Raw genomic sequence first — 72,089 nt, 5'->3', positions numbered from 1 at the left:
AGATTCAATATCTCCATTATCCTCTCGTCACTTTGGTCACAGGCAGCTGTGCCATCGAGCGTGTCACATAGCGCTCAGATATCAGTGGGCCGCACACAATCCACAAGTGTCCACTGTCCACAAGTGTACGCAGAGATTCAAAATCTCCATTATCCTCTCGTCACTTTGGTCACAGGCAGCTGTGCCATCGAGCGTGTCACATAGCGCTCAGATATCAGTGGGCCGCACACAATACACAAGTGTCCACTGTCCACAAGTGTACGCAGAAATTCAAAATCTCCATTATCCTCTCATCACTTTGGTCACAGGCAGCTGTGCCATCGAGCGTGTCACATAGCGCTCAGATATCAGTGGTCCGTACACAATCCACAAGTGTCCAGTGTCCAAAAGTGTACGCAGAGATTCAAAATCTCCATTATCCTCTCGTCACTTTGGTCACAGGCAGCTGTGCCATCGAGCGTGTCACATAGCGCTCAGATATCAGTGGGCCGCACACAACCCACAAGTGTCCAGTGTCCAAAAGTGTACGCAGAGATTCAAAATCTCCATTATCCTCTCGTCACTTTGGTCACAGGCAGCTGTGCCATCGAGCGTGTCACATAGCGCTCAGATATCAGTGGGCCGCACACAATCCACAAGTGTCCACTGTCCACAAGTGTACGCAGAGATTCAAAATCTCCATTATCCTCTCGTCACTTTGGTCACAGGCAGCTGTGCCATCGAGCGTGTCACATAGCGCTCAGATATCAGTGGGCCGCACACAATCCACAAGTGTCCAGTGTCCAAAAGTGTACGCAGAGATTCAAAATCTCCATTATCCTCTCGTCACTTTGGTCACAGGCAGCTGTGCCATCGAGAGTGTCACATAGCGCTCAGATATCAGTGGGCCGCACACAATCCACAAGTGTCCAGTGTCCAAAAGTGTACGCAGAGATTCAAAATCTCCATTATCCTCTCGTCACTTTGGTCACAGGCAGCTGTGCCATCGAGAGTGTCACATAGCGCTCAGATATCAGTGGGCCGCACACAATCCACAAGTGTCCACTGTCCACAAGTGTACGCAGAGATTCAAAATCTCCATTATCCTCTCGTCACTTTGGTCATAGGCAGCTGTGCCATCGAGCGTGTCACATAGCGCTCAGATATCAGTGGGCCGCACACAATCCACAAGTGTCCACTGTCCACAAGTGTATGCAGAGATTCAAAATCTCCATTATCCTCTCGTCACTTTGGTCACAGGCAGCTGTGCCATCGAGCGTGTCACATAGCGCTCAGATATCAGTGGGCCGCACACAATCCACAAGTGTCCAGTGTCCAAAAGTGTACGCAGAGATTCAAAATCTCCATTATCCTCTCGTCACTTTGGTCACAGGCAGCTGTGCCATCGAGCGTGTCACATAGCGCTCAGATATCAGTGGGCCGCACACAATCCACAAGTGTCCAGTGTCCAAAAGTGTACGCAGAGATTCAAAATCTCCATTATCCTCTCGTCACTTTGGTCACAGGCAGCTGTGCCATCGAGCGTGTCACATAGCGCTCAGATATCAGTGGGCCGCACACAATACACAAGTGTGCACTGTCCACAAGTGTACGCAGAAATTCAAAATCTCCATTATCCTCTCATCACTTTGGTCACAGGCAGCTGTGCCATCGAGCGTGTCACATAGCGCTCAGATATCAGTGGTCCGTACACAATCCACAAGTGTCCAGTGTCCAAAAGTGTACGCAGAGATTCAAAATCTCCATTATCCTCTCGTCACTTTGGTCACAGGCAGCTGTGCCATCGAGCGTGTCACATAGCGCTCAGATATCAGTGGGCCGCACACAACCCACAAGTGTCCAGTGTCCAAAAGTGTACGCAGAGATTCAAAATCTCCATTATCCTCTCGTCACTTTGGTCACAGGCAGCTGTGCCATCGAGCGTGTCACATAGCGCTCAGATATCAGTGGGCCGCACACAATCCACAAGTGTCCACTGTCCACAAGTGTACGCAGAGATTCAAAATCTCCATTATCCTCTCGTCACTTTGGTCACAGGCAGCTGTGCCATCGAGCGTGTCACATAGCGCTCAGATATCAGTGGGCCGCACACAATCCACAAGTGTCCAGTGTCCAAAAGTGTACGCAGAGATTCAAAATCTCCATTATCCTCTCGTCACTTTGGTCACAGGCAGCTGTGCCATCGAGCGTGTCACATAGCGCTCAGATATCAGTGGGCCGCACACAATCCACAAGTGTCCACTGTCCACAAGTGTACGCAGAGATTCAAAATCTCCATTATCCTCTCGTCACTTTGGTCACAGGCAGCTGTGCCATCGAGCGTGTCACATAGCGCTCAGATATCAGTGGACCGCACACAATCCACAAGTGTCCAGTGTCCAAAAGTGTACGCAGAGATTCAAAATCTCCATTATCCTCTCGTCACTTTGGTCACAGGCAGCTGTGCCATCGAGCGTGTCACATAGCGCTCAGATATCAGTGGGCCGCACACAATCCACAAGTGTCCAGTGTCCAAAAGTGTACGCAGAGATTCAAAATCTCCATTATCCTCTCGTCACTTTGGTCACAGGCAGCTGTGCCATCGAGCGTGTCACATAGCGCTCAGATATCAGTGGGCCGCACACAATCCACAAGTGTCCAGTGTCCAAAAGTGTACGCAGAGATTCAAAATCTCCATTATCCTCTCGTCACTTTGGTCACAGGCAGCTGTGCCATCGAGCGTGTCACATAGCGCTCAGATATCAGTGGGCCGCACACAATCCACAAGTGTCCAGTGTCCAAAAGTGTACGCAGAGATTCAAAATCTCCATTATCCTTTCGACACTTTTGTCACAGGCAGCTGTGCCATCGAGCGTGTCACATAGCGCTCAGATATCAGTGGGCCGCACACAATCCACAAGTGTCCAGTGTCCAAAAGTGTACGCAGAGATTCAAAATCTCCATTATCCTCTCGTCACTTTGGTCACAGGCAGCTGTGCCATCGAGCGTGTCACATAGCGCTCAGATATCAGTGGGCCGCACACAATCCACAAGTGTCCACTGTCCACAAGTGTACGCAGAGATTCAAAATCTCCATTATCCTCTCGTCACTTTGGTCACAGGCAGCTGTGCCATCGAGCGTGTCACATAGCGCTCAGATATCAGTGGGCCGCACACAATCCACAAGTGTCCACTGTCCACAAGTGTGTGCAGAAATTCTAAAACTCCCCTGTCCTATAGACACCTTGTACCTTGTTTTACATTACTATATAGTTTGTTGGATTTTGTCTACATTTCTACCAAAAATGAGGAAGGCTGGTGGAAGAGGCCGTGGAATTGGGCGGGGGTTGGCAGCTGGTAATGATGGTGTTGGTGGTGGATCTGATGGTAGTGGCAAGAGCAAAATAGGACCAAATGCAGGAGGTGCTGACTCTGCGTCATCGTCTGTCTACATAAGGCCTCGAACGCTTAGTTTTCTAGGAGTTGGCAAACCGCTTTTAAAGGCAGAGCATCAGGAAAAAGTTTTGTCTTACATTGCTGACTCAGCCTCCAGCTCTATCGCCTCCTCTTCTTCAGTTGTAAAAAGTAAAAGCACTGAGTCGTCATTGGAGGCTCATGTTCATGAACCACACCTTTCCTTGTGTCCTTCACCCCAACCAAGATTGAAGGATGACGCAGGCCATACTACTGATTACTCCATGGAGCTGTTTTCACATACCATGCCTGGATTATCAAGTCAAATGGTGAATTACCCAGGCCAAGATGAATCTGACATGGAGTGCACTGATGCACAGCCGCTGATGGATGATTCTGCTGGTACATTCACTCAGAGCACTACATTGTCCTCGCAGTGTACAGAGCCAGATTTTGACCCTGATGAGACTCAGGTGCCCCTTCCCGCACAATATACCACCATACACGGTGACACAGAGAAAGGTGCACATGACATAGAAGAGGAGGTGATGGATGACCCAGTTGTTGACCCAGATTGGCATCCATTGGGGGAAGAGGGTGCTGCTTCCAATAGCTCAGATGAGGAGCATCCACAGCAGACATCGACATCGCAACAGCTGTTATCTGGCAGGCCCGGAGCACTCCAAAGACAGGTTCCAAACATCAAAAGAGTTGCTGGACAGCTTGTCCAGAGGGTCAAAAGATCACAGCGTGCTAGGCCGCAAAATGTCTGCCAAAGTAGGAAGAGTGCAGTGTGGCAGTTTTTTGAACAAAATCCTCATGATCAGGCCAAGGTTATCTGTAAGAAGTGCGCAAAGACCTTTAGCCGAGGGAAAAATCTGAAAAATTTGAATACCAGTTGCATGCTTAGACATTTAACCAGCATGCACTTGCAAGCGTGGACACAACACCAAACCTCAAGTGCCACATGTGCAACTGATCACAACGAAGGTAGTCAGCAACGCTACATTGTTTCCCCCACTGTAAGCCCACCGGTTAGCACAGCAGCAAATGTTGAGGTGTCGTTGCAAGGCCACAGCAGTCAGGGAATCCCACTGTTATATCAACGAAAGACTGATTCTAGGCCATCAGAAAGAACACCAACTCCATCACCATCATCAACCCTCTCTCAGTCCGCCCTGTCCACCGCTACTTCCACCATTTGCAGCTCTCAAGTCCAGCTCACCCTCCCAGACACTATGAGTAGGTCAAGAAAGTACTCAGTCTCTCATCCGCGTACACTGGGTTTGAACGCCCACATTGCCAAACTAATCTCGTTTGAGATGATGCCCTTTCGGTTGGTGGAAAGCACAGCTTTCCGCGAACTCATGGCCTATGCAGTACCACGCTATGACCTACCCAGTCGCCACTTCTTCTCTCGCAAAGCCATCCCAGCCCTCCACCATCATGTGAAAGACCGCATTGTCCATGCACTCAAGCAGTCAGTGAGCGGAAAGGTGCACCTCACAACTGATGCATGGTCCAGTCGGCATGGCCAGGGCCGTTACGTGTCCATCACTGCGCACTGGGTTAATGTGGTGGATGCAGGGTCCACAGGGGACAGTGGTGGTGGGACAGTGCTGCCTAGCCCACGGTCTAGGAAACAGTTGGCTGTAGGCGTTCGACCCTCCTCCTCCTCCTCCTCCTCCAGAAGCGACAGCTCGTCCACAGAGCGCAGTCGTACGAGCACTCCATCTGCAGCTGCCACTGTTGCACACGATGTGTCCCCCTATCGAGCAGCTAGTGGAAAGCGTCAGCAGGCTGTGTTGCAGATGATGTGTTTGGGCGACAGACACACCGCCGAGGTGCTGGCCGAGTACTTGAAGCGACAAACTGAGTCATGGCTGGGCAGTGTACATCTTGAGGTAGGCAAGGTAGTTAGTGATAACGGCCGTAATTTTGTGGCAGCCATAGCCCTTTCAAAACTCAGCCACATACCTTGCTTGGCTCACACCTTGAACCTGGTGGTGCAGTGCTTCCTCAAAAATTATCCGGAGTTAACAGCCCTGCTCCAGAAGGTGCGAAGACTGTGCGCGCACATCCGCCGGTCGCCTGTACACTCCGTTCGTATGCAGAAGCTGCAGCGATTGCTCCACCTTCCCAACCACCGCTTCATTATCGACATTGCAACAAGGTGGAACTCCACCCTGCACATGGTGGAGCGGCTGTGCGAGCAGAGGCAGGCCATAATGCATTTGTGGGAGGATACACGGCCAGGCACTTTGAGAGCAGACATGGAGTTGACAGGCGTGCAGTGGTCGAAGCTGAAAGACCTTTGTAAAGTCCTTGTGTTTTGAGGAATGCACACGGCTGGTAAGCGCAGACGACGCCATCCTAAGCATGAGCATCCCACTTATGCGTCTGCTCATGCAAACTTTGACGCACCTTAAGGAGCAGGCGTCTGCAGCCAATGTTGATGAGGAGGAAGAGGAGGAGGGAATCCTTGATGACATTCAGCCATTGTCTGCTCAGGGACCTCTCCTGGACGAGGTGGAGGAAGAAGAGGAGGAGGAGGAGGAGGATGATGGGGATGATTACTTAGGGGAGGAGGATGCATCTCGTGGGGCAAGTGAAAATGTTGGCGTGGCAAGGTCTGGTACAGGGTTTGTGCGTGACTGGAGGGATGTGGATTTGCCAGAAAGTGCTCCTCCACCCAGCACTCGCAGTGCATCATTGACACCGGGAACATTGGCCCACATGTCAGATTATGCCTTGCGGATCCTAAAAAGGGACCCCCGCATTGCTAAAATGATGAACGATGACGACTACTGGTTGGCCAGCATCCTGGATCCACGCTATAAAGGCAAATTACAAAACATCATGCCACAGGAGAACCTTGACCTAATATTGGCTAATAAACAAGCAACTCTGGTAAATCGGTTGCTTGAGGCATTCCCAGCACACAGCAGCGGTGATGGTTCTCACACGAGCCGTACGGGCCGGGGGCAGCTTGGCAGAGGTGTTCGTGGTGCACACAGCAGAAGTGGCGTTGGAGACAGGGGTTTCATGACAATGTTGTGGACTGATTTTTCAAATACCGCTCACACAACTGGTAATACTGCATCGATGGAAAGTGACAGGAGACAGCAGTTGTCAACTATGGTTACAAACTGCTTTTCCTCCCATATCGATGTTCTCCCACACAGGTCATTCCCCTTGGACTATTGGGCCGCTAAACTGGACACCTGGCCTGAATTGGCCCAATATGCCTTACAGGAGCTTGCTTGCCCAGCTGCAAGTGTGCTATCGGAAAGAGTCTTCAGTGCAGCTGGATCAATCCTGACAGAAAAAAGGACCCGTCTGTCAACCCAAAATGTGGATGATCTAACCTTTATTAAAATGAACCACGCATGGGTTTCCAAGGATTTTGTCCCACCTTCCCCTGATGACACATAGGGTGACAGAAAAATGGCTTGCTTTGGTCCACCTCTTCCTGGTACTTCACCTATTTCGCCTTTTGCATCAGTTGAATGTCCAACATCAACATATGCCACTTTCTAAAACTCCCTAACTGTGCTGCCTCCCCCCCCATGGCCGGGGTCACCACCTAGCGCACGACACCGTGCGAGTGCCGTTGCCCTGAACAGGTGGGTAGGCCGACTCTTGGGCGCGGGCACTGGCACAGGGTCCTTCATAGTGCAATCAAGTGTCTCTGACGGTGGTGGTGCACACCCGCCGTCAGACACACCGCTGTACTATGAGGGGCCCAGTGCCAGTACCGACGCCCACGAGTGTGCCCCCCTTGCTTGGCCAGGGCCCCAGCATTTGCAATCTTTACCTCTCCCTGCTCCTCCGCTGTGTAATCTGGGCCATCAAATCCATACTGTGCCTGACACCGTCTGAGCCTGCCTCCTGATGTATAGACATATATTTTGAATGTGTACGTTATCCATACATGTTATCCGGGGATACGGTACCCCTTCTAACCTTTGTGCAATGACGTGCAATCCATACTGGGCCTAACACCGTCTGAGCCTGCCTCATGCTGTATAGACATATATTTTGAATGTGTACGCTATCCATACATGTTATCCAGGGATACGGTACCCTTTCTAACCTTTGTGCAATGACGTGCAATCCATACTGGGCCTAACACCGTCTGAGCCTGCCTCATGCTGTATAGACATATATTTTGAATGTGTACGCTATCCATACATGTTATCCAGGGATACGGTACCCTTTCTAACCTTTGTGCAATGACGTGCAATCCATACTGGGCCTAACACCGTCTGAGCCTACCTCATGCTGTATAGACATATATTTTGAATGTGTACGCTATCCATACATGTTATCCGGGGATACGGTACCCTTTCTAACCTTTGTGCAATGACGTGCAATCCATACTGGGCCTAACACCGTCTGAGCCTGCCTCATGCTGTATAGACATATATTTTGAATGTGTACGCTATCCATACATGTTATCCGGGGATACGGTACCCCTTCTAACCTTTGTGCAATGACGTGCAATCCATACTGGGCCTAACACCGTCTGAGCCTGCATCATGCTGTATAGACATATATTTTGAATGTGTACGCTATCCATACATGTTATCCGGGGATACGGTACCCTTTCTAACCTTTGTGCAATGACGTGCAATCCATACTGGGCCTAACACCGTCTGAGCCTACCTCATGCTGTATAGACATATATTTTGAATGTGTACGCTATCCATACATGTTATCCGGGGATACGGTACCCTTTCTAACCTTTGTGCAATGACGTGCAATCCATACTGGGCCTAACACCGTCTGAGCCTGCCTCATGCTGTATAGACATATATTTTGAATGTGTACGCTATCCATACATGTTATCCGGGGATACGGTACCCCTTCTAACCTTTGTGCAATGACGTGCAATCCATACTGGGCCTAACACCGTCTGAGCCTGCATCATGCTGTATAGACATATATTTTGAATGTGTACGCTATCCATACATGTTATCCGGGGATACGGTACCCTTTCTAACCTTTGTGCAATGACGTGCAATCCATACTGGGCCTAACACCGTCTGAGCCTGCCTCATGCTGTATAGACATATATTTTGAATGTGTACGCTATCCATACATGTTATCCGGGGATACGGTACCCCTTCTAACCTTTGTGCAATGACGTGCAATCCATACTGGGCCTAACACCGTCTGAGCCTGCCTCATGCTGTGTAGACATATATTCTGAATGTGTACGCTATCCATACATGTTATCCGGGGATACGGTACCCCTTCTAACCTTTGTGCAATGACGTGCAATCCATACTGGGCCTAACACCGTCTGAGCCTGCCTCATGCTGTATAGACATATATTTTGAATGTGTACGCTATCCATACATGTTATCCGGGGATACGGTACCCCTTCTAACCTTTCTGCAATGACGTGCAATCCATACTGGGCCTAACACCGTCTGAGCCTGCCTCATGCTGTATAGACATATATTTTGAATGTGTACGCTATCCATACATGTTATCCGGGGATACGGTACCCCTTCTAACCTTTGTGCAATGACGTGCAATCCATACTGGGCCTAACACCGTCTGAGCCTGCCTCATGCTGTATAGACATATATTTTGAATGTGTACGCTATCCATACATGTTATCCAGGGATACGGTACCCTTTCTAACCTTTGTGCAATGATGTGCAATCCATACTGGGCCTAACACCGTCTGAGCCTGCCTCATGCTGTATAGACATATATTTTGAATGTGTATGCTATCCATACATGTTATCCGGTGATACGGTACCCCTTCTAACCTTTGTGCAATGACGTGCAATTCATACTGGGCATAACACCGTCTGAGCCTGCCTCATGCTGTATAGACATATATTTTGAATGTGTACACTATCCATACATGTTATCCGGGGATACGGTACCCTTTCTAACCTTTGTGCAATGACGTGCAATCCATACTGGTCCTAACACCGTCTGAGCCTGCCTCATGCTGTATAGACATATATTTTGAATGTGTACGCTATCCATACATGTTATCCAGGGATACGGTACCCTTTCTAACCTTTGTGCAATGACGTGCAATCCATACTGGGCCTAACACCGTCTGAGCCTGCCTCATGCTGTATAGACATATATTTTGAATGTGTACGCTATCCATACATGTTATCCGGGGATACGGTACCCCTTCTAACCTTTGTGCAATGACGTGCAATCCATACTGGGCCTAACACCGTCTGAGCCTGCCTCATGCTGTATAGACATATATTTTGAATGTGTACGCTATCCATACATGTTATCCGGGGATACGGTACCCCTTCTAACCTTTGTGCAATGACGTGCAATCCATACTGGGCCTAACACCGTCTGAGCCTGCCTCATGCTGTATAGACATATATTTTGAATGTGTATGCTATCCATACATGTTATCCGGGGATACGGTACCCCTTCTAACCTTTGTGCAATGACGTGCAATCCATACTGGGCCTAACACCGTCTGAGCCTGCCTCATGCTGTATAGACATATATTTTGAATGTGTACGATATCCATACATGTTATCCAGGGATACGGTACCCTTTCTAACCTTTGTGCAATGACGTGCAATCCATACTGGGCCTAACACCGTCTGAGCCTGCCTCATGCTGTATAGAAATATATTTTGAATGTGTACGCTTTCCATACATGTTATCCGGGGATACGGTACCCCTTCTAACCTTTGTGCAATGACGTGCAATCCATACTGGGCCTAACACCGTCTGAGCCTGCCTCATGCTGTATAAACATATATTTTGAATGTGTACGCTATCCATACATGTTATCTGGGGATACGGTACCCTTTCTAACCTTTGTGCAATGACGTGCAATCCATACTGGTCCTAACACCGTCTGAGCCTGCCTCATGCTGTATAGACATATATTTTGAATGTGTACGCTATCCATACATGTTATCCAGGGATACGGTACCCTTTCTAACCTTTGTGCAATGACGTGCAATCCATACTGGTCCTAACACCATCTGAGCCTGCCTCATGCTGTATAGACATATATTTTGAATGTGTACGCTATCCATACATGTTATCCGGGGATACGGTACCCCTTCTAACCTTTGTGCAATGACGTGCAATCCATACTGGGCCTAACACCGTCTGAGCCTGCCTCATGCTGTATAGACATATATTTTGAATGTGTACGCTATCCATACATGTTATCCGGGGATACGGTACCCCTTCTAACCTTTGTGCAATGACGTGCAATCCATACTGGGCCTAACACCGTCTGAGCCTGCCTCATGCTGTATAGACATATATTTTGAATGTGTACGCTATCCATACATGTTATCCGGGGATACGGTACCCCTTCTAACCTTTGTGCAATGACGTGCAATCCATACTGGGCCTAACACCGTCTGAGCCTGCCTCATGCTGTATAGACATATATTTTGAATGTGTACGCTATCCATACATGTTATCCGGGGATACGGTACCCCTTCTAACCTTTGTGCAATGACGTGCAATCCATACTGGGCCTAACACCGTCTGAGCCTGCCTCATGCTGTATAGACATATATTTTGAATGTGTACGCTATCCATACATGTTATCCAGGGATACGGTACCCTTTCTAACCTTTGTGCAATCACGTGCAATCCATACTGGGCGTGAGAACGGCTGGCGAGCTGTTAAGCAAGCTACAGCTCCTGTCCAGACAAGTACAGGGATTCCCTAGCGAGGAGAGTTATTTGATTGTTTTCTATGTTGGGACAGCAATTTTTGGGGAGCACTATACTCTGGAGAATGATAGATGGGGCCCACCATACACTGGAACATTCCAAAGGTGGACATCAGACACTGGAGCAGCATTTACAGGGCCCATTATACACTAGAGCATTAGAAATGGGGCCCATTATGTTTGGAGCATTATTTGGGCCCATAAGACAGTGGAGCTTCATCCATGGGGACCAACATATACTGTAGCATTATGTGGAGCTCATCATATACTGTTTCAAACATTATATGGGACCAATGATTTTGTATGGAGAAATAGATGGGCCTCGTCATGAGATGTAAAAAGTGAGGTATTTTTCATTGTACTATACCGCTATTTCTCTGCCGTATCGGAGCATGATGAGTTGTGGTATGTGTTAAAGGGGCGCTCTTTCGCCCAGGGCACATGAAAACCTGCAGCCAGCCCTCCCCCCCCATAACTTTAGCCAAATAACCCCCATCCCCATTTTTCAGTCGTAACTTGTATTATGAAGTTAATTAAGGTTGACAAGCTTAAGTAAGAAGAATTGATGCTTTTGGCATTCAAATGGGCACTGTAGGTGTGTTTCCTGTCCTCCTCTCACTGCCGACTTTTATTCCCCATTGACTTACATTGGGTTTCGTGTTTCGGGACGACCCCGACTTTTCCCTATAATCGGACGATCTTGCTCGACCCGACTTTTGGAAAAGTCGGGTTTCACGAAACGAAACGCGACCCTAAAAAAGCAAAAGTCGCTCAACTCTAATAATAAAGGTATTTAGTGGGAAAAACCCTTTAAAAGGATTGCAAGGGTTTAGGAAAACATTTGCACTCACTTTAATTGAATACAGACTGCAGAATTATGCCATCATGCAATGCACATACTGTTATGATTTCCCAAGTATTCCTTGTTCTACTTGGTTGTTACATTACTGCAGGTACCCAATTTACATACTTCCAGGCACATACCGGACTAAACTCATCCTGCATCTTTAAATTTACTTCTATTGGGAGAAGCTGAATTAGACTTCTATCACATGCCCCCAACCCTCGCTGCTTGCACTGAGAATTAGATGAAATTGTAACAATATGTGAACTGAGCGATGTGTGACTTTGCAGTCTGGAGGCACAGTGACTAGAGATGGGTCGACACCTGGATATTCGGGTCCTGCAGGTTCGGCCGAACAGTTACAAAAAGTTTGGGTTTCGGGTACCAGAACAGTACCCGGACCCGAACCCGGACCCCATTCACTTGAATTGGGGGCCAAAACATCCAGTGTTTGCCACGCGGTCATGTGCATAACACCGTGACAAACACTGCTTCTGATCGGCAGTAAAATCATCACCGCCAGTCAGAGAGCCGCAGTTCCCAAAGGACAGCACTTGATAAGTGTGTGGGGTCCAGGGCACATGCACCTATTGCTGTTGCAAGTTTCTTGACCTTTTCTTCATGCTTTCCTATGTCCTATTGGACCCTCATGCTCTCTTTGCCTGTTTCCATGTCTCCTCTGCATATTTTTGATGTTTTGCATGGTTTGTATTCAAGTATGTAATGTATATGTTTGAAATTCTTAATAAACGTGGTCTTTTATATTACTGCTTGGTGGTTTATGGTTTTCTCCATTTCTTCTTGGTGACTTAATGCTTATGGGAGTACTCCACCACTCCAAATCCTCTGTACACATGGGTAGACCATTATACTAGTATCTTCGGACATATTCTCAGTCTGGTCACGAAATTTGTGCTACGTAAATACTGTTCTACTCACACTGCTATTCGATAAACATACTACCCATGCCCATTTTCCTCATGCCATCAATAAGCAATATTTCACAAGATAAATAAACATGTTGAATCTGCACTGAATGCACTGCATATGGATCAACAAGTGTTGTATAGATTGAAATATATTAAAAATAAATTATTTTATTTCAGTAAATCTGAAACATACATAGATTGATTAAAAACAGAGTGCCTCAAACCTTAACACACAATTGGTTAGCTAGAGCAGCAAATGTTAATACATGAAAACATGTGTATGCATGACCAGACATATCATGTAAATCAATGCCAAAAGTTCAAAATTGTTTCACAGCCATGGAACATTAACTATTCTGAAGCAACAAAGATATAATACATATAATATGCCTGCACAGATAATATCACTGATGTAATAAATTTCCTCTTTGCAAACCACCATATAAAAAGATTAATTTATAAGCATATAATATGCCCGCAAACAAATAAGCAAAAGAGTGAACTGCAGTATAAGGCCGGGATCACACATGCAAGAAACACTGTGAGTCCTGTATGTTAATACCTGGCACTGCCGCCGGCACTCAGATCAGAGCGTGCGACCTTATAGCAATACATGCAGCCGCAGACTCCGCTCCCGAGTGACGGCGGCAGTGCCGGGTATTAACATGCGAGACTTGGCCGTGTTTCTCGCATTTTTGATCCCGGCCTTAGAGTGTCTGTGCAGGAGGACATAAACCTCAAAGGTGAAGCTGTGCTTAAATCACAGCCAACATCCTAGTGATTGCTATTGGTGCACCCATAACCGCAAATGTTTACATCCAGCAATTAATACCCTGTGCCCTACATGTTACCTTGTTACCTGGGTTTATAGTGCTGTCGTAAATCAAGTGCCAAGGGACACACCAGCGCTTCTGACCCCGATGCGCGTTTCCCTAATGCTTCCTCATGGGAACGTGTCTAGTTAGTTGAAATTATATTATCTTGGGACCAGTGGAAGTAAGGGGAAAGGTAAAACCGGAGATGATATATAAAGAATACTCCAAAGAAACATCCTTATTCCATTATTTGTAAAATACATAGATAATGCCTCATGAAGTCTCATTATATGGAGACGATTCTCGTATAGATTAGGAAAAAAGAGGAGAACATAGAATCCAAATCCATTTCAAGCGTATACATATTTATTTATCAATAAGAAGACACAGTGAAAAGGCAATAAAATGGGTAATCACATAAATGGCCCGGTACTAGCCATTTATGTCTAAGAACAAGCAGACAGCCTGTGATAAGCATGAATACCCGAACAAATCCTCCAGGAAAATTTGTAGAATGGATATGTATATATTTTAGTAGTGGTGCTCAAAAAAGCTTCTATTACACGTATTATGTATTGCACTGAACCCGGATAAAGGATGTATAGCAATGCCAATAAACAAGAAAATAAATGTAAATGACCAGTGTTGTTAATCATATGGCCCCCATGTGTCAAAGAGAGGTCCGGTAAAAAATGTAATACTCCATTATGTACAGTATAATTGAACAAGGGAAAACAATTTCACACACAGCACTGGTTATAGAGTAGCGATAAAGTGAACACTACACAGTCCAATTGGCATATAATGGATTACATCGCTCAGGAGTCGCTCAAAAAGGGGCTTTCCCTGAGCAATGCCAACATATTGCACTGGGCCAGAGTGAAAAAGTAACAATGCCAATTAATAGTGGTCTGGATGTAAGTCAGCCAGTGTTGGGATAGATGGCGCACTCCCCGTGTGTAAAAAACCTTATAATTGACTAAGCTGTCCATAAATACTATATTAGAACGGGGAAAGCAACCCTTATTCACAACACTGGCTGTACTAAAACATGAAACTGAGTCTATTCAGAGCTCAGCAATACACCATCCTGACAATACATAATGAGGCATATGAACATAAAATCCTGGGGGATGAAAAAAGGTAAGCTTAAATAAGCTGGGTGAACATACCCATCAAATCCTGGTGTGTAACAGGCACCGGCTTGTATACCCCTACGCGCGTTTTGCGGTATGCAAGACCGCTTCCTCGGGGGGCGTGGCTGAAGCTGTGAATGTCCTAGTTAAATGTCTGGCTGAGAGCGGTCACCTAATTACTGTGTATCTATCAGTGGGGAAAGCCTCACACATGCGCAGTACTACTAATGCCGTCTCCTGGTCAGCTGACGTCATCTGGGGGCGGCCAGCACCAGACCGCTACCCTGGCAACGGCAGAGCCAGTGGCATGTGGGCCGCAATAAACAAATGTCACGTGGGGGTGGCCGGCGCTAGACCGTCACCCAGGCAACGCCTGCCCCATGTATTACATTCTAATGACAGCGCACCACTATTGCATGTAGTGGGCATTAATCCCACCAAGATGGAATCAATGTCACAGGAGGTGACCTAATCTCTATTGAAGTGAAGGAGAAGGGAGAACAGGGAAGGAAGAAAGGGGGAGGGGGGGTGAAGGGAGGGAGGAGAGGAAAAGAGGGAGGGAGAGAGGAGGCATGGGAATGCATGTTATATTTATTTTAACCCTGCATGTGCTAGACAGAAATGGCCTATGTACTAAACAAAAACAACATATCCATCAATGCAGACAATAGATACATATACGTCCATCTGGCAGAGGAAGTAATAGGAAGCAGACTTAGTATAGTCACAAATAAATATCCTTCTATTCGCATTAAGTCCTCTTTCCAACTGCTTCAAATATTTCTTCAGTTGACTCGCCTTACACATGGTCATATGTCATTCCAGGCAGGATAATACTTTTGTCCCGTAGATCCCATGCCACATGTTGTCAACATCACAAATAACATCTCCACTCCAAAGCATCAAATAGAATGAATCGCATTATCTGTAGCCAGACAAATAGACAAATAAAATGAGTGCAAGATCAAAAGAACACACACAAAAAATAAAAACATAACTATTGGTTAAAAAAAGAGTAAAGAAGAAACACCTATCTAGGGGTGGCAGGCAGAAATAAATTTCTATGCAGATCATAAGAATGGCGCAAAACTTAGTGATTCATTTAGCCCATGTGGTGCCATGGTCCCTAGGACCATGATCCACCTACATTCCTTCTGTGTGAGAAGGCGTTTGTTATCGCCGCCTCTGATTCCACTATTTACAGTGGGGCAAAAAAGTATTTAGTCAGTCAGCAATAGTGCAAGTTCCACCACTTAAAAAGATGAGAGGCGTCTGTAATTTACATCATAGGTAGACCTCAACTATGGGAGACAAACTGAGAAAAAAAAATCCAGAAAATCACATTGTCTGTTTTTTTTTCATTTTATTTGCATATTATGGTGGAAAATAAGTATTTGGTCAGAAACAAGCAATCAAGATTTCTGGCTCTCACAGACCTGTAACTTCTTCTTTAAGAGTCTCCTCTTTCCTCCACTCATTACCTGTAGTAATGGCACCTGTTTAAACTTGTTATCAGTATAAAAAGACACCTGTGCACACCCTCAAACAGTCTGACTCCAAACTCCACTATGGTGAAGACCAAAGAGCTGTCAAAGGACACCAGAAACAAAATTGTAGCCCTGCACCAGGCTGGGAAGACTGAATCTGCAATAGCCAACCAGCTTGGAGTGAAGAAATCAACTGTGGGAGCAATAATTAGAAAATGGAAGACATACAAGACCACTGATAATCTCCCTCGATCTGGTGCTCCACGCAAAATCCCACCCCGTGGGGTCAGAATGATCACAAGAACGGTGAGCAAAAATCCCAGAACCACGTGGGGGGGGACCTAGTGAATGAACTGCAGAGAGCTGGGACCAATGTAACAAGGCCTACCATAAGTAACACACTACGCCACCATGGACTCAGATCCTGCAGTGCCAGACGTGTCCCACTGCATAAGCCTGTACATGCCCGGGCCCGTCTGAAGTTTGCTAGAGAGCATTTGGATGATCCAGAGGAGTTTTGGGAGAATGTCCTATGGTCTGATGAAACCAAACTGGAACTGTTTGGTAGAAACACAACTTGTCGTGTTTGGAGGAAAAAGAATACTGAGTTGCATCCATCAAACACCATACCTACTGTAAAGCATGGTGGTGGAAACATCATGCTTTGGGGCTGTTTCTCTGCAAAGGGGCCAGGACGACTGATCCGGGTACATGAAAGAATGAATGGGGCCATGTATCGTGAGATTTTGAGTGCAAACCTCCTTCCATCAGCAAGGGCATTGAAGATGAAACGTGGCTGGGTCTTTCAACATGACAATGATCCAAAGCACACCGCCAGGGCAACGAAGGAGTGGCTTCGTAAGAAGCATTTCAAGGTCCTGGAGTGGCCTAGCCAGTCTCCAGATCTCAACCCTATAGAAAACCTTTGGAGGGAGTTGAAAGTCCGTGTTGCCAAGCGAAAAGCCAAAAACATCACTGCTCTAGAGGAGATCTGCATGGAGGAATGGGCCAACATACCAACAACAGTGTGTGGCAACCTTGTGAAGACTTACAGAAAACGTTTGACCTCTGTCATTGCCAACAAAGGATATATCACAAAGTATTGAGATGAAATTTTGTTTCTGTCCAAATACTTATTTTCCACCATAATATGCAAATAAAATGAAAAAAAAACAGACAATGTGATTTTCTGGATTTTTTTTTCTCAGTTTGTCTCCCATAGTTGAGGTCTACCTATGATGTAAATTACAGACGCCTCTCATCTTTTTAAGTGGTGGAACTTGCACTATTGCTGACTGACTAAATACTTTTTTGCCCCACTGTATATGTTGGATGCCTCTTACCAGGAAAGATTTAGGATCACTATTATGCACTAATTTGTAGTGCTTGGGTATGGTTTTAAGTTGCGTCAGGTCCGTTACTGTCTTAGATGCAAGAATGTCATGGACATGTTCACGTCCACGTAATTTTAATTGGCGACTTGATAGGCCTACATAAATTTTCGGGCACCCACATGTCGCATAATAAATAACTTGAGCGGTGTTACAAGTTATATGTTGTCTAATAGAATAAGTTTTTGTTCCATCAGCTAATTGAAATGATGATGTCCGTATGACATTCTTGCATGCGACGCAATTACCGCAGGGAAAACATCCCAAGGGGGGATCACGAGAACCAAAAGGATTTTTAATATATGGGACATAATGTGAACGTACCAACATGTCCCCTAAATTGGGGCTTCTGCGGTATGTCATAAGTGGATGTTCAGGAATTATACTAGCCAATGAAGGCTCTGTCTTTAGTATGTTCCAGTGTTTGGTAAGTATATCCCTCATTTGGTTCCATCCCCCATTGAAGGTTGAAATGAACCTGACATTACCCTGCTGTTGTTGCGCTTTCTTCCTGATGTTTGATTGTAAGAGGGCCAACCGATTTGTTCTTCTTGCTCTGTCAAAGCCCTTCTTGACACAGCGTCGACTATAGACCCATTTAAGGAAACAATCTCTAAGTTCCCCAGCTTGATTCAAGAAAGTATCTTCTGAGGAGCAGATTCGTCTAATTCGTAAGAACTGACCAACTGGGATGGCCTTGATGGTTGCCCATGGGTGGCAGGATCCAGCATGGAGGAGAGAGTTAACCGAGGTGGGCTTCCTGTACACATCAGTCTGTAGGTTGGAGAAACGATCCACCTGGATCTTTATGTCAAGGAAATCCACCTCGGAGTTGCTGTAGGTATAAGTGAGTCTGATGTTATAGCCATTGTTATTTAAACGCTCCATAAACTCCTTGAGATGTTGTTGTGAACCCTGCCACACCATGAGCAAATCATCAATGTACCACAGCCAGCACTGCACATGGTCAGCAGCCTGCCCCCCCTCCCCTGCAAAAACCTCCCGCTCCCAGTATCCCAGGAAGAGGCCAGCGAAAGAAGGGGCGCAAGCCGCGCCCATGGCAGTGCCGCACTGCTGTAAATAAACGTCCCTGAAAACAAAAAAATTATGTGTGAGCACGTATTCAAGCAGTTCCAAAACAAGATCACATATAAGACCATCCCAGCTGCTGCTCCTCAGAAAAAACATGCAGGCATCAATACCGTCTTGATGACGAATACATGTGTATGATGTCTCGATGTCTGCAGTAACAAAGAGCATGTCTGATTCCAAGGACATCCCATCGATCCGTGCCAGGACGTCCGTTGTGTCCCTTACATAGGAGGGAAGTGTCTCCACAAGTGGTTTTAAATAGTGGTCTATGAATTGACATACCGGTTCACATAACCCTCCTATGCCCGACACGATGGGGCGTCCCGGCGGGTCAAGGGGGTCCTTGTGAATCTTGGGCACAAAATATATGGTAGGAATCCTTGGAGATTTGGTTAGAAGACCCTCACAAATTTGTTTGGGAATAATACCCTGTTCAAAGGCCCTAAAGAGGATCTCCTCCAAAACATCCGAGAAGGCTTTCAAAGGGCTACGATCCAGTCTACAGTATGTCACTCTATCTCAAAGTTGTCTATTGGCCTCTTTTTCATACATTTCCTGAGGCCATACCACTATATTCCCTCCCTTGTCCTCAGGTTTTATCACTATGTCCGAAAGGATTTAAATTCCTCAACAGCCACATGTTGCTGTGCCGTGAGGTTATCAGGATTGCGTCTCGTAGAGATCCTACCAAAATCCTCAATGACCAGCTTAGTGAAAATTTCTACTGCTGGGCATAGGGACAGGGGAGGGAACCTAGTGGATTTTGGACGTATAGACTGTGGAAACGTACCTGTGGAGTTTGGTTCTTTCTCCCCCAATAACTCTTCCAATATAGAAAGGGCCTCCTCCTCCAGATGAGTATTAGTAGGTGGATCCTGTTTCTTATTGTTATGGAACTTTTTGAGAATTAATTTACGTGAAAATAAATACAGGTCTTTTACGGCTGTAAATAAATCAAAAGAATTGGTGGGAGAAAACGTTAGACCTTTAGATAATACTTCAATCTGGGTAGAAGTCAACACATGATTAGACAGGTTAATTACCTGAAGTGTTTGGCTTTTGGGTTTGTCGGTTTTCTTTGGCGGGAGAGATTTCATTTTCTTAATTTGTACTTCTCGATTAGTACCTAAGCGTGTTTCCAAGGATTTCGGGTTAGATTTAACCGATCCTTCACTGGAAGCATATGAAGTGATAGAAACTGATCTCCCCCGTTTAGGATTCCTCGATGGTTTAAATCTGCGATTCCATCTATATACTGTTTCGGATTGGTAATCACTAAGGTCTCTCGAGAATTTTTTCGTTTTTGTCTCACAAATTTCTTTCTCCCATTTGGAAAAGTCAAGATCCAACTCACGGTTAAATGAAACCAATTAATCGCTGGACATGTCATTTTTAATTGAATTTTGTAATGAGATGAGACAAGCACGTCACTTGATAATTGAGGTCCCGCCCCGCTGCATGGTAACAGTAACCATGCAACCAGTATAGGGCAGAGACGCTAGGAAGGAAACAAGACCGAAGATGACACATACACGTACATGTAACCTGATTATCAAGGTCCCGCTCTGCTGCATAGTAACAGTAACCATGCAACCAATATAGGGCTGAGACGCTAGATAGGATCGTAAAGCGGAAATCACCAGAAGTCACACAGGTCCGTCATCTTATGATCAAGGTTCCACCCCGCTGCATGGTAACAGTAACCATGCATCCAGTATAGGGTACAGATGCTAAGAAAAATCCTAAACCGGAAGTAGTCTCCCATAAATTCCCTTACACTTGGTGTACAGAAACTTGGATATTATCATATAATACAGCAGCACTAATCAGAAATTGGACATATAGTAATAAATTGTGACAAAAAAATAAAAATAAACACAATAGATGGAGTAGGGGGTAAAAGTAATTTAAGGACTGGGTCCTTGTGTAAAATTGGCCAATGTTTGTTCACAATTTCCCTAAATTGATGCCATTTATTATGGTATTCTGTGAGAAAACGTATCTGATTATCTGTATTTCTGGCATCTTTAGTCTTATGGCCATATAGGAGTTCATTCCTGGATGCATTTCTTGCCCATAAATACCCTTTGTGGATCATTTTTCGGCTATACCTTGGTTCCAAAATCCTCACTGTTAGTTTCTTTGATTGGTTTTCAAAATCATCATCGTTTGAGCATATGCGCCTGACCCTTAAAAATTGGCTAATGGGAATTCCCTTTATTGTAGATTGAGGGTGAGCAGATTGAGCGTGGAGGACAGAGTTGGTGGCCGTTGCTGTATGGAAAACACCAGTAATTATGCTTCCATCAGGTAGAGCACATATCTGCAAGTCCAATAAATCGATGGCTCTGCCAGAGTTAAAGGTCAATTTGATATTAAGGCAATTTTGATTTAAATTACACATCAGTCTTTCCAAATCTTCAATACTACCCTCCCATACAAACCAAATATCATCAATGTATCTCATCCATTGGATGGAGTTGGAAAGAAAAATATCTCTTTCCCATGCTCCCAGAAAGAGGTTTGCATAGGAGGGATCTTTTTGTATCTTCGGAATTAGATATAGTGTGGGCATCTGAGGATGTAAGTTCTTAATTGACTCCAGCAATATTTTTGGAACAATCCCCTCTGAATAGGCTGTCTCTAAGATATTACATACTTCATCTTGAAAGGATTTCATAGGGTTTGTAAGCATCTTTCTATAGCAATCCTGGTTGTTAAGAAGTTTATATGCTTGTCTTTCATGTAACGTGTGTGGCCATATAACAACGTTACCCCCCTTGTCAGGTTTAAACACAACGTCATCCGATCCCTTTACATCCTCCAGTGCTTGCCTGTCAGATTGGCAAACATTGAAGCTACCAAAACCCTTTTTGGAAAGTTCCTCAATATCCCTAGACACTAATCTAGTGAAAATGTCAACAGCAGGACATAAATTTAAAGCTGGAAATTTTTTTGGCTTACCCACAATATGGTTGGGAAAATTGTTCACCTTAGTAGGATTGCTTTCCAATGCCAGAGCCTCCAAATTAGTTCGGGCTTCTTTCTCGTCCTCAGTAGTAAAAACGTCACCTTCTTGCCCCTTGTAGTGAAGCTTTTTCAAAATCAATTTTTTTCTTGAAAACATATGCAGATCTTTTACTGATGTGAAGGCATCTGGAGAATATGAGGGACAAAAATTACACTGCTATTTGTGGTTTCAAACAGATCATCTATTGTAACGCTTTTCTTCTCAACATACTGATGGAACCCTGACAAACAAGATTGCTGGGTGCAGCCGTTCTGACACAGCTTTTAGATTTAGCATGAAGCAGAGGTGAGAAAGTGAACATCATCCAACCCTAGTCTCTCTGTGTACAAAATCTATAAACAGTGAGGTGCTTATTACAGGAGAGGGCGAGTTGGACCGGTGCTAGACCAGCTAGTCCAGCAATGAAAAGCTACTGGTACTAAAACTATTGTTGCAAGCACACAAAATCTGGAGCTTCATAAGAAAGGCATTGCTGAATTCTGTGTTTTAACCCCTAGACCATGCTGTCTTCAGCTTACAGGAAAAACCTGATGAGAGATTCCCTTTAATGGGGTCTGTTGGGTACAATTTGGATCTGCCATACATTAGTATATTCTACAGAGCCTTTTACAATATTTTCAACAAATGAACCGTATTTCAGAATAAATCTATTTGTATGCAAAGAAAAGAAATATGCAAATGTCAGAGAACTGAAAATGTTTATTTGCAAATGTTCATGGAACAATGTGGTTCTTTATCATTTTTTTGGAATTATCTGGATGTCAGAATCACTGAAATGTGTAAAATTTTGACAGTTTATTTTACCAACAAATGTTCTTCACTGTGTATTTCACGAAATCTACAAAATACTTTTTACATAGGCAAACAAATGCAACAAACTTGTAATGATAGTTAAATAAGTGAAGTTGTATGAAACATTATTTATGTAACAATGCACCTTTTCCCTTGCTGTAGGCCCGCAGTGAAGCGGGACACAATGAATTTGAATGTTGAGACCATTTTTCTTCATTTTCATCAAACACCACTACAAAGCTCAGTACCTAAATAGTGCACTTTATTTCTCCTTGTTACTGGAGTCCCATATCAGTGTTTGTTTTTAATAATACACTTCCTGCGCCACTCCGCTAATTGCAAACATTACTTACCTATTCAAAAATTAACAGTGTGTAATAGAGTTGAGCGACTTTTGGTTTTTTAGGGTCGCGTTTCGTGAAACCCGACTTTTCCAAAAGTCGGGTCGAGCAAGATCGTCCGATTATAGGGAAAAGTCGGGGTCGTCCCGAAACACAAAACCCAATGTAAGTCAATGGGGAATAAAAGTCGGCAGTGAGAGGAGGACAGGAAACACACCTACAGTGCCCATTTGAATGTCAAAAGCATCAATTCTTCTTACTTAAGCTTGCCAACCTTAATTAACTTCATAATACAAGTTACGCACTGAAAAATGGGGGTTATTTGGCTAAAGTTGTGGGGGGGGAGGGCTGGCTGCAGGTTTTCATGTGCCCTGGGCGAAAGAGCGCCCCTTTAACACATACCACAACTCATCATGCTCCAATACGGCAGAGAAATAGCGGTATAGTACAATGAAAAATACCTCACTTTTTACATCTCATGACGAGGCCCATCTATTTCTCCATACAGAATCATTGGTCCCATATAATGTTTGAAACAGTATATGATGAGCTCCACATAATGCTACAGTATATGTTGGTCCCCATGGATGAAGCTCCACTGTCTTATGGGCCCAAATAATGCTCCAAACATAATGGGCCCCATTTCTAATGCTCTAGTGTATAATGGGCCCAGTAAATGCTGCTCCAGTGTCTGATGTCCACCTTTGGAATGTTCCAGTGTATGGTGGGCCCCATCTATCATTCTCCAGAGTATAGTGCTCCCCAAAAATTGCTGTCCCAACATTGAAAACAATCAAATAAGTCTCCTCGCTAGGGAATCCCTGTACTTGTCTGGATTCCTCGTCGTCCCCATCTTCCATCTCACTGCACAGTATTTCAACTTTGCAAGTGTTGTGATCCTGGGCAAGCAGGGGGGGCCCACTCGTTGGCGACGGCACTGGCACAGGGCCCCTGATAGTACGTTGGTGTGTCTGATGGCGGGTGGGCCGACCCTGCACTTTCATCTGCAGCTTCCTCTTTGTCACCGTGTAAGATGGAACTGTACATGGGAAGGGTAACCTGAGTTTCATCAGGGTCAGATTCAGGTCATGTAGCGTGCGAGGGGAATGTAGTGGTCTGGGTCAATGTACCAGCAGATTCATCGAGCAGTGGCTGGGCATCAGTGCACTTGTGTCGCCCCCAGGAGTACGGTCGCCACAGTGGCATTACCTTCTTCCTAGGGAGTGTGATGTCATGCTTGGGAGCAACGAAGGATCTCTCTAGCAGGTTAACTGATTGGGCGGCGTTATTCCCACGAGTCATGACCCTCCAAACAGTGTTCATGAAGGCAAAGTGTTTGTTTTACGTGGGCAGTATGGTTGCAAAGCTGAACCTTAAAGGAATGTCCAGAAGGGCACCACCAGGAGTGGAGCCTACGGTTAAATTCGACTCCACCTGTGAAACCTCAACCATGCCAGCTACAGAACAGATGCACACATTGCAAGCTTAATTCCGTTAACGAACGAGACTCCGTCATGCCCCGCGGTCCGAGTCCGGCTTACTAGAGGGACACGTGAGGCTCTGGCACATGAGATTGGCCAATAACTGGTGTGTCATGCCCTTACATGTCCGTGGCTGCATGTGCGCTACACTGAAAAGGCCAGCATTTGTCGCTTACAGGTGCAGATAACCCACTGAACAACGTTAGTGATGGGGATCACTGATTACAATTATTACCCGCGAACAATGATTTCCCAGTAAGTGCAGGTCAACCGCAGTTCCGGAATTAGGCCTAACCGTCATTCCTGAAAAAATGAAAAACTTACGTGTGCAAACCACAGGTGCTGTAGCTTGCTTAACAGCTCGCCAGCCGTTCTCATGCCCAGTATGGATTACACGTGATTGCACAAAGGTGAGAAAGGGTACCGTATCCCCAGATAACATGTATGGATAGCGTACACATTCAAAATATATGTCTATACATCAGGAGGCAGGCTCAGATGGTGTTAGGCCCAGTATGGATTGCACGTGATTGCACAAAGGTTAGAAAGGGTACCGTTTCCCCGGATAACATGTATGGATAGCGTACACATTCAAAATATATGTCTCAGGAGGCAGGCTCAGACGGTGTTAGGCCCAGTATGGATTGCACGTGATTGCACAAAGGTTAGAAAGGGTACCGTTTCCCGGATAACATGTATGGATAGCATACACATTCAAAATATATGTCTCAGGAGGCAGGCTCAGACGGTGTTAGGCCCAGTATGGATTGCACGTGATTGCACAAAGGTTAGAAAGGGTACCGTTTCCCCGGATAACATGTATGGATAGCGTACACATTCAAAATATATGTCTCAGGAGGCAGGCTCAGACGGTGTTAGGCCCAGTATGGATTGCACGTGATTGCACAAAGGTTAGAAAGGGTACCGTATCCCCGGATAACATGTATGGATAGCGTACACATTCAAAATATATGTCTCAGGAGGCAGGCTCAGACGGTGTTAGGCCCAGTATGGATTGCACGTGATTGCACAAAGGTTAGAAAGGGTACCGTTTCCCCGGATAACATGTATGGATAGCGTACACATTCAAATTATATGTCTCAGGAGGCAGGCTCAGACGGTGTTAGGCCCAGTATGGATTGCACGTGATTGCACAAAGGTTAGAAAGGGTACCGTATCCCCGGATAACATGTATGGATAGCGTACACATTCAAAATATATGTCTCAGGAGGCAGGCTCAGACGGTGTTAGGCCCAGTATGGATTGCACGTGATTGCACAAAGGTTAGAAAGGGTACCGTATCCCCGGATAACATGTATGGATAGCGTACACATTCAAAATATATGTCTCAGGAGGCAGGCTCAGACGGTGTTAGGCCCAGTATGGATTGCACGTGATTGCACAAAGGTTAGAAAGGGTACCGTATCCCCGGATAACATGTATGGATAGCGTACACATTCAAAATATATGTCTCAGGAGGCAGGCTCAGACGGTGTTAGGCCCAGTATGGATTGCATGTGATTGCACAAAGGTTAGAAAGGGTACCGTATCCCCGCATAACATGTATGGATAGCGTACACATTCAAAATATATGTCTCAGGAGGCAGGCTCAGACGGTGTTAGGCCCAGTATGGATTGCACGTGATTGCACAAAGGTTAGAAAGGGTACCGTATCCCCGGATAACATGTATGGATAGCGTACACATTCAAAATATATGTCTCAGGAGGCAGGCTCAGACGGTGTTAGGCCCAGTATGGATTGCACGTGATTGCACAAAGGTTAGAAAGGGTACCGTATCCCCGGATAACATGTATGGATAGCGTACACATTTAAAATATATGTCTATACATCAGGAGGCAGGCTCAGACGGTGTCAGGCACAGTATGGATTTGACGGCCCAGACTACACAGCGGAGGAGCAGGGAGAGGTAAAGATTGCAAATGCTGGGGCCCTGCCCAAGCAAGGGGGGCCCACTCGTGGGCGTCGGTACTGGCACTGGGCCCCTCATAGTACGGCGTTGTGTCTGATGGCGGGTGTGCACCACCACCGTCAGAGACACTTGATTGCACTATGAAGGACCCTGTACTAGTGCCCGCGCCCAAGAGTCGGCCTACCCACCTGTCCAGGGCAACGGCACTCGCACGGTGTCGTGCGCTAGGTGGTGACCCCGGCCATGGGGGGGGGAGGCAGCACAGTTAGGGAGTTTTAGAAAGTGGCATATGTTGATGTTGGACATTCAGCTGATGCAAAAGGTGAAATAGGTCAAGTCCCAGGAAGAGGTGGACCAAAGCAAGCCATTTTTCTGTCACCCTATGTGTCATCAGAGGAAGGTGGGACAAAATCCTTGGAAACCCATGCGTGGTTCATTTTAATGAAGGTTAGATCATCCACATTTTGGGTTGACAGACGGGTCCTTTTTTCTGTCAGGATTGATCCAGCTGCACTGAAGACTCTTTCCGATAGCACACTTGCAGCTGGGCAAGCGAGCTCCTGTAAGGCATATTGTGCCAATTCAGGCCAGGTGTCCAGTTTAGTGGCCCAATAGTCAAAGGGGAATGACCTGTGTGGGAGAACAACGATATGGGAGGAAAAGTAGTTTGTAACCATAGTTGACAACTGCTGTCTCCTGTCACTTTCCATCGATGCAGTATTACCAGTTGTGTGAGCGGTACTTGAAAAATCAGTCCACAACATTGTCATGAAACCCCTGTCTCCAACGCCACTTCTGCTGTGTGCACCACGAACACCTCTGCCAAGCTGCCCCCGGCCCGTACGGCTCGTGTGAGAACCATCACCACTGCTGTGTGCTGGTAATGCCTCAAGCAACCGATTTACCAGAGTTGCTTGTTTATTAGCCAATATTAGGTCAAGGTTCTCCTGTGGCATGATGTTTTGTAATTTGCCTTTATAGCGTGGATCCAGGATGCTGGCCAACCAGTAGTCGTCATCGTTCATCATTTTGGCAATGCGTGGGTCCCTTTTTAGGATCTGCAAGGCATAATCTGACATGTGGGCAAATGTTCCCGGTGTCAATGATGCACTGCGAGTGCTGGTTGGAGGAGCACTTTCTTGCAAATCCACATCCCTCCAGTCACGCACAAACCCTGTACCAGACCTTGCCACGCCAACATTTTCACTTGCCCCATGAGATGCATCCTCCTCCCCTAAGTAATCATTCCCATCATCCTCCTCCTCCTCTTCTTCCTCCACCTCGTCCAGGAGAGGTCCCTGAGCAGACAATGGCTGAATGTCATCAAGGATTCCCTCCTCCTCTTCCTCCTCATCAACATTGGCTGCAGACGCCTGCTCCTTAAGGTGCGTCAAAGTTTGCATGAGCAGACGCATAAGTGGGATGCTTAGGATGGCGTCGTCTGCGCTTACCAGCCGTGTGCATTCCTCAAAACACTGAAGGACTTTACAGAGGTCTTTCAGCTTCGACCACTGCACACCTGTCAACTCCATGTCTGCTCTCAAAGTGCCTGGCCGTGTATCCTCCCACAAATGCATTATGGCCTGCCTCTGCTCGCACAGCCGCTCCACCATGTGCAGGGTGGAGTTCCACCTTGTTGCAATGTCGATAATGAGGCGGTGGTTGGGAAGGTGGAGCAATCGCTGCAGCTTCTGCATACGAACGGAGTGTACAGGCGACCGGCGGATGTGCGCGCACAGTCTTCGCACCTTCTGGAGCAGGGCTGTTAACTCCGGATAATTTTTGAGGAAGCACTGCACCACCAGGTTCAAGGTATGAGCCAAGCAAGGTATATGGCTGAGTTTTGAAAGGGCTATGGCTGCCACAAAATTACGGCCGTTATCACTAACTACTTTGCCTGCCTCAAGATGTACACTGCCCAGCCATGACTCAGTTTGTCGCTTCAAGTACTCGGCCAGCACCTCGGCGGTGTGTCTGTTGCCCAAACACATCATCTGCAACACAGCCTGCTGACGCTTTACACTAGCTGCTCGATAGGGGGACACATCGTGTGCAACAGTGGCAGCTGCAGATGGAGTGCTCGTACGACTGCGCTCTGTGGACGAGCTTTCGCTTCTGGAGGAGGAGGAGGAGGAGGGTCGAACGCCTACAGCCAACTGTTTCCTATACCGTGGGCTAGGCAGCATTGTCCCACCACCGCTGTCCCCTGTGGACCCTGCATCCACCACATTAACCCAGTGCGCAGTGATGGACACGTAACGGCCCTGGCCATGCCGACTGGACCATGCATCAGTTGTGAGGTGCACCTTTCCGCTCACTGACTGCTTGAGTGCATGGACAATGCGGTCTTTCACATGATGGTGGAGGGCTGGGATGGCTTTGCGAGAGAAGAAGTGGCGACTGGGTAGGTCATAGCGTGGTACTGCATAGGCCATGAGTTCGCGGAAAGCTGTGCTTTCCACCAACCGAAAGGGCATCATCTCAAACGAGATTAGTTTGGCAATGTGGGCGTTCAAACCCAGTGTACGCGGATGAGAGACTGAGTACTTTCTTGACCTACTCATAGTGTCTGGGAGGGTGAGCTGAACTTGAGAGCTGCATATGGTGGAAGTAGCGGTGGACAGGGCGGACTGAGAGAGGGTTGATGATGGTGATGGAGTTGTTGTTCTTTCTGATGGCCTAGAATCAGTCTTTCGTTGATATAACAGTGGGATTCCCTGACTGCTGTGGCCTTGCAACGACACCTCAACATTTGCTGCTGTGCTAACCGGTGGGCTTACAGTGGGGGAAACAATGTAGCGTTGCTGACTACCTTCGTTGTGATCAGTTGCACATGTGGCACTTGAGGTTTGGTGTTGTGTCCACGCTTGCAAGTGCATGCTGGTTAAATGTCTAAGCATGCAACTGGTATTCAAATTTTTCAGAATTTTCCCTCGGCTAAAGGTCTTTGCGCACTTCTAACAGATAACCTTGGCCTGATCATGAGGATTTTGTTCAAAAAAGTGCCACACTGCACTCTTCCTACTTTGGCAGACATTTTGCGGCCTAGCACGCTGTGATCTTTTGACCCTCTGGACAAGTTGTCCAGCAACTCTTTTGATGTTTGGAACCTGTCTTTGGAGTGCTCCGGGCCTGCCAGATAACAGCTGTTGCGATGTCGATGTCTGCTGTGGATGCTCCTCATCTGAGCTATTGGAAGCAGCACCCTCTACCCCCAATGGATGCCAATCTGGGTCAACAACTGGGTCATCCATCACCTCCTCTTCTATGTCATGTGCACCTTCCTCTGTGTCACCGTGTATGGTGGTATAGTGTGCGGGAAGGGGCACCTGAGTCTCATCAGGGTCAGAATCTGGCTCTGTACACTGCGATGACAATGTAGTGCTCTGAGTGAATGTACCAGCAGAATCATCCATCAGCGGCTGTGCATCAGTGCACTCCATGTCAGATTCATCTTGGCCTGGGTAATTCACCATTTGACTTGATAATCCAGGCATGGTATGTGAAAACAGCTCCATGGAGTAATCAGTAGTATGGCCTGCGTCATCCTTCAATCTTGGTTGGGGTGAAGGACACAAGGAAAGGTGTGGTTCATGAACATGAGCCTCCAATGATGACTCAGTGCTTTTACTTTTTACAACTGAAGAAGAGGAGGTGATAGAGCTGGAGGCTGAGTCAGCAATGTAAGACAAAACTTTTTCCTGATGCTCTGGCTTTAAAAGCGGTTTGCCAACTCCTAGAAAACTAAGCGTTCGAGGCCTTATGTAGCCAGACGATGACGCAGGCTCAACACCTCCTGCATTCGGTCCTATTTTGCTCTTGCCACTACCATCAGATCCACCACCAACACCATCATTACCAGCTGCCAACCCCCGCCCAATTCCACGGCCTCTTCCACCAGCCTTCCTCATTTTTGGTAGAAATGTAGACAAAATCCAACAAACTATATAGTAATGTAAAACAAGGTACAAGGTGTCTATAGGACAGGGGAGATATTGAATTTCTGCAGACACTTGTGGACACTGGACACTTTTGGATTGTGTGAGGCCCAATGAATATCTGAGCGCTATGTGACAGGCTCGATGGCACAACTGTGACCAAAGTGACTAGAGGATAAGGGAGATTTTGAATCTCTGCACACACTTTTGGACACTGGACACTTTTGGATTGTGTGAGGCCCAATGAATATCTGAGCGCTATGTGACAGGCTCGATGGCACAGCTGTGACCAAAGTGACTAGAGGATAAGGGAGATTTTGAATCTCTGCACACACTTTTGGACACTGGACACTTTTGGATTGTGTGAGGCCCAATGAATATCTGAGCGCTATGTGACAGGCTCGATGGCACAGCTGTGACCAAAGTGACTAGAGGATAAGGGAGATTTTGAATCTCTGCACACACTTTTGGACACTGGACACTTTTGGATTGTGTGAGGCCCAATGAATATCTGAGCGCTATGTCACAGGCTCGATGGCACAGCTGTGACCAAAGTGACTAGAGGATAAGGGAGATTTTGAATCTCTGCACACACTTTTGGACACTGGACACTTTTGGATTGTGTGAGGCCCAATGAATATCTGAGCACTATGTGACAGGCTCGATGGCACAGCTGTGACCAAAGTGACTAGAGGATAAGGGAGATTTTGAATCTCTGCACACACTTTTGGACACTGGACACTTTTGGATTGTGTGAGGCCCAATGAATATCTGAGCGCTATGTGACAGGCTCGATGGCACAGCTGTGACCAAAGTGACTAGAGGATAAGGGAGATTTTGAATCTCTGCACACACTTTTGGACACTGGACACTTTTGGATTGTGTGAGGCCCAATGAATATCTGAGCGCTATGTGACAGGCTCGATGGCACAGCTGTGACCAAAGTGACTAGAGGATAAGGGAGATTTTGAATCTCTGCACACACTTTTGGACACTGGACACTTTTGGATTGTGTGAGGCCCAATGAATATCTGAGCGCTATGTGACAGGCTCGATGGCACAGCTGTGACCAAAGTGACTAGAGGATAAGGGAGATTTTGAATCTCTGCACACACTTTTGGACACTGGACACTTTTGGATTGTGTGAGGCCCAATGAATATCTGAGCGCTATGTGACAGGCTCGATGGCACAGCTGTGACCAAAGTGACTAGAGGATAAGGGAGATTTTGAATCTCTGAACACACTTTTGGACACTGGACAGTTTTGGATTGTGTGAGGCCCAATGAATATCTGAGCGCTATGTGACAGGCTCGATGGCACAGCTGTGACCAAAGTGACTAGAGGATAAGGGAGATTTTGAATCTCTGCACACACTTTTGGACACTGGACACTTTTGGATTGTGTGAGGCCCAATGAATATCTGAGCGCTATGTGACAGGCTCGATGGCACAGCTGTGACCAAAGTGACTAGAGGATAAGGGAGATTTTGAATCTCTGAACACACTTTTGGACACTGGACACTTTTGGATTGTGTGAGGCCCAATGAATATCTGAGCGCTATGTGACAGGCTCGATGGCACAGCTGTGACAAAAGTGACTAGAGGATAAGGGAGATTGGATTGCTTTTCAATCAATCAATCAATCAAATTTATTATCGCCAAGTACATATTACATATATACAAGGAATTCTTTGTGGCAAAGAGGCAACATAATATATAACAACAGATACAACAAGCAACATCTAACAAGACAGATACAGTATATAGTCTACACATGATGATTTAATTGTTGAACAGAGAGTGGATAGAAGCTGTTCATATGGCGGTTGGTACTGCATTTGGGGACTCTGAAGCGACGTCCTGAAGGGAGTAGTTGGAATGAGGAGTGTCCCGGGTGAGAGGGATCGGATGAAATTTTCAATGCGTGGGATCGAATACTCTTATCATAAAGATCCTGGATTTTAGGCAGGGGGGAGCCTATAATTCTCTCTGCTGTTCTGAAAGTCCTTTGTAAGCGGAGTTTGTCATGCGCAGTGGCTCCCCCATACCAGACTATCAGAGAGGAACAAATCACAGATCTGATGACAGCATTTAAGAATAAGATCAGCAGATTCTTAGACAAACCATATCTTTTCAGCTGACGCAGGAAGAACATCCTCTGTTGTGCTTTTCTTATAACAGCATCCACGTTTTTCCCCCATTTAAGATCATGAGAGATGATAACACCAAGGAATTTGGTCTCTGTGACCCTAAGAACCACTTCGTCATGGATGTAGATTGGAAGTATCTCATGTTGATCTTTCCTAAAATCCACAAGCATCTCAGCAGTTTTTTTAGTGTTGAGTACAAGATTATTGGCTTTACACCAGTCACATATTCTTTCCACCTCACTCCGATACAAGTCTTCAGCATTTCCCCTGATGAGACCAATCAGTGTCATATCATCGGCAAATTTCAAGATTTTTACTGAGTCTGCTGAAGAGATGCAATCATTCGTATAGAGAGAAAACAGTAACGGGGACAAAACACACCCCTGAGGTGCCCCGATGTTTGTGACCAAGGTGTCCGAAGTGAATGGTCCAACTTTTAAACTCTGTATCCTGGCTGTCAGGAAGTTATAAATCCACAAGCATAAGTTGAGAGGGACTCCAAGAGCTACCATTTTCTTATGAAGTAAATTCGGATCAATGGTATTGAACGCTGAGCTAAAGTCCATGAAAAGAATCCGGACATATGAGTGCCGTTCATCTGTATGATCCAAAATGTACTTCAGTGCCAGATTGACAGTGTCGTTTGCCGAACGATTCTCCTTATAGGCAAACTGAAGCAGGTCCCATAGCTTCTGCGTGAATTTTATCAGGTGGGACATCATAATTCTTTCGAAGACTTTCATAGCTACAGATGTGAGTGCTACTGGTCTATAGTCGTTCAACTCAGAGGATCCCACTTTCTTGGGGACAGGGATAATTGTGGAATTTTTCCAACACTGAGGTACAACGCACTCTTTCAGTGACACATTGTATATATTTGTCAGTATAGGGGCAAGCTGGGTAGCACATACTTTCAGACACATTGGAGATACACCATCAGGGCCAGGTGCCTTTTTGACCTTAAGTCCCTTCAGGATGCGTATCACCTCTGCCTCGGAGATCACTACTTGGGTGTTGCACAATGAATGATCTTTATATGAACAGACTGAGGAGCTTAGAGATGAATAGCCACTGTGTGTAGAGCTTGCCTCAAATCTGCAGTAGAATTCATTTAACTCTGCTGCCAGACTTCTGCTGGGGTTCACTATAGTGGGGTGGCTTTTATAATTGGTGACCTCTCTTAATCCTCTCCATGCAGATCTAGTATCTTTTGATGAGAACCTTTCCTCCAGAATCTTTGCATACTCGTGTTTGGCTAACTTGATCTCTTTAGATAGCGAGTTCCTAAGTTTCTTGAATTCAGTAATATCGCCTGCTTTATAAGCCTCCTCTTTTCTCTTACGGATCAACCTGACTTTATTTGTAAACCACGGCTTGTTGTTTCCCCGAAAGTGGACAGATTTGGATGGAATAAACGTGTCTTCACAAAAACGGATATATGAGGACACTGCATCAACCCATTCATCCAGACCCGAGCATGTTTCCTGGAATACCTCCCAGTCCGTGCATTCAAAGCATGCTTGCAGTTGCAATTTTGCCTCCTCAGACCATGTTTTCTTTGTATAAACTGTAGGTTTGGATGTTTTCAACCTTTGCCTGTAGGCTGGAATTAAATGAATTAGACAATGATCTGAAAAGCCCACTGCTGCTCTCCTCACTGCCCTGTAGGCCCCTTTTAAGACAGTATAGCAGTGATCAAGCATATTGTTCTCTCTCGTGAAGCAGTTTATATGTTGAGTAAATTTGGGGAGATCCAGGTTGAGTTTTCCTTTGTTAAAGTCCCCCATTACGATCACAAATGCTTCAGGAGATCCTTTCTCCCATTCTGATATTTTGCAAGCTAATTCACCAATAGCAGCTTTAACAGATGCTTGAGGGGGAATATATACTGCAACCAGAACCATAGATGAAAACTCTCTTGGAGCGTAAAATGGTCTACAATTGAGTGCAAGGTACTCTAGATCTGGAGAGCAACCTTTTCCCAGTATGTTAACATCACAGCACCAGCTAGTGTTGATGTAGAGACATACCCCACCCCCCCTTTGTTTACCTGAAGCTACACAATCACGGTCAGCTCTGTAGATAACAAAACCAGGTAGATCCAGACTACAATCAGGGATGGTGTCATTCAACCAGGTCTCAGTAAAACAAAGAGCAGCTGAATTGGCCATATCAGATCTCATGTTACAAAGTAAGTTCAGTTCCTCCATTTTGTTAGATAAGGAACGGACATTAGCCAAGTGGAGTGAAGGAAGAGCTGTTCTGAACCCTCTCCTCCGAAGGCGTGCCAGGACTCCTCCTCTCCTACCTCTCTTGCAGTACACCTCCACAGGTTTCAAAGAAGTAATGGATTTTATGTACTCAATTGTTGAATTAGAAATCATGCTCCAAGAAGGGGAGTCCATGAGAAATTGCGGATGATTCCAGAATAATAAATCGTCCCTTGAAATCATAAGAGTAGGTATACAGAGTGCAGTGGCCATGACTACACTCAGCTTGTAGCTATAAAGACTGAACAGTCACAGCTTAGCAGAGTTAAATGTACAACTTTCATTAAGGGTGCTCCCAGCACTGATGGGGGGGAGGGCATGGGTGCAACAAGACAGGGACATCAGGGGACACGCCAACAGTCAGTCCAAACCTGCCCAGCTCACCCTTTCAGCTCCACCTGGATCACAAGATCTCCAGAACATCTCCAGCACCGCACACTCCACCAGCTTTCCTATCCCGGGATCATCTGCATGCTGGAAATGGGTACAAGTCAGGTAGCCAGCAGCTTCACTCTCTCCCAGCTGAAACCAGGCACGGAGCTCCACGAGGACAGAAAGACACCGGTCCCAGCTGGTCGCAGTCTCCACACTACTCCCAGCTCTGCCGAATCCTGTAGCCCTACAGCTCCATGTGGACCACAAGATCTCCAGAACAACTCCAGCACCGCACACTCCACCAGGTTTCCTATCCTGGGATCATCTGCATGCTGGAAATGGGTACAAGGCAGGCAGCCAGCAGCTTCACTCTCTCCCAGCTGAATCCAGGCACGGAGCTCCACGAGGACAGAAAGACACCGGTCCCAGCCGATCGCAGTCTCCACACTACTCCCAGCTCTGCCGAATCCTGTAGCTACGCAATGGTGAGTGAACCAAAGGGAGAATTAACAATTAAACGGGGTAAAAAACTAAAAAACTCAGGAGCCTCATGCCAGAGCAGCCATCTCTCGGCGCTCCTTTTAAAAAAGCAGTTTGCGGAGCAGTGGGTAAACAGCAATGCCAGCCTGTCAGGAAGCCTTAAAAGGCAGCCCAACAACCAACACCACTGATACACCACAATATAGCCTCCCCTTGCACTGCACACACAGTGACTGGTGTGTTGTGCAGGCCAAATTGCTAGCAGCAGAAGCAGTTTTTTTTTCTTCTCAGCAGGACAAAAAAAAAAATTGGGATTGCTTTTAAAAAAGCAGTTTGCGGAGCAGTGGGTAAACAGCAATGCAGGAATGTCAGGAAGCCTTAGAAGGCAGCCCAACAACCAACACCACTGATACACCACTATATAGCCTCCCCTTGCACTGCACACACAGTGACTGGTGTGTTGTGCAGGCCAAATCGCTAGCAGCAGAAGCAGTTTTTTTGTCTTCTTCCCTGCCTAACGCTCTCCCTACAGAATCAGCAGCAACCTCTCCCTATACTGAGATCGGCAGAAGTAAGATGGCGGTCGGCGTGCACGCCCTTTTATACCCCCTGTGACGCCCACCAAAGCAAGCCAATCACTTGCATGCCCTTCTGAAAGATGGTGGTGACCCCTGCCTATGTCATCACGTTGCCCACAGTGTCCGTGGATCCTGATTGGCTGAAAAAGAGCGCAAAACAAACTTTTGAAACGCGACTTTGGCGCGTAAGTCGCCGACCTCGTGGCCGACCTCATCCTAGGGTCGGGTTTCGATTCATGAAACCCGACTTTGCCAAAAGTCGGCGACTTTTGAAATTTTTCGACCCGTTTCGCTCAACTCTAGTGTGTAACCTGTGTATTTCGGGGTCAAGAAACACAACAGAGCAAAACGTGTTACGCTTTAATATGGGCTTTATTTAGAGTGTATGCATAATTTACATCTTAGAAAATTTTTTACATATCCTGATTTTACATGTCAATTCAAAGAATAGGAGGCAATCAAGCCATTTAAAAAGAGAGATATTGAGGTTGGAGCCTCAGTGTAGGGCTACTGAAAGGAAAATATTGGGAGTAGATGTTTAGAGAATGTGCAATGAGGTACAATTTTTTTGCTGATGAGATGACCTGTTCTAGTCACTTGATTTCTGCAGGGTGAGGGTTTAAGTGGCCAAAGAATGGGAAGTCATCACTTCCTAGGCTGCACTGACACCACCAACAGAGTGGGTATCACTGAGAGCATGGAGATTAAAGCAAATAACTGCAGATGTGAGTTCTGTATTATCCCGCAGAAGAATCTCCTCTTAGTCTTGATCATTACCCAACCTAAACAATATATCACAGACAAAATTGACATTAAAATATAAGCCAACATGGCTTTTAGCACTGAGAAAGTGGCCATATTTTATATATTAGAGATGAGTGGATCTATTTGTGAAGCTTTGATCTCAAGCAGAATTTCCAGAAATTTGTGGTTTTATGTAAATTGAAACATTTTTAGACTCAATTTATATTTAGCAGAAAAAAAAAAAATTCCCCATCAACACTTGCCACACTGCTAAAGCATCAGACAGTACAATAATAACATTTTGCATTACCGTGCTGGCTTTTTCATAATGCGCTGCATCTATGACATCTTAGAGGTTATCAATAGGGATGAGTGAACAAGCTCGGTGATGCTCAGTTATCACTCGAGTATCACGTGGTCAGATGTGCTCGTTACTCGGTGAGTAATGGGCGGTGCTGGAGTTCAAACTCGAATCCCCGCACCGCATCTTTGGCACCCATTATGCAGCCAATAAACCTGCAGGGATTTCCTGTGAGTCACTGTAATGATGTAGATATCTTGATCGTGGCATTACTGTGATTGGCTGGACATATGACATCATTAGAGGTTATAAAGGGCAAGTGCTGCCTGGTTCGGCACAATGATGTCATTGCATAGCTCTGTGACACTTCGTACTGGGGAGAGAGAATGCTTGTCAAGACCTATGTGTATAGTATAACGTATCAGAAGCATGTAGTGTTGATACTGGTGCTGAAGCTGAACAATCATACTAACAGCTCTTATAAGGGCTAATTATTTTCTGAACAAACAATCTGCATTTAGCCTAGGGAGGGAGATGGAGTTACAGAAGCAGGAAGAGTAACAGAATCCAGTCTGTCCAATAAATTTTATACCAGGCTATTTGCGCTCCCGTAGGTGTAGGATCCAAGGCTTCTTATCATCCAAAAAACATTTTTAATATTTCTCAAGAAAAAGCACATACAACACGTTACGACAGTATAAAATGTCTTCCTCAGGTATATTGTGATGAGTGTTCCAAAATTGTGGATAGCTTTATATGAAGTAGAGTTATGCTAAACAGGGTGTGGACCACTAAAAGGAGTTCCTAACACACACTATAGAACTGCTAAACAAGTTAGAAATCTGCAAGAGGACATAATGATAGTACAAGCAAATGCATTATATAAATATATAAAAAACATGTTAAAATTAGATTTTTCATTGGCATGTATATTATTTGCTTCTTTCAAATATACAGTATATCCCTATCCTGAAGCACTATCCCCCCCTTTATCAGACTCCCTTATTACTATTTTGGCATTATCCTAATGATTTTTTATGGCACTTCTTTCTTCCCTAGAAATGTTATTTTTATAGCCTTTTATTTTTTTGTTTTTAAAATTTTTGGTTTTAGAAGAATAAGATTCTTTAGCAAAATTATTTTTTTCCTCACTCATGTGTCTGAATTCTTTGTTTACCATTGAAAAAAATGTTTCCAAGTTACTACCCCGATGATGAATCAGGTTGAAATTAGACTGTGGATATACTTCCTTGTGCAAAAAATTATCTTTTTTATCTGTAGTTTCTTCTTTTTTCTGTTCTGAATCTTGCCCTTCTATATTTTCCATAACGGAAAAATGGCGTGCTATTGTTAATTTACGTATATATGAAACAAGCAAATAAAATACTTGCCGATGAAAATTATTATAAAAAATTAAATTTGGATCCTTCCAAAAAATTTACAACTGAATATCATGATTTAATTAATGAAGCTTTTGGTAAAAGTATCTAATATATAAAGCTCAAAGTGTGTATGTATGTGTGTATGTGTGTGTGTATGTTTGTATGTCCGGGATAGGCATCCGCACCGTCGCAGCTACAGCCACAAAATTTGGCACAGTCACACGTCTGGACCCCGAGAGCGTCCTAAGCTATGTTGTGAGGCGAAATTTTAACCCATCACGTTCCAATTCACCAAACAATTTTGCCCCTATCTACATACTGGGGGGAAAAGTGTGTGCGTGTCAAGCCCCGCCCCTTATTAAGATGTCATAATGCCCCTATTTGCATACTGGGGAAGCAGTGTGTGTGTATCAAGCCCCACCCCTCATTATAATGTCACAATGGTTGCCATGGTGACGCTGATGTCATCAAAGGTTGCAAGCCCTGCCGCCGCTCATTATGATGTCATAATGGTTGACTATGAGATGGAGGATGTGTGATGAGTATATGGGCACCGGACTATGGGATGGAGGATATGTATGATGGGTATATGGGCACGGGACTATGGGATGGAGGATGTGTGATGGGTATATGGGTACTGGACTATGGGATGGAGGATATGTTTGACGGGTATATGGGCACGGGACTATGGGATGGCGGATATGTATATGGGCACGGGACTATGGGATGGAGGATGTGTGATGGGTATATGGGCACTTGACTATGGGATGGAGGATATGTATGATGGGTATATGGGCACGGGCCTATGGGATCGTGGATATGTATGATGGGTATATGGGCACGGGACTATGGGATGGAGGATAATTATAATTTTCTATAACTTACCACAGTTAGTTACTCAGCCCGGGCAGCGCCGGGCTCTTCAGCTAGTTATAAATAAAAAAGAAAAGAAATTCCTGACAAATAAGAATCCCAACACTGCAATATTCTATCACCTCCCTAAGGTACACAAATGCCAGAAAAATCCACCTGCTCGGCCTATAATAGCCGGCATTGGTTCTCTCACCAATCAACTGTCCCATTACATCGACTTGTTTTTACAAGAATTAGTAAAAACCTTGCCCTCATATCTTATGGACTCCAACCAGCTTCTATATGAAATTAGAAATATTGCATGGGAGGAAGATTTTCTTTTTATTACCATGGATGTGAATGCTTTGTATTCCAATATTCAGCATGATCTGGGAATAAAAGCAGTGGAGAATAACCTAAAAGGTATTAAGGATATGCCGGACTCCCAAAGAGAATTCCTATTAAAAGGTTTAAAATTTATTCTTGAACATAACGTTTTTAAATTTCAGGAACAGCTATACATCCAGTGGCTCGGCACCGCGATGGGGACGCGGGTAGCCCCAAGTTTTGCTAATTTATTTATGGGGCTAGTCGAGTCCTCATCGCCAATCACCCAATGTGATTATGTTAACCATATAATCCTATACCGTCGCTTTATAGACAACCTGATCATTATTTGGAGGGGAAGTCAGGAGAAAGCAGAGCAGTTCATCAGTGAGATGAATGTGAATCAATGGGGAATAACGTTCTCCGCTAAGATAAGTAATGAAAAAATAGACTTCCTAGATTTGGAATTGTCTCATAATAATAAGGAAATTATCAGTAAAACTTTTTTTTTTAAAAACTGACAGTAATGGCTTCTTACATTACAACAGTGCGCATTATAAAAAGTGGAAAACCAATATTTCCTTCAGTCAATTTCATAGAATTAGAAAAAATAATACAAATACAGATGACTACATTAAACAGTCCAAAATTTTAATTAAAAATTTTATGATAAAAAATATCCGAAAAAATTAGTTCTGAGTGCCTATGAAACAATTTTGAAAAAAACGCAGGATGAATGTTTATTTAAACGAAAGGATGAAGTATATCAAAACAATAATGGAATTAAGAAAAATAATAGATGGCAATACAATTTCATAACAGCATACAATTGGAACAATAATGATATTAGGCGGATACTCAATAAATATTGGTATCTATTGAAAAAAGATGTATATCTGAAACAAATTCTACCAGAAAAACCTAATATCACGTTCCGTAGGGCACAAACTATAAGAGGCATTATTGCCCCCAGCCGCATAAAACAATTATCACAGGGGGGACAGAAAATTAATCTAACAAAAAAATGGATAAAATGAATAAAAATAACCACAAAAAAATGGTGTTTTGCGATGTAATTCAAAAAAGTGCTGTTGCTGTAAAATCATAGATCACAATGGGACTGGGATTCACTGTAACAGCACGGGAGAATTTTTCCCAATTAGACAGATATTATCCTGCGACAGCCAATTTGTAGTATATGTTATTACATGTGCCTGTGGCATTCAATACGTGGGTCGTACTACACAGTCCCTGAAAACACGTATGAATGGCCACAGGCACAATGCAAAAAATGGCTTCATGAAACATAGTTTGTCTCGACACTTATGTTCGAAGCACCACAAATAATTCAACATAAAAGTTACACCAGTTGAGCAAATTCCAGAGAACTGCTCTAAGTCGCACTGATAAATTAAATCGTAAAGAATCCTATTGGATTTTTAAATTGGGGACTTTACATCCAGACGGATTAAATGAAGTCATTGAGAGAGTATAGAAAGAAGGAAAAAAAGTGTTTTCCATACCTCTAATTAGCACTGCTTTCATAATCTGTGTTTTAAATGTATTTTAGTCACATATAACCATTTAAATTCGCTATATAATTATATTGTAATTTTATGATATTCATTAACATATTTTATATATTATCTGTTACAATCTAATTTTAACATGTTTTTTATATATTTATATAATGCATTTGCTTTTACTATCATTATGTCCTCTTGCAGATTTCTAACTTGTTTAGCAGTTCTATAGTGTGTGTTATGAACTCCTTTTAGTGGTCCACACCCTGATTAGCATAACTCTACTTCTTATAAAGCTATCCACAATTTTGGAACACTTATCACAATATACCTGAGGAAGACATTTTATACTGTCGAAACGCGTTGTATGTGCTTTTTCTTGAGAAATATTAAAAATGTTTTTTGGATAATAAGAAGCCTTGGATCCTACACTTACGGGAGCGCAAATAGCCTGGTATAAAATTTATTTGATAACATTCCTATGGTTACTTGGTCTGAGTGACTTACTAGCTACCAGGGATTTGCAGCATACCTACCACAGCAGAAATCCACCTTTAAACATCTAACGGTCCTAAATTACCTATATGCAAGATATCAAGATTTATAAAAGGTGAATGACACCTATATTCACCTATGATCTAATTATACATTTACATTTAGATCGGTGCGCTTTTTTTTTTTTTTTACCTACCCCTTTACCAGAATCTTCATTTACTGCATATCCACCTTTGAACACCTAAACGGTCCTAAGTGACCTATATGCAAGATATCAAGATTTATAAAAGGTGAGTGACACTTCTATTCATCTACGATCTAATTATACATTTACATTTAGATCGGTGCGCTTTCTTTCTTTCCTACCCTTTTACCAGAAAGATTCCAGTCTGTAGACAGGGATTAGGTCTGTGCAGTTTGTTGGCAAATTTGTACCAGCAGTTTTTTTGTGGGTATTGGAATATCTTTTGATGCATCAAGTATTATATGCTTTGAGGTCCTTATTTGTGTTTTATAACACACACAAAAATCATTGAAGCATGTTCCTGGGCTACATTTCCCAGTCATACACTATTTCATAGTGTGGCGTAAATGTCTGTGTTCTCTAAAATTGAACAAAAGCTTTTAAAAATTTTGTAGGCTTCCATTTCTCAGACATACAGAGTTATTTGGTCTGTAAACATTTCTGTCATCTCTAAAAGCTAACAAAAACGTTTAAAAATTTTGTAGGCCTCAATTTCTCAGACATACACTCTTAGGGTCCCGTTACACATAGCAATGCTCCAGCAATCCCGACAATGATACGACCTGGTAAGTATCGCTGGTACGTCGCTATGTGGTCAATCAGGCAGATCTACTCAACGACGCAGCAACGATACAGCGATCTGTATAACGACCTCGGCGGTCATAGGGACCTTGCCACACAGCAGCTATTCTGATGACAAAGAACCTTGATAGGCGTGCTTCAGCGTTGCCTTTTCCACTCCCCTCTGCTCCGATTGGTGGCCACTACTGTGCTTCTCACTACGCGGTTTGCTTCAGCGTCCCTGTCTGAGTCAAAAGTGCGCTATTTCTTCGTGGATCCACAGTCACTGACACGGGGACACGCGATTATTATAACTGTACATGTTATGATTGCATATAATTGATAGCTGACCTATAAAAGGAAACGCTTCAAAGATCCTAATTTGAGACCACCAATCGAAGCTGAGGGGGCGTTGAAAAGACAAAGCAAAATCACACCTGCGTCCCTGAGTTCTGAGTCACCAATGAGGTCGCTCGACGTTGTTATGGCGTCAAACACAGCGATGCATGCTGGCAGCGGGACACCAACGATCAAAAAATGGCCTAGGACATTCGAGCACGATCAGCGATATCGCAGCGGGGGGGACAGTCACCGCTATGTGTCACATATAGCGAGATCACTGGCGAGGTCGCTGTTGTGTCACACAACCTGTGACGTTTCAGCGATCTTGCTTATGATCTCGCTATGTGTGAAGTACCCTTTACTTTGTGAATATTTCTGTGATCACAAAAAGTGAACAAAAGCTTTGAAAAGTTTTGTAGGCTTTCATTTCTCAGACATACAGTGTTACTTGGTCTGTGCATATTTCTGTGATCTCTAATAGTGAACAAAAGCTTTTAAAAATTTTATAGGCTTCCATGTCATACATTTTGTGTTACAAGTTCTGTGAACATTTCTGTGATCTGTAAAACTGCTAAAAAGCTTTTAAAAAATTTTAAGGCTTCCATTTCTCAGTCATACAATCTTACTTTGTCTGTGAATATTTCTGCTATCTCTAAAAGTGAACAAAAGCTTTTAAAAATGTTATAGGGTTCAATTTTGCAGACATACATTTTAGTGATCGAAGCTTTTAAAACTTTTGTAGGCCTTCATCTCTCAGAGATACAGTGTTATGTGATCTGTGAACATTTCTGTGCTGTCTAAAACTGAGAAAAGGCATAGAAACATTTTTTGGATGGAATTTGATTGTCATCCATACACTTTTGTATTCTTTCCGTTACATTATGGTGTAGTAAACTCTGAAAAAGCACTTTGATTGCTGCAGGTGAGCATTTTTTTTAAAAAAAGAAGCTTGGTTTCAAAAGACCTAGCAATTACAAAATAGGTAAGGCGTGCATTAAGGGAAAGGGAAGTGGAAGTACTGATGATGCTGATGACATGGGGCAGGTGCAACTATGCCTGTTACTGGATCACAAGAAACACATCCAACTACTATACATATGTCCATGTCCCACTTTGCAGGGGGACAAGGAACACCACTGCTGAAGCAGAGCGGTGCGAACAGGTGGTTGGTTGGACAGCAGATAGTGCTTGCATCAGGCTTGGTAGCACCACCAATTCTTACATATGGTCCAGTTTCACCAGCCTAAAATCTGGATCACTTAATCTTCACCATGATCCTCCTTCTGCCCACGATGTGGAGTCCTAGGAGACTAGTGATCCCACACTAGAACACTCCAAGGCTGTTTACCACAACATTTCTTGATTCTGGCCTCTCAACTTGCATGCTCCAAGAGTGACAGGATGATATGCTGTTTAGTGATGTGCAAAACTTAGAGCATTCACAATTAAACATGAAGATTTGCATACAGATCAGGTGGAATGGAGGAAGACATAACAGACAGAGATTCGAGCCAGCCAAGCTTAATCTCATCTGCTTAGCACAGATTGGGCAGCAATGAGGAGGTAGACGCTGATGAGGAACAGGAGCTGATGGTTAGCGTAACAGGGAGGGGACAGAGGAAGCAACCTTGAGTGTTACTCCACCACCAACACACCATAGACTTGGACCACATGGAAGAGCCCAATACATGAGCGACTTCTTGCTGCACTATCTTCAACATTATGCACGTATTCTTATGGTTAGAAATAGTGCTGACTACTGAATTGCCACTCTGTTAAATCCACGTTACAAGAGTAAATTTAGCCAGATGCTTCCCCCCTTGAAAAGTATGCTCGCATACTGGAGTATCGAAACACGCTTGTAGACAATCTTAAGTGTGGTTTTCTCCAATACAGCAGTGAGGAACACAGTGTGCATCACAGTTCTAGATGTCCAACCCCGGAAATGTCAAGGCGTCATAACCAAAATATTTGTGGCAGCAGCAGCAGTGTAAGTGGCATATGCAATTTCTGTGAGTCATTTCACACATTTGCACCAGCATAACAGAACACCAGTCTGACACGTGAATGACTGGAGAGGATGGTGCAGGAGTATCTGGAGCTCAATTTCAATGCCATCAGGGGGGTTGGATCCTTTTGCGTTTCAGTCTTCAAAAATGGAAGAGTGGCCTGAGCTCAGCTGTCACACAGTGAAGACCACAGGGATCTGTACTAGGACCAATTCTTTTTAATCTCTTTATTTATGACTTTGTGGATGGGATTGCTGATGATACCACACTATGTAGGATATTAAAAAATGACTTTGTACATACAATATTCTAAAACTATCTGGATAAAATGACTGAATGGGCAAACACTTGGCAAAAGAGATTTAAAGTTCATAAATGTAGAGTATTGCACCTAGGACAGAGTAATCTTATTACTGCATATACGTTAAGTGGGAGTTTACTAAGGTCTACAGAAAAGGAGAAGGACTTGGATTTTTTTGTTACATGTAGGTAGAGCAGCAATATTCAATGTCAAGCAATAGCTGCAAAATCAAACAAGATTTTAGGATGTATAAAAAGAGACATGACCTCAAAGTATTGTTACCCGTCTATAAATCACTTTTAATGCCACATTTAGAATATGAGATGCAGTGTTCGGCTCCACATTTTAAAAAAGAATATGCAGAAGTTAGAGTCAGTTCAAAAACAGAACACTTGATTATTACAAGTGATAGAAGGTTTCCCATGTGATGAGAGGTTGTAAAAGTTGGAACTGTTCAGCTTAGAATAAGACATCTCAGAGGAGATCTCATTTATATATATAAATACATGTGTGGTCAGTACAAAGGACTGGCACATGACTTACCGTATATACTCTAGTATAAGCTGACCCAAGTATAAGCTGAGTCACCTAATTTTGCAACGAAAAACTGGGAAAACGTAGTGATTCAAGTTTAAGCCGGGTATGCATTATTCCCACATCCCTATCCTGGTATGCATGGCTCTTCATCCCTACCCTTGTATGCTTGGCTCCTCACCCTATCTTTGTATGCATAACTCCTCATCCCTATCCTAGTATGCATGGCTCCTCATCCCTACCCTTGTATGCTTGGCTCCTCACCCTATCTTTGTATGCATAACTCCTCATCCCTATCCTGGTATGCATGGCTCTTCATCCCTACCCTTGTATGCTTGGCTCCTCACCCTATCTTTGTATGCATAGCTCCTCATCCCTATCCTAGTATGCATGGCTCCTCATCCCTATCCTTGTTTTTATGGCTCCTCATTCCTATCATTGTAAGATTGGCCACCATCAAAAAAGATAAAAAGATAAACCATTATACTTACCTTCCTGCGCTCCCTCACGGCGTCTTGTTCCTTTGCAAGCAGCTGCTTTATGCTTGTAAGCAGAACATGGCAGGGATGTCATTGTGCTGCTCACAAGCTGAGAACAGCTGCTGGAATACTCTCTGCTCTGCACGCCGGGACTATGTGCATGGAGGGCAGTGAGTATTCATTGCTATTAAGTAGCGTGCACAGTGTCAGCAGCCGGGCAATCACGTGTGCCCACTAGTTAAGAGAAATGAATATTCACCACTCTCCACTCCCATGGAAATATTAATTTCTCTTACCATATTGCAGCTGCAGGAAGCCAGCTGCTGTGGCTGATGCAGTGCAGTGAATATTCATTTCTATTAAGCAATAAGCACAGGAGTTAGCTGCAGTAGCCGGCTCCTGCCTCCTTTGACGTGCTGCTCCACCGCTGCAGCTCCCCCTCCATGTTCTGGACCCTCACTCAATTATAAGCAGAGGGGGGTATTTTCAGCACAAAAAAAAGTGCTGAAAAACTCAGCTTATACTTGAGTTTATAAGGTATTTCTTCCAAACACCATACTAAGAACCAGGGGGCACTCATTATGGGTGGAAGAAAGGAAATTCTGGTATCTAAATAGGAAAGGGTTCTCTATAGTTAGAGCAGTCAGACTGGAATGCCATACCACAAGAGGCAGTAATTGCAGACACTATAACAGCTTTTAAAAAAGGGATGGATAATTTCAACAATACACATAACATTGTGGGTTTTAGATGATTTAGTGACAAAAAAATTATAATTGGTGAAAAAAGGTTTATTTTGATGGACTTACGTCTTTTTTAAACCTATATAACTATGTATTATTAACAGAAAAACTTGGCACTCAAAAGAATGTGTTGCAAAACAAGGTGAAATCATTTACAGTGAATCAGTCCGTAGATCAACAGCTAGTAGATATAACTTTTCTGTCCACATGGACCTTCATCAGATAAATGCTGTGTTACTGAAATGGAGGATGACTTCTCAACTTCCATTTCAACAACACAGAAGTTATCTGATGATGGTCCTTTTTAAGGCCCTTTTACATTTAGCGATGCACCAGCGATCCAACCAGCGATCCGACCCGGTCAGGATCGCTGGTGCATCGCTAAATGATCGCTAGTGAGCTTTCATACAGAAAGATCTCACAGCGATGCAGCAGCGACGCAGCGCACGATACTTACCATTCACACACAGCGATCCTGCGTCCTCCGGCCCGCCTCCACGCGTCGCTGGACGTCACAGCAGGAAGTCCAGCAGGAAGCGCCCGACGAGAAATGGAGCCGGACATTCTCGCGCGATCAGCGATGGACAGCGGGGGAGCCGGTCGCTGGTAAGTATCACACATAGCGATATCGCTATAACGTCACAAAACCAGTGACGTTTTAGCGATATTGCTAGCGATATCGCTTAGTGTAAAACCCCCTTTAAATGACTAGTTCAAAGTGTAAAGTTCAAAGCCACCAAAGCAAAGAACTGCTGATGAGTGGGAGTGCCGAGTGTCGTACTCCCATTGACGCGATACTGATAGGTCACATACAGATAGGTCATCAATATGTTGTGCCTGCATCTCTTTCTTCCGCCCGATTGAGCTTGATGGGCTGATGTCTTTTTCAACTGCACTAATGTTACTCAATTATACAATGTTAAACTAATTATATTTTGCAGATTGAGATAGTTTAGAGGTTTTGGTCCCCAAATCATCTGCAGCAATTTTGACTTTACAGAAATAGAATTAAGAGTTCTACTGCTGGTTAGAAAATTGTAACAGCTTCAACAAGTTTATTTGCAAATGAACCTCCATATGCTTTGTAAATCTGTTTTGCAAAGTGATTCAGTCAACTGTATGACATATGGCCTTCTCAGTTTAGGATTAGTATGAGAGTAGGAGCAGTCAGTAATGAAGGAATATGAATGTGTTTTTAAAGAACAGTAGGGGACAACAAGAAGGAATAGAAGTTATTACCGGGAGATGAACTGAAATACATTATGAGAAAATATGACAGAGAGGCCGCCAATGGTGTGCAGGAGCATAACAAGGTCATTGCAAAGTGTTGGCCTAAAGAGAGAAAAATCAGCAAGTCTTTTGCACGTCATGCTGAGTAATAGCCGTAGAAAAAACTAGCGGTTATAGTCTTTCTAATGTGTGTTTTACGCAAGTAACAAATACCAGTTCTAAAAAGAATGCAGACAAATAGCCTACTGTTACATGTGGGAGGTCACAGGAGTGCAATATGCTGAGCATCATCAACTCACACACCGAAAATTCAGGGGGGATAGAAATGCACATACTGTGGATAAGGACTCATTCAGACTTGACTTTTCTTCATATGAAAAAAGTGACTGAGTGTTTTGAATCAGATTTTCATTAGTGTTTGGCCAGTGTCAATTTTTACCATCAGAGGTTCATCGTTTTTTTTTTCAGATTGCAAAAAAAAAAGTAAAAGAGGCTTTTCTAACTTACCTTAATGAGCTGTAAAAGGCAGACAACATATGGTTGGCATCAGAATAGTGTTCAATTTATTTCACAAACACAATGGATCAGATTAATCAAGACCAGCATTGTTCACGGCAGTCTTGATGATATGATGTGCTGGATTCAGATGCTTCTGATTCATGTACACATCTTCATGAATACGGAGTGTCGGGCAAGTGGCGCACACCTCTGGAGGCATCTTGATACAACTCGTACACTGGTCCCTGCTTTAGTAAGATTTGGGGCGTAATGAACGTTACCATTTGTCATGAATTTGATGATCGGTAGTCGCCATGCTCTCCTCCTCCACCAGCTCTGCACACTTTATTGAAGCTGGGTGAAAATGACGCCCTTCCGCAATACCACCAGTGGGACACCCACGCCGGATCCCCCTGCCACCACCGCTGGACGCACCACCAGGACCCACCACCGGGACCCGCCGCCAAAACCCACCGCCGGACCCCCGCTAGGACCCGCCGCCTGACTAAACGTGCCAGATCCTGCTGCTGCCTGCCCAACCATCTCCGTGCAGTCACAGCTGGCAGGAAAGACTGCAGCTTGCAGCCTGTGCTGGAGATGGGGTGCGGGCGCCCTCTGCTGGCGCTGCACCCCATCTCAAGCACAGGTCTCAAACCACCATCTTTCCTGCTAGCTGTGACTGCACGGAGGTGGGTGGGCATGCAGCGGTGGGACACACACCCCACACACACACTACCCTCCCAATGCTATAGCATTGGGCCCACCTCTAATAGTATAATATTGGAACAAGCGCTAATGAAACATCAGATAGCTACTCACCAGTATGATAGGAGAAGGGTAAAAAATGTATCCCAGAATCAGGCCAGCTGCATAAATTCAGACATGTATATGCTAATATTATAATGACAACATATATAATTGGAATAAGCTGTACTCTGTAGTATCTAATCAGTTAATTCTTGAATGCAAATGCTGTAATTTCTTCATCAATACATTATTGTATAGATATGTGTAGGAGGTTGTATCTAAATTCAGTCAGAATAATCCAATGCATGTCAATGTCTGTGTGAATCTATAAAAATAATATGCCTCAGGAAAGCTGTGACAAGAATACTGCAGTTTCCATGGCAACAATGACAACACTTTGAAATAGATTGTAGCATTACATAAAATTAAAGGAAGCTACAATTTGTACTTTTACTATATGCTGAATTACGGATTATCTGTGAAATAACATGGGCTGCAAAATACTCCATGAGGTTAATGTAATATCTATGTCACAGCTCTGTTGTCAGATTACCCAGGTCCAGGGGTTTCTTCGCTGTCAATAATGCTAGGCGCAACCTAGCTATCCCTGCTCAATGGATTACTTCTAATGGTGAAGACTAGAGATAAGCGAATATTTCAATGTTCGATTCTGATTACGATCACCAATTTTGCAATATTCGCTGAATTATTCATCAAATATTCGCCGAACATAGCCAGACACCATTAAAGTCAATGGGAGGCAAAAACAAACGCATACACAACACCTTCAAAAGGACCCAAAAGCTGCTAAAACACATCAAATTAGGGGCAGACACCAGGAAAGTGGCCTCAATTGACCCACAGTGCAAATTTTAGAATGACACGGCAACAATCAGCCATGCATGACTTGTCAGGGTATGGGCCAGCTTCGAATTGAGCTTCTAATTAAGACGAGGTGGGTGAGGCATTTGTGTAGGCCTGCTGTCCTTGGAGCTCTAATACCTCATGCAACAGCTCAACCGGCTTTGATGCTCAACCACACTCAGGTGGCACAAATATCAGTTTTGTAGACTACTATTTTCAGAAAAATGTAAGGATAGTGTTACAATAGGCATCGGGATTCTCCCTATGAACAGGTCTTGTCTCCCATTCAGGTTCGGCTATGGTAACTAACATTAGACAGCGGCGAGCAGTCATTCCTGAGACTAATATAAAGAAACTTGGCACTCAACTTAGTAAACTGTTGTATATTTTTAATGCAGTCCAGAACACAACGTTTCGGTCCCACACGGACCTTCATCAAAGTACCAACTGCTCAGTATTTTTGCATCCAATAAAGTGAGTAATGTATGGTCATATAATTCATGGGTATCAACACAGGAGATACCGCTCAGTGGTGAGTGTATTTGCTGACTCAGGTATCTGTGGTGCATTAGTGGGAGTTACGAGAATCCACCAGGATAATGGTGGGTGAGACTTTGTAAGGTGAGGGCACCTGTATATGTCCAGTTGGAGACAGTATATATGCTGCCCAGTGGTGGTGTAGTGGGAGGTTTTGCCAAGCTCACAGCGCCGGATCCACCGCTTAGTATAATAGGGACAGACACCTTTTCCACTGCAGTCAGCCCAGCAGATGGATTGGCGACCCAATCATGGGTCTTCAAATTTTAAAAAAATAGGGGCGGACAGCTCCAAAGTGGCATCAATTTCAACAGAGTAGAAATAGTATAAAGAGAAGCAACATCTCTTCCAATACAGCCAACCCAGCAGATGAAGAGACATAATCAGGAGTCTCCACATTACCAAGAATTAGTGGCAGACACCACCAAAGTGACATCAGTTTCACCAGAGTAGAAACAGTATGATGAGGAGTGATACCTCTTCCACTACAGCCAATCCATCAGATGGAGACCCAACCAGGAGTGTACACATTTTCAAAAATTAGTGGCAAACACCATTAAAGTGGCATACATTTGACCAGAGTAGAAATAGTATAATGGGTAGTGATATCTCTTACACTAAAGCCAACCCAGCAGATGTAGACTCAACCAGGAGTGTTCTCATTTCCACAGATTAGTGATTAGCAGCAACAGTAGGCACAGAAGACCCACTAAAGATATCACAGACTGCAATTATGCAAGATCAATGGAGCTCACTAAAAACTACAACATCGCCTAGTCTGTACTGTCTGGGGTGCAAACGTCCTTGGAGATCCATGACATGTTTATCTTTTTGAAAGCTAGGTGGTGTACATGTTCAGGGGACAACCAGCTGTGCTTCTCCGTCAGGACACCACCAGCAGCTCTAAAGACACGTTCTGAGAGAACACTGGCCTTTGGGCATGAAAAACCTCCAATGCATGAGAGGCAAGCTCAGGCCACTCATCCATTTTTGAAGACTAAATTGTGAAAGGGTCCAAACCCTCCTTGATGGTATTGATTTTGAGTTCTAGATACTCCAGCACCATCCCTTCCAGTCATTCACCACGTGTTAGACTTTGTTGTGCTGGTGCACAAGCTGGTCTAAAAAATGTGTCAAAGGACTCATAGAAATTGTTTCTTCCACTTACACTACTGCTGTTGTGGCTAATGTTTTGGCTTTGATGAATTAACATGCAAGGAGGTTGGAAGTCTAGAGCTGCGATGCACACTGCGTGCCTCACTGCTCTCTTGGGGAAAAACTCGCTTGAGGTTGTGTAAAAGTGTGTTTCGATACTCCATCATTCGTGGGTCCCTTTCCAGGGCGGGAAGTATCTAGCAAAATTTACTTTTATAACGTGGATTTAACAGAATGGAAACCCCATTAAGATGGCTCTGGAGGAGTGGCGATACCTGCTGGAGGGCGCAGTCTATCCAGTGGTCATCTATACGGACCATAAGAACCGTATCTCCAGTCCTCCCAGAGGCTAAATCCACTCCAAGCTAGGTGGTCTTTGTTTTTTGCTCGTTTTAACTTTCTTTTACATTTCAGGTCCAGTGACAAGAATGTCAAAGCCGATGCCCTCTCTCACGCTTTTCTGTCCGAGGATCAAGAGGAGGATCCACAGTTTATCATTGAACCATCCAAGATGGTCACTGTCACTCCAGTCAGTCTGTCACGAATTCCCCCAGGGGAGCGCAATTTACCCCTTTGTCTGCTCTACTGTCCGCTCCTTAACTCACTGACAGCTTCATCAAACATATTTTCCTCCTGCATGGATTTCCTTGTCACATTGTGTCCGATCAAGGTTCCCAGTTCACTTCCAGGTTCTGGCGAGCCCTCTGTAAACATCTGGATATCGCCTTGGATTTCCCATCAGCCTATCACTCTCAGTCCAATTGGAAAGTTGAGCATTCCAACTAGGTCCTGGGTAATTACCTGCGGCACTTCGTCAATGATCACCATAATAATTGGGTGAAGTTGCTTCCCTGGGCAGAGTTCTCGTACAATAATAATAATAATAAATTTTATTTCTATAGCGCCGACATATTCCGCAGCACTTTACATTTCAGAGGGGACTTGTACAGACAATAGACATTACAGCATAATAATAATCACATAGATCATAACAGATACCAAGAGGAATGAGGGCCCTGCTCGCAAGCTTACAATCTATGAGGAAAAAAGGTAGACACGAAAGGTGGGTGGTAACAATTGCCCTGATTGTTTGGAGCAGCCATAAAGTTAAGTGTGTAACAGTACAGACCCAGAGGGCTAGTAGATGCATAAAGCATGTGGGAACATGATGCGGAGAACCTGGTTACAGTAAAACTTTTGACTGTGCCACACAGGGATAGTTAGGTTAATGTGTTGAGGTGGTAGGCCAGACTGAATAAATGCATTTTCAGGGCACGCTTAAAATTGTAGGGATTGGGGACTAATCGTATTGACCCGGGAAGTGCATTCCAAAGAATTGGTGCAGCACGTGTATAGTCTTGGAGACTGGAGTGCGAGGTTCTGATTATTGAGGATGCTAACCTCAGGTTATCAGCAGAATGGAGGGCATGGGTAGAGTAGTAGACTGAAACAAGGGAGGAGATGTAGGGTGGTGCTGAGCTGTGGAGTGCTTTGTGGGTGAGAGTAAAAAGTTTGTACTGGATTCTGGAGTGGATAGGTAGCCAGTGTAATGTCTGGCACAAGGTAGAGGCATCGGTGTAACGATTGGCGAGGAATATGATCCTGGCTGCAGCATTCAAGACAGATTGGAGGGGGTTGGGGGGAGAGTTTGGAGTTACAATAGTCTAGACGAGAATGAATAAAAACTTACTGATAGGGAATTTAGATTGTGAGCCCCATCAGGGACAGTGATGATAATGTGTGCAAACTGTAAAGCGCTGCGTAATAAGTTAGCACTATATAAAAATAAAGATTATTATTATTGTCCAAAAAGACGACAGAGGTAGCACTCACCAGATTAAAATCCATGCTTTATTAGTCCAACTTGTAAAATTACATCTTCAGCTGGAGGGAGGGCACCAAAGCCACTTTAGAAGCATCCTCCAGCCATATTAGGAGACATGCAGACAAAAGGCATCTGGATCCTCCGTGCTTCCGCCCTGGTGACAAGGTATGGCTTTCGTCCAGGTACGTCCGCTGAAGGTTCCTTCTTACAAGTTGGGTCCTCACTTTATCGGGCCTTTTGAGGTGCTGAAGCAGATCAGCGAGGTCTCGTATAAATTGAAGCTGCCTCCTTATTTACAGATTGCAAATTCCTTCCATATATCTCTTGTGAAGCCGATCCCTTCTTCAAGGATCTCAGTACCCCTCCCATGCCAACAGCCTCGGATGATGTTTTTGAAGTGAAGAGCATCTTGGCCATCAAGAAGGTGAGAGGCTAGACCTTCTTCCTTGTTGACTGGAAGGGATTTGTTTCCGAAGAGATATCCTGGGAGCCAAAAGAGAACATTCATGCTCCAATTCTCCTCCAGATATTCCTCAAAATCTTAAAGAGGAGGGGGTGTAAAGGGGGCTACTGTGAGCACCACGCCGGAGTCCTGCTCAGACAGGCAGGGTCTCCAGTGTGTCTCTTCACTCACCCATGCTGCGATCAGTTCTTCCCTTCCCCATACTCTGCATGCTTCCAGCCGGTCTTCGGGCTATGTCCTTAGGGCATGCGTGCGTGCACTCCCATCCTCTTAAAAGGTCAGTGCGTGCACTTGCTATGTCCTCCCCAGCCAATAGCTGTGGGACATTATGTATATATTGCTTCATCCCCACTGGGGAGGTGCCTGAGCAACCTTCCTGTTTTGCAGTCTACGTTGTGTAAGATTGAATACCAGTACCTGCTGCACCCAAGTGCAAATACTGCTTGCTGCACTCTAGTGTAATTCCTACCTGCTGCACTCTAAGTGCAAATTCTGCTTGCTGCACTCTGATGCACACCCTGTCTGCTGAACTCTGACACAAACTCAGTCTGCTGCATTCTGACATAAACTCTGCTGCACTCAGATACAAACTTGGTCAGTTGTACTCTGCCTTCTGCTCTATCCAGTCTGTCCTTCTGGGCCCAGTTGGTGCGCGACCATTGGTCTCTCCTGGAGTGACACCTGGCGTTCATTGGGAGCCAAGTCTAACTTCACCATCAGAGGCTCTAGTGAACAGTCAGGTGAGCCCTCCAGGCTCTCCGCTGTCTGTGGCACAGTAGTTCCACAAGCCACGTCCGTGACAAAACCCTTGCTGGCAAGCACAGCAGTCAGACATTTTTTTTAGTTGATGATGAGGGTTGCGCACATGTGAGGAGAAATTTTGGTCCACTCCTCTTTGCAAATCATCTCTAAATCTTTAAGAATTTGAGGCTGTTGCTAATTCCCTCCATAAGTTTTCTATGGGATTAAGGTCTGGAGACAGGCTAGTCCACTCCATGACCTTAATGTGCTTATTTTTGAGCCACTCCTTTGTAGCTTTGGCTGTATGTTTTGGGTCACTGTCTTGCTGGAAGACCCAGCCATGACCCATTTTTAATATCCTGGTGGAGGGAAGGAGGTTGTCACTCCTTTTACGGTACATGACCCCATCCATTCTCCCATTGATGTGGTGAAGTAGTCCTGTGCCCTTAGCAGAGACATCCCCCCAAAATATAATGTTTCCACCTCCAAGCTTGACAGTGGGGACGGTGTTCTTTGGGTCGTAGGCAGCATTTCTCTTCCTCCAAACACAGCAAATTGAGTTAATGCCGTTGAGCTCAATTTTTGTCTCATCTGACCACAGCATCTTCTCCCAATCATTCACAGAGTCGTCCAGGTGTTCATTGGTAACTTCAGACGGCCTGCACATGGGCTTTCTTAAGCAGGGGGACCTTGCGGGCACTGCAGGATTTTAAACCTTAACGCTGTAATGTGTTACCAATGGTTTTCTTGGTGACTGTGGTCCCAGCTGCCTTGAGACCATTAACATGTTCCCTCTATGTAGTTTTAGGCTGAGCTCTCACCTTCCTCATGATCAAGGATACCCCACGAGGTGAGATTTTGCATGGTGCCCCAGATTGATGTCGATTGACAGTCATTTTGTATTTCTTCTGTTTTTTTACTATTGCGCCAACAGTTGTCTCCTTCTCACCTAGTGTCTTACATATAGATTTGTAGCCCATTCCAGCTTTGTGCAGGTTTATGATCTTGTCCCTGACATCCTTAGAAAGCTATTTGGTCTTGCCCATGTTGTAGATGTTAGAGTCTGACTGATTAATTGAGTCAGTGGACAGGAGTCTTTTATAAAGGTGACTATGTATGACAGCTGTCTTTGATGCAGGTAACGAGTTGATTAGGAACGTCTATCTAGTCTATAGGAGCCAGAACTCTTAATGGTTGGTAGGGGATCAAACACTTATTTTCCACTGCAAAATGCAAGTAAATTTATATAATTTATACAATTTGATTTTCTGGATTTTATTTTTGATATTCTATCTCTCAATGTTAAAATTAACCTACCCTTAAAATTATAGACTGTTCATGTCTTTGTCAGTGGACAAACTTACAAAATCAGCAGAGGATCAAATAACCATCTTCTTCATTATATACATTATATACATATTCAATATATATACATATATATATATATATATATATATATATATATATAATTAAAGAAAATTTGACAGGACTACCAAAAGAAGCCAGGGGCAAGTTAAGGTGATGTCCAAACCTCCGAAATAGAAAATCAGAAAAAAACAGGCAGCATTCCAAAAATTAAAGTGAAAAAATGTTGCTTTACTGATCCATTAGCAGCTGCTAAATTTTGGAGTGCTGCCTGTATTTTTTTCTGATTATATATATATATTAACCCTGTTAATATAGTGGTGATGGAGGAGGAGAATACCGCAAACATGACAAAATTCTTAAGCGTATATCCATGTTTGGGTGGGGAAGAGTGCATGCAAATAAACCAGAAAAAAAAACACTGGATTTGAGTTTATGTTCCGCTTCTGTCATCTGGTGGTATACAGAAGTCTGGCCCAATCCAGTCGTTGTTTATTTTATAAGAGTCAGCCTGTCTGTATTTTCAGTTAACAGGCGAATGTGCCTATCAGTTATAATACACTCGGAGGCACTAAAAACCAGCTCTGACAAAACGCTGGTGGCAGGGTAGGCCAGGACCTCCAAGGTGTAGAGAGACAGTTCATGCCATGTGTATAGCTTGGATTACCAATAGTTGTTAGGCACAGAGTTTTCAAGGAGGATGTTGGTACGGTTGGAAAGGTACTCTTTCGGCACCGTTCGGAACAGTAACTTTACCCTCCTTGTCAGAGTAGCCTGCGCATCAGGCCTGGTCGCTGGAAGGGTCTGAGAAAACTGTCCAAGACCTTCAAGAGTGTTCCCCTGCCTCTGCTGCATCTGGTGTGTGTCTCTCTAGTCTCCACTACTTGGTTGTCCAAGAAACTGTGACCTCTAGCACCAGCGTTGTCAGATGGGAACTTTTTAAATAATTCTTCAAATAGGGTCTTCTGGTACTGCAACATTTCATTAGACCTCTCCGCCACAGGAAGGAAAGATGTAAAGTTCTCCATGTGTTGTGGGTCTAGAAGAGTGACCAAGCCATAATTAGTGCATACAACATGAGGGTCATGGGAAAGGCAGTGAACATAAACTCAGCCATATGTGCCAGATTGCCAACAGCCAAGACTTCCCTGTCCCTGCAAAGAGAGCGACTGTCCATGTTGTTCTCATTGTCCTTCTCCTCGTCCACACTCTCCTCCTCGTCTTCAGGTCATCCACGCTGAACAGACGGGATGAAGGTGTTGTGGGTACCACTGTCTGTAGCGCAGGCAACCAGCTCTTGTTCCTCTTCATCCTCCTCCTCATTATCACCCAATACGCGTTGAGAATATGGGATTAGGCTGGGCTGTGAAGTATCACCCAGTATAGTTTCTTTTTCCATCTCAACTTGTTCTGCCTGCAAAGCCTCCTCTTTAATTGTGAGCAGCAAATGTTTCAGTAGACAGAGAAGCGGGATGGTGACACTAATTATGGCATCTTCGCCACTCACCAAAGTCCTCAAAGTTTTGAAGAGCAGTACAAATGTCAGACATCTATGCCCACTCATCAGCGCTTATGTGCGGAGGCTGACCGGAATATCAACGTGAATCTTGGTAAAGTTTTGACCCGCTGGACCACTAACTTGAGCAGGCATAGTACATGTGCGAGGTTGCCAAGTTTTAGAGCTGCCACCAGGTAATGGCCATTATCACACATGACCATGACTGGTTTTAGGTTCAAGGGTGATAGCCACAGATTAGTCTGATCTCTTAGACCTTTCAACAACTCCGCTGCGATGTGCAGTTTATCACCTTAGCATATTAGCTTCAGGACAGCTTGTTGCCGCTTGGTTAAGGCAGTACTGGAGTACATCTAACATGCAACTGATGTTGACATTTAGGAACTGGAGAGTGATGAGGAGGTGCAGGAGCTGTTGTTGAAGTTAGGAGCAACCCTGATTGAACCAGGGCCCATAATCCTCGGTGTCAGTAGCATGTGTTCCGTTCCAGGGTCCGACAGAGTCCCGGCTTCCACAATGTTCACCCAGTATGCAGTCAGGGAAATGTAGCGTTCATGGTCACAAGCACTTGTTCAGGTGTTTGTGGTGGCTGGGGACCATGTTACAAGGGACAGCTGTTGTCATGAAGTTGCAGAAAAGTTCCATCATCACAAGCCTAAACAGCAAGATTTCCATGGCATGCAGTCTGGAAATGTGGCCATTTAGCTTTGCAGCCTGTAAGTGGGTGGCTGCATATTTATGCTTGCACTCCAAGGACTGGGCTGAGGACAACTGAATTCTGTGCTGGGACAAGGACGTGGACATGGTTACTGATGGTGGTTGCAAGTGTGCAACAGGTGCAAGATGGGAGGCATCTTCACGCACATCAAGGACAGTGGATTGGCGTGCCCGTAGAACAGAAAAGAGACAGTGGTGTCACCTGCAGACACTGTTTCTGGACCCTGGCATTCGGCCCAAGTAGTCAGGTGCTTTGCTTGCATGTGCCTAAGCATGCTATTAGTGGTCATGCTCTTAGTTGTGCTGACTCTGCTGATGCTGGCATTGCATATGTTGCAAATGGCCTTTTTGGGTTAACTGGATTGTCTTTAAAAAATGCCAGACTCAGGAACACATATTTCTTGGCATGGCTACTTCACTCTTGTTGATGCTCTGTGGATCAGTCACCTGCCTTGTGTCTCTGGCCACCACACTGCCTATCCTGCCTGTTGTAGTGGTGCAGATCCCTCACCCTGTGTGCTGCCCTTCTCACTCTGCATGTAACCTTCCAAGGTTGGGTTAGTGACTTCATTGTCCACCACCTCATCTTCCACCTCTGCACCCTGGTCCTCCTCCTGACTTGCTGAAGTGCTGAAGTAACAACACAACTTGCTGGCAATTGTGTGTCATCATCCAGCTCTTGCGATAGTAAATGCATTTTCCCACTGTCACCTTCTTGTGAGCTTGGCTGCTCAAATATTTGAGCATCGCTACATGCGATATCCTCATGATCCATTTGGAATGGGTAGGGCAAGAGGCCAGACTTTATAAGTGGAAATGTGAACAGCCCTCTGAGTGGCCAAGTGTGGAAACACTTGTCTCCATGCACTCGGCATGGTGGGTGGAAGGAGGGTCAGGGCAAGGATTACTGTATGTGGTGCAGAATCACGACTACTGAGACTGGACCGTGTGGTAGACAGGGTGGTGCTGGCAAAGCGGCTGGAAGCATTATCTGCTATCCATCCCACAATCAATTTACACTGGTTTAGCTTAAAGAGTGATGTTTTACTCCCCCATACAAAGTGTGACATCAAGCTGGATCGACATGATGTGTGTTTGTTGTGCTCCCGCGGCAGGCACAGTTTCACCTTGACCACATCCAGGGCCTCTGCATCCACCATCAGCATCACATCTACTTCCCCATCCTTTACCTTCCCTTGCCTATTTTAAATTACATATGATATATCCCTGTTGAGAAAACGTTGCAGACAGTATTACAATCCCAGCAAAATTTGCCCACTACAGATGGATGTAGTATCAATATACCAATGCTATTTGAAGCCAAAGTTTTTTTGTGTGTGTTTTGAGTCTCATCTCTAGCACGATAAATGCCATATAAAATGGCACTGTTGAAAAAATTGCAGTATTACAATGCCAGAAAAATTTGCCCACTTCAGATAGAAGTATAAGACTGCAGTATCAATATAGCAATGTGGGGGCTCTGAGGGCCAACTCTAGCATGATGAATGTCATATACAATTTCACAGTTCAAAAAAAAGGCTATATTACAATGCCAGGCAAATCGGCATACCTCAGATTGACATATGAGACTGCCCCATAATTATAGCAATGTGATTGTTTTTTAACAATTTGTTTTTGGGGGGTTTTGAGGCCAAACTGTAGCGTGATAAATGCTGCATAAATTTTCTCAGTTAAAAAAAGTCTGTGTTATAATGCCAGGCAAATTGGAACACCTCAGACTGAGGTATGAGACTGCAGAATAATTATAGCAATGCGATTTTTCTTAACAATTTGTTTTTTGGGGGGTTTTGAGACCGAACTGTAGCATGATAAATGCTGCATAAAATTTCTCTGCTCATACATTTGCAGTATTGGAATGCCAACAACATTTGCCCAATTCAGATGGACATATGAGACTACAGTATAAATATAGCAATACAATTTATTTAACAAACTATTTTGGGAGGTTTGAGGCCCAACTGTAGCATGATAAAAGCCATGCAAAACTTCACAGCTCAAAAACAATGCTGTATTACAATGCCAGACAAATTTGCATACCTCAGATGGACATGTGCGACTGCAGTATAAACACAACAATGCAATAATTTTTTTAAACAATTTATTTTTTGGGGGGTTTTAAGGCTCAACTGTAGCATGCTAAATGCCATATAAAATTTCACAGCTCAAATAAAGGCTGTATTACAATGCCAGGCAAATTTGCACACCTCAGACAGATGTATGAGACTGCAGTAAAAATATAGCAATGTGATTTTTTTAATAGTTTCTTTTTTTAGGGGTTTTAAGGCCCAACTGTAGCACACTAAATGCTGTATAAAATTTCACAGCTCAAAAAAAGGCAGTATTACAATGCCAGGCAAATTTTCACACCTTAGATTGATGTATCAAACAGAGCAATGTGACTTTTTTTTTTAACAATTTCTTTTTTTTGGGTGGTTTTGAGGCCCAACTGTAGGATGATAAAAGACATATAAAATTTTACTGCTTAAAAAAATGGCATTATTACAATGCCAGGCAAATTTGCACACCTCACATGAACATTTGACACTGCAGTATAAATATAGCAATGTGATTTTTAAAAAAAACAATTTCTTTTGGGGGGGTTTTGAGGCCGTACTGTAGCATGATAAATGCCATATAGCATGTTACTTCTCAAAAAAATTGCAGTATTACAATGTCAGGAAAATTTGCCCCATTGAGATGAACATATGAGACTGCAGTATCAATATAGCAATACTATTGAGTAAAAATGTTGTATAGAATTTCCCTGCCAGAACAATTTGCAGGATTAAGAGCAAAAAGAATATTATTAGTCTTAAAAAGAGATTTTGGTATCAGATGCAGGCTGCAGCATAAAGGACTTGCAATTCACCCTTTCCTGTTCTACACGATCGCTTCAGCACAATCTCTAAGTGCTGCTACCATCGTTATTAATATTGATTATATTTAGCCCTGAGAAAGACTGTTGTTATACTTCACAGAAATATAAATGTGGTAGAATCCCTAGCTAACACGCAGCTACTGTTGTGGCCAAAAGTATTGACACCCCTGCAATTTTATCAGATAATACTCAGTTTCTTCCTGAAAGTGATTGCAATCACAAATTCTTTGGTATTATTATCTTCATTTAATTTGTCTTAAATGAAAAAACACAAAAGAGAATGAAGCAAAAAGCAAAACATTGATCATTTCACACAAAACTCAAAAAATGGGCCAGACAAAAGTATTAGAGAAGCATCACATGATTTTTCGAACAGTGCCAATACTTTTGTCCACCCTCTTTTTATGTTTGGTGTGGAATTATATCCAATTTGGCTTTAGGACAATTCTTTTTGTGTTTTTTCATTTAAGACAAATTAAATGAAGATAATAATAACAAAGAATTTGTGTTTGCAATAATTTTCAGGAAGAAACTGAGTATTATCTGAAAAAATTGCAGGGGTGTCAATACTTTTGGCCACAACTGTAAAATTCTTGCCCTCTCTCATCAGCACCTCTCCCTACACTGCCTGTGTCCATGGTACAATGTGCCAAGCAAGGCCTGTCTGCCAGTCTATGAGCCATGCCTGTCTGCCTGTCTATCAGCAGTTCACATCTGTCTGTCTATCAGCTGTACCAGCCTGCCTGTCTAACAGTTGTACCAGCATGCCTGTCAGCCAGCCAGCCATACCAACCTACCTGTTTGTCATCTGTGTCTGCCTGTGCTTGCCAAGTCTACCAACCCTTGGGTCAGCTGCCATCTGCCCGAGCTCAGTCTTGGTGTAGCACCTGGTCCCACCTCCCTCGTTTCTCCTTGGATCGTGGTATCGACTACCACCATGCATCCAAGATCGGACTTGGTGAAGCACTCCAGGCTTTCCTCAGATCACATCACAGTGTTTCTACCACTCAGTCCATTACAGAGACTTAACGTTACAGCCAGATGGGAGGTGAGAAAATGGAGAGAAAGCTACTGACCAAAATGCAGGGATCACTGCAAAAATTACAAATTTTATTGGTAACAAAAAGACAACATCCATGTAAAAACATTAAAAAGTCATACAATGACAAGAAACTATCACAAAGGCTTATAATAAAGCCCAAAGAGCTCCCTCCAGTAAGTGGACATACATAAAAAAGGCTCTAGAATATATCACATACAATAGCATACCTGCAATGAAGAAATGTTCAGAGATGTAATACTAAACATGTGACCCCGGCCTTACAGTTAAAACATACCTAGTGTGAATAGTGGCAGAGTCTCTGGGTCCCAAACGGACACCCAGCTTCAGAGGGACTATGAGGCCGGGGTCACACTAACCGACGCAAAATACGGTCCGTAGTTTACAGGCGTAATACGGATGAATGACCCCTAAATAGTCTATGTCATCCGTAAGCAAGGTGTGGTCGCGTATTTTGCGCATGTCTGCATCCGTATGTAATCCGTATGGCATCCGCATGCAATCCGTATGGTGAGATTTTCTCGCAGGCTTGTAAAATGGACATATAATGGAGCCCTATGACAGGTTTTATAACACAAACGAAAGAATAGATATAGACACATAGAATACATATATATATTTATATATATATACACATGTCATTGAGACACATATATATATATATATATATATATATATATATATATTTCACAGAGTTCTTCATAGCAGAATAGCCGCTAATTCAATTGCCGGCTTTTGTCAAATCATTCCCCAACCCGACATGAAATGACACATGGTTTACATACAGTAAACCATTTCCTTTCATGTTTTTTTTGTATGTCTTTCATTAGTAATTAGATGAGGGTTGATGTGTAAAATTTGGGAGGTGTAGGTGTTAATTTAAGGGGTTAATTAGTTGTAAAAAAATGTGTGGGCTCCCGCGGTAATTTGTCAATGCGGGAGCCCACACATTCTTTTTACAACAAATTAACCCCTTAAATTAACACCTACACCTCCCAAATTTTAAACATCAACCCTCATCTAATTACTAATGAAAGACATCCAAAAAAAAACATGAAAGGAAATGGTTTACTGTATGTAAACCATGTGTCATTTCATGTCGGGTTGGGGAATGATTTGACAGAAGCCGGCAATTGAATTAGCGGCTATTCTGCTATGAAGAACTCTGTGAAATATATATATATGTATGTGTGTCTCAATGACATGTGTGTGTATATATATATATATATATATATATATATATATATAATGTGTGTATTCTATGTGTCTATATCTATTCTTTCGTTTGCGTTATAAAACCTGTCAGTGTGATTTTACTGTATAGCGCACTGAATTGACGGCTTTTCTAAAGGACACTGAGTGCGTATTTCTCGCAAGTCACACATCTGGTCCGTGTGTAATGCGTATTTTAAGCGCACCCATAGACTTGCATTGGCGTACTACGGGCGTAGTACGCTGACAATCGCAGCAAGCTGCAATTGGCACGGACCGTAGAATACGGCCGAGAAATATACAGCTGTTGGGAGCAAACCCATAGAGAATAATTTGTCTATGTGTAATGCATGCTTTTAACGCCTCTCACTCGTCCGTATTCCTCGCCAGTGTGACCCCGGCCTAAGTGAACTACACAGCTCAGTAGAAAGGAGGCCACACCCTATTTGTACTGAATACAAAAATGCTGAAGAAAAAAAAAAAAAATACTGAACTAGAGTAGACTTGAATGACATGCATGATGTAAAAGCATGTCCACACTGGCCATAAAAGCAAGCAAAACCAAAGTAAAGGACAATGTGTGTATATATGCTAATGAAAATAAATAAGTAAAAAAGCAAGTGCATTAAATAACATAGGGTACTTGGTAAACACTGTTTTGATGAAAAAAGTATAAAGCTGTCCCACCACGGCAAGGTGTACCCATTTGAGACAGTTACTACACTAACGGTTAAAACTTTATGGATGTAGCATTTTGATGGTATTAATTTTTATTATTTTTTCTTTTTTTCTTTTTTTTTCATTTTTAGATAATCTGTGAAATCAGAAATTACTTCAAGAATCATGGTCTATGACTTACCTTATTTATGGAGTTTTTTGTCAAATAAATTATTTCTGGTCTGCTTGTTATTCTGTTGTTGTGCATTTTTGTAATTAAAATGGAAATTGCTTGGGAGGTTTATATGGTAGTACTTTTATACTCACAATTTTGCAGACATATGGCGTATGAGGTATATGATGCCCTATTGGTATAAGGGATCGAGATCATGTCTGTCACAAGGCATGTGTCTCCCCCTTGTCCATTTATGGAGTGTATCCAGCCCCAGCTAATGGGGGATGTACACACCATTGTGGTTTCAGCCTCAGCTGTTGCTGAATAACATTGAGTTTTGAACCTCCATTTTCTTATGTGGACCTTTTTTTGAGTTATTGAGGGCTGATACATGCTCCTTTTTCATGAAAAAGAATGTAAGGTCCACTTTTTCCGCTTTGCATAAGCTGCTTAATAAGGTTGTCTTTCTTGCCCTTTTTTTCTTGAGTTACTGTGTATGTGGAGTTTCTAATACCAATGTTTGGGCTTTACCCACTTTTAAGGCTATGTGCACACGGTGGGGATTCTGCTTCGGATCCGCAGCAGATTTGGCCCTGTGGATCCGCAGCAGAACTGCAGGTGATGTACAGTACCATTCTATCCTATGGAAAATTGACATTTTTGAATTTTTCCGCGCGGTTTTGCCTGCGGTTTCAAATCCGCAGAAAGAATTGACATGTCATTCTTTTCTGCGGATTCCGCTGCGGTTTGCCATCTCCTCCATTGTGGAGGTGATAAACCGCAGGGAAAAACCACAGGCTAATCCGCAGGTAAACCACAGGTCTTTTGACCTGCAGATTTACCTGTGGATTGTGCAAAATCCGAGTGGAAAAATACGCACCATGTGCACATAGCCTAAGTTATGGACATATATGTCCTATGCGGTAACGCTTTCCATTGCTCATTTATGAGCGTCTGTTTAAGAAGCGCAGACTATATCTTTTTATGCACAATTATGTTTTGCCAGTAACTGAAATGGAGACGGTGTTAGGAATAATCTACTGCACATACGCAGGTTGGTGTGCACTCCCGGTCATGTGATTTTTTTTGTTTTCCTTTCTGAGGCTAGTTTCACACTAGCTTATTTTCCACGCAGCGCTCGGCGCCGCTAAGCCTCGCCCCCTGCCGGCTGCCTGCCCGCCCCATCCGGTCATCGCCGCCTACTATCGCACACGGCTGCATGCGATCTGCGCACCCTATCTTTAGCATAGGGTGCGCAGACCGTGAGTTGGCCATGCGCACGTAGGATTTTAGCGTGCGCTGCGCACTTTTGAAGGAGCGCCGAGCGCGCCAAAATGCAACATGTGCGCTCGGCGCACACCGGCGCACCTTCAAAAGTGCGCAGCGCACGCTTAAATCCTACTAGCGCACGGTCTGCGCACGGTCTGCACACCCTATGCTAAAGATAGGATGCACAGATCGCATGCAGCTGTGTGCGATAGTAGGCGGTGATGACCGGATGGGGCGGGCAGGGAACAGGCAGGGGGCGGGGCTTAGCGGCGCCGAGCGCTGCGTGGAAAATAAGCTAGTGTGAAACTAGCCTGAGACATGCGCACTTTGTTTGGCCTCTTTCACACATCAGTATTTTTGATCAGTATTTCATCAGTATATGTATGCCAAAACCAGGAATGTCTCCAAAATAAGGTACAGGAGTCAGTCTTTCAATTATATTTTTTTCTCGGTAAGTTCCATTCCTGGCTTTGACATACAAACACTGATGCAAAATACTGACCAAACACTATTGTGTTGTTTGAAAAAGGCTCAACATGAGCCGAAACGTCGCTGTGATGGGCTATTAAAATTTGGCAACTTTAAATCTTGGATTTGAATTGTGTGCTGTCTCCATTTTTCAATGGATTTTTGCATATAACGTGTAGTAGGTACAGATTGTTTGAGTGCCACACTGTATAGCACAAGAGTCTCAGCCTTCTGGATGAATGTCTGCATAAAGTTTTGAATGTTTTCTATTATCTGATTGATTCAGCCACATACCTAAGTAAATTAATTACGATGAGTGAACTGTGGAAGAATCAGTTTCCTCGCCCGTGACTTCGCTGTATCCTGAAGAACACACCCTAGTACACGACTTACAGTTATGCGGTCTGAGTGGGAAATATCTACAGCTAACGATATCATAGACATGCTCAGAGGAACCCATTTCACCAATTGCAAAAGAACACCTCTGCCCATACCAATCTTACAAGCTGATAGATTCCCTTTAGATATTAAGCAAAGTTTGCAATCAACTGACTTTTTTTGCACAGTATATTCACAGATTGTTGCTGTAGTGCAACAGAAGTACACAGATATCAAAGTAAATAGAGTGTGTGGGTCTGATAGATGATGTATAGGGGGGAGGCAATATCATGGGAGAACTTTTTGAAGCCAATTTTGCTCTGGAGGCTGAGTTGCTACACCACTCCCTATACTAGAGTCAGAATTGCGACTTTCTAAAATGTCGACTTTTACAAAAAAAAAATCAAAGGACCAAGTTAATCACTTTTCACCAGAATTAAATCAGTGTGAAATGTTTCAAAATGTATGCACAAATAGTACAGTAGTTATACAAATATTATGTGACTTTTTGCAGTTTTTTTGCCAATCCCAGGCCATATCTGCCACTTTTTTTGAAAAGTTGGTGAAGCTTAGCTGGAGTGGTCATGATGGATGACGTCTGAGAATTTCATCAATGCCACAAAGGCACATGTTTTTTAGTGAGTTTGATTCATCTTACTCCAGTGTATGTTTCGTGAAGACCGGAGTACCAAATGCTAGTTTTGATTGATCTAGGCCCAAAATCATAGATCTAGCTTGAACCTATTTGCCTAAGCACTCCCACTTTTCCAGCCATATTTCAAATGTGGTGAGAGAAAAATAGTGTGGAAAATGCCAAAAAGTTATACATCTTTCTACAAAAACTAACATTTGTAAATTTTTTATTCCAGAAAACTGGGACAAATGTCTCATTACATTCCATATAAATTCCCAGAATTTACATTGAAAAATGTAACAGTTACAAATAGTGTTGAGCATTCCGATACCGCAAGTATCGGGTATCGGCCGATACTTGCTGTATCGGAATTCCGATACCGACTTCCGATATTTTTTCAATATCGGAATTCGGCATCGGAATCGGAAGTTCAGTTGATTGACGGCCTGACGTCATCATGATGCGCGGTGTGTGCGCATCATGATGCGCCGTCATTTCGGGCCTTCCGGGGGTCTCTGCCGGCCTGCCGGGGGGCTGTGCCGGCCTGCCGGGGGGCTGTGTGGACTGCCCGGGGTCTGTACCGGCCTGCCGGGGGGCTGTGCCGGCCTGCCGGTGGTCTGTGCACCCTGTGGGGGTCTGTACCGGCCTGCCGGGGGGCTGTGCCGGCCTGCCGGGGGGCTGTGCTGATGTCCGGGGGTCTGTGCAAGCATCGTCCGATGGGACTACAAGTCCCATCGGGCGATGCCTGCTACCATGACAGTGATTGACACATTAGCCAATGATGGGACAGTAGTAGTCCCATCATCCGGCTAATGTGTTAAATGTTAAAAAAAAAAAAAAAAAAAAAAAATACTACATACATACTACATGCATGCTACATACATACTACATGCTACATACATACTACATATATACTACATACATACTACATACATACTGCATGCTACATACATACTACATACATACTACATGCATGCTACATACATACTACATATATACTACATGCATGCTACATACATGCTACATACATACTACATACATACTACATGCTACATACATACTACATGCATGCTACATACATACTACATGCTACATACATACTACATATATACTACATACATACTACATATATACTACATACATACTACATACATACTGCATGCTACATACATACTACATACATACTACATACATACTACATATATACTACATACATACTACATACATACTGCATGCTACATACATACTACATACATACTACATGCATGCTACATACATACTACATATATACTACATGCATGCTACATACATGCTACATACATACTACATACATACTACATGCATGCTACATACATACTACATGCTACATACATACCACATATATACTACATACATACAATACATTCATACAATACATACATAGACATACAGTACATATAACATAGAGTAACATACTTACCAATACTTGTCACATTGTTCCCCGAAGCCATTGTCTTTTCCGGGATAAATATTAACATAACAAACCACAAAAATACTCACCCACGATCCGAAGCAGTCCACGAGTATGTCCCACGACGATCTTGGGTAGAGAACTGCAGCATCAGATGATGCTGCCGTTCTCTACGGGCTGCAGGAATCCAATGACGGAAGGTAGGTATCCTTCCGCACTGTATTCCTCCGCCACTTAAAAAAAAAAAGTCCCTAGTCTCACTTTATGCCATTGCTGTGTGGGAAATTCCCACACAGCAATGGCATAAAGTGAGACTAGGGACTTTTTTTTTTTAAGTGGCGGAGGAATACAGTGCGGAAGGATACCTACCTTCCGTCATTGGATTCCTGCAGCCCGTAGAGAACGGCAGCATCATCTGATGCTGCAGTTCTCTACCCAAGATCGTCGTGGGACACACTCGTGGACTGCTTCGGATCGTGGGTGAGTATTTTTGTGGTTTGTTATGTTAATATTTATCCCGGAAAAGACAATGGCTTCGGGGAACAATGTGACAAGTATTGGTAAGTATGTTACTCTATGTTATATGTACTGTATGTCTATGTATGTATTGTATGAATGTATTGTATGTATGTAGTATATATGTGGTATGTATGTAGCATGTAGTATGTATGTAGCATGCATGTAGCATGCATGTAGTATGTAGCATGCATGTAGTATGTATGTAGCATGCATGTAGTATATATGTAGTATGTATGTAGCATGTAGTATGTAGCATGCATGTAGTATATATGTAGTATGTATGTAGCATGTAGTATGTATGTAGCATGCATGTAGTATATATGTAGTATGTATGTAGCATGTAGTATGTATGTAGCATGCATGTAGTATGTATGTAGTATGTATGTAGCATGCATGTAGCATGCAGTATGTATGTAGCATGCATGTAGTATATATGTAGTATGTAGTATGTATGTAGCATGCATGTAGTATATATGTGTTATGCATGTAGCATGCATGTAGTATGTATGTAGTATATATGTGGTATGTATGTAGTATGTAGTATGAATGTAGCATGTATGTAGTATGCATGTTGTATGTATGTAGCATGTAATTTTTTTTTTTTTTTTACATTCAACACATTAGCCGGATGATGGGACTACTACTGTCCCATCATTGGCTAATGTGTCAATCACTGTCATGGTAGCAGGCATCGCCCGATGGGACTTGTAGTCCCATCGGACGATGCCTGCACAGACCCCCGGAGCCTGCACAGACCACCGGCAGGCCGGCACAGCCCCCCGGCAGGCCGGCACAGCCCCCCGGAGCCTGCACAGCCCCCCGGCAGGCCGGCACAGCCCCCCGGCAGGCCGGCACAGCCCCCCGGCAGGCCGGCACAGCCCCCCGGAGCCTGCACAGACCACCGGCAGGCCGGCACAGACCACCGGAGCCTGCACAGACCCCCTGGCAGGCCGGCACAGCCCCCCGAAAGGCCCGTACAGACCCCAGAGAGGCTGTACAAGGGCAGGAAAGGGTTTTTCTTATTCCGATACCGGAAGTCCCATAGACTTGAATGGGACTTCCGGTATCGGAATCGGCGATACCGATACTTTTTTTAAAGATCGGCCGATACCATCCGATACGATACTTTGAAGTATCGGACGGTATCGCTCAACTCTAGTTACAAATGATTTTGTTGCATCCCTTGCGCTTCAGTTCAAAAGAAATTAAAAGTAAACAAAATAGTGCAAAATAGTCATTTCATCATGCAAACTCAGATATTGCAACAACAGGTGAAGCATGAATGTTATTGGCTTAATTAAGAAACTTCGTTGGCATTGAAACTGCATCCAACTGTAAATTTAATTAGCAACATAACTTTTTTTATTGTCCAAAACATCTGTGCATACTTGCTGCAAATATAATTTAATATTGCATATTTTTTCATTGCTGTATAGTATTTGCCCTACATATTTAATCCCATATAACAACCACCTGAGCAGCCGCAGGGAAAAGCATCTACGCTAAATGATTTTATATAATTTTTAAAAGGCATAACAGTCACCACATAACAAAATTCATTGTCTTAATGACCTGAAAAAACTCCCTGAGATCGAAATTAGGAACATTGTAAATGGGAGCAAAAGGCTGTCTTGCATTTTTGTGAAGAGATATGGTGTCAGCATTCAAAAACATGACCAAAAGTGCTTAGGAATTAAAATCTGAAACTGTCAGAAACAAACACACATATATTATTTTTTATTTTAATGTTTTCATTTTGTGGGAGTATAATCTAAATATAAAGTTACTAGATGGTGGCCCGATTCTAACGCATCGGGTATTCTAGAATATGTATGTAGTTTATTTATGAAGATTTAAAGAGAATCTGTCACCCTTTTTTCGAATATGTGCTGCCGGCACCGCCATCAGGGGCTTATCTACAGCATTCTGTAATGCTGTAGCTAAGCCCCCAGTGTAACCTGAACGATAAGAAAAGAGTTAGATTATACTCACCCCGAAGTCTGGTCCGATGGGTGTCGCTGTCTGGTCCGGCCCCTCCCATCTTCATGTGATGCCGTCCTCTTCTTTCCTTCCTGTCGTGGCTCTGGCGCAGGCACACTGCTCTGCCCTGTTGAGGGCAGAGCAGAATACTGCAGTGCGCAGGCACCAGACCTCTCTGACCTTTCCCGGCGCCTGTGCACTGCAGTACTCTGCTCTGCCCTCAACAGGGCAGATAAAGTACACTTGCGCTGGAGCCACGACAGGAAGGAAAGAAGAGCACATCATCGTTAGAAGATAGGAGGCGGCGGACCGGACCATGACACCGTCCAGACCGAAACGGATGACGAGGTGAGTATGAGCGAGATCGCTAGCGCCAGTCGGGATACTTCCGCAGCCGGGAGATGACCGGCTAGCGCTGGTCATCACCCGGCTGCGTCGCTGCTGACCTCCGAACAGCAGGAGATAACCCATGGCAACTGTCGGGAGATCAATGGCTAGCGCCGCACATTTCCCGATGGTAGCGGTGGCGTGTGTCACTCGAATTCCATGCCAATTCACGGCCGGACTGCGCCTGTCTCTGATTGGTCACAGCCGGCAGGGCGTGACCAATCAGTGACATGGGATTTCCATTACAGACAGACAGACAGAATTAGACGATTATATAGATGATGTGTTTTCAGCCATTTGCTCCAAATCTTCTGAAATATAACATTCTGTATTCTATAAACTA

At 44.0% G+C, this 72,089-nt stretch overlaps 1 long non-coding RNA gene across 1 annotated transcript; it reads right to left on the bottom strand.

Annotated features, from left to right (window-relative positions):
• Window positions 1–13,734: 13,734 nt before the first annotated feature.
• Window positions 13,735–64,873, bottom strand: LOC141096828 (uncharacterized). The gene is made up of 5 exons (XR_012233782.1): window positions 64,814–64,873; window positions 21,761–21,952; window positions 19,840–19,969; window positions 19,587–19,739; window positions 13,735–15,751 (listed from the first exon to the last, which is right to left on the bottom strand). It is a non-coding gene; the product is annotated as an uncharacterized lncRNA (long non-coding RNA).
• Window positions 64,874–72,089: the final 7,216 nt, after the last annotated feature.

The sequence above is a fragment of the Dendrobates tinctorius genome, unplaced genomic scaffold (assembly GCF_039654945.1).
Source record: "Dendrobates tinctorius isolate UK_male_01 unplaced genomic scaffold, ASM3965494v1 ptg000079l, whole genome shotgun sequence".
Classification (NCBI taxonomy): Eukaryota; Metazoa; Chordata; class Amphibia; order Anura; family Dendrobatidae; genus Dendrobates; species Dendrobates tinctorius.
This window is presented reverse-complemented; position numbering and strand designations above follow the sequence as displayed.